The sequence below is a fragment of the Pinus tabuliformis genome, chromosome 8, assembly GCF_031772625.1.
Source record: "Pinus tabuliformis cultivar Carrire ecotype Pingquan chromosome 8, CPIR1, whole genome shotgun sequence".
Taxonomy (NCBI): Eukaryota; Viridiplantae; Streptophyta; class Pinopsida; order Pinales; family Pinaceae; genus Pinus; species Pinus tabuliformis.
Window position 1 is genome coordinate 921,105,763 of NC_142294.1, and position 72,089 is coordinate 921,177,851.

At 39.3% G+C, this 72,089-nt stretch overlaps 1 protein-coding gene across 4 annotated transcripts; it reads left to right on the plus strand.

Annotated features, from left to right (window-relative positions):
* The first annotated feature begins 5,948 nt into the window (after positions 1-5,948).
* On the plus strand, positions 5,949-48,445 carry LOC149238532 (uncharacterized). 4 transcript variants are annotated; one of them, XM_089373077.1, is made up of 2 exons: positions 5,949-7,138; positions 48,266-48,445. In XM_089373077.1, exon 1 carries the CDS (start codon positions 6,160-6,162, stop codon positions 7,114-7,116), a length of 957 nt encoding a protein of 318 aa, XP_089229203.1. In that variant the 5' UTR covers positions 5,949-6,159; the 3' UTR covers positions 7,117-7,138; positions 48,266-48,445. The 4 variants fall into 4 exon arrangements, with proteins under 4 accessions (XP_089229203.1, XP_089229204.1, XP_089229205.1 ...); XM_089373078.1 differs by having other exon boundaries at positions 48,140-48,379; XM_089373079.1 differs by having other exon boundaries at positions 48,125-48,364.
* Positions 48,446-72,089: the final 23,644 nt, after the last annotated feature.

The following is a 72,089-nucleotide window of genomic DNA, read 5'->3' on the forward strand; positions in this document are numbered from 1 at the left end:
AGATCGACTTCAAGTTAATCCTAGCCATCGATTAAGATTTAATCTTGGTCATTGGCACGCCAACAAAAGATTATAAGAGGAGGTTGATGTGGTGATGGAGAATACACTTAAGCAACAGTTCCTTGTGCAGATCAAGCTAGCAACAATAGAGTTCGAGCCAAAGAGGGACGCAGTGTCAGTGAGGGGCATAGATAGTTATCCAGAGGAAGATTTCAAGATCCAGAGAGGTAGTAGCAATAGGCTGAGTTATCCCTAGTGCAGGAATGCGAGTGCAGGAACACGAGTGCAAGAACGCGCGAGTGCGGGCAACACAAGTGCAAGCAACTCGAGTGCCGAGGTTTCTTATGGTATATCTTTGCCAGATTTTCTTATTGTGGATCGCCAATTTTCAGCATCTAGATTGTACTTAGATTTGCTGTTGAATATTAATAATAAAAACTGTCACTGCTGCAACGGTTTTCCCACACTAGACATTTGTCCAAAAATAACTGTGTTAAAATTATTGTGTGTGTGCTAGAATTTCATAGTTTCTAGTATTTTATTTTTCCGCAACATTTTTATGGTGAAAATTGCAGCTGTGATTTTATTCTTTATTTGTCGTAGCAAATAAATTGCATAATTAACTTTTGAGTTAGAAGAATAATCTCTAGTAGCTTCAATAGATAAGATTTCACACAATGTTCATGAAAATTGTTCTTCTAGACGCTGAATACAAAGGCAAACACAAAATAATGTGCATTGCTTGTCCACTTTACATTTGTTGTATATTTAGCAATGTGTTTCCAAGTTTGTGAATAACTTCAATTTTGTTGTCTTGACAAGACATACATTTTTTTGTCGAATTTGTTTAAATGCAATTGTAATGGAGCAATCCATTTTTGTCATATAAGAGTTGCAATATGTTGCTGCATGATAGGGATCTAAAATAGATTTAGCATTTGTGTTTCCTTGCTACAATGTGTTCTTGTATTCAATTGTCTCAAGTGTTTTGCTCTGAATACAGTTGTAATTAGATACAAATGTATTACTAGATATAGATGTAAACACAAACAAATAGGGAATATAGGCTTTAAGAATCAATTACTGAAATTCTAGAAAGACTTTATAGTGTCACATAACATATAGACTTATGATATCAATAACTGAGTTGAGAGTCAAGAAAATAATTGCTAGTGTGCACACAATAAACTCTTTTCACAGCCTGTTGGACAGAGGCAAATCCAATTTTCTATATTTATTTATTCTGCAATTATTTGGTATGAAACTTATAATCTAAATATTCACCAAATAATTTGCATTCTTGTTGTCATGTTTACAACAAGTTTTTTTTTCCCTTTGTGTGTTACAAAATCAACAAGAACAAAAGCCATATATATATATATATATATATATATATAATTTTTTTTTTGAAGACTTAAGTCGTAGGTTGGATTCAGAATTTTTTTGTAAAAAAAATAGATCCCTAGTACTCGACCTTCTGACCACACGACTAGGAACTCGAACTGGGCAAGTTTTTTTTTTTTGTTTTTTGTTTTTTAAATAATCAGGCCGACCTACCGTCTTCGACATTGCCATAGAGTTCACCCAACTATGGTCTACTCCAGGACACAATAGAATAAATGAATCATAAAACAACAAAAAAAAACGCTCGACTGTCTAGCCTCCCGACTGTATGTTCGACTCACAAAAAAAAACCCGTGACAATCCCAACAATAATCTTGTACTTTTCATGCTTTTATAGTCAGTTACTGAAAGTCTAGTCTCCTTCATTTGTTCGTTTTGTAATTTTTCTTTTGTTCATCACAAAATGCATAAAAACAAAAGCCTTAAATATATATATTTTTGAAAATTAAGTTGGAAGCCAGATCCAGAAACATTTTGTAAAAAATAAATACGACCTTTCGACCACCCGACTACCAACATTGAGTGACTATGATTTTTTTATTATAAATAATCGGGCCGACCTTCGACTTCAACATTGTTGACTGTCAAACTACCCGACCTTCCAACCACCTGACTTAGAACACTAAGTTATTATGATTTTTTATAAATAATTGACCTGAACTCTCGACCTCAGAATTGCCCGACTGTTAAACTACCTGACCTCCAGACCTCAACATTGCCCGACTATCAAACTACCAGACTTCCCGACCTCAACATTTTCTGACTATCAAACTACCCGACCTAATGAAACTGCCTGACTATGGTATAGTCGGGCTCACGATAGAATAATTGTCATAAAACAAAAAACACTCGATTGTCCGACCTCCCGACTATACAATCGGCCCAATATTAAGTTAAACATCGAATCCAGAAAGATTTTGAAAAAAATGTAACCTCTCGACTACCTGACCTTCTGACCACGCGACTACCAACTCGAAGTGACTACAAACGATACAACCCAACCTCCCAAGCTTGAACTAAATGGATTTCGACACTACTTTTCTTATGTTATTATGCAACTATTACTCTGTCCTGCCAACTCTCCGTTACCCACCTCATTGCTTGAACCCTGCAGATAATCCATGTGCGATGTCCAATCGTACAACAGGAGAATCACGCTGGCCCAATCACAAGTTTTCCTGCCCACGGTCCTAACTGCAATAGGATAAGCCTTATCCAATTCTTTCTATAAATTCAACATTTTCCCCCTTTGCTCGACACTAAACATCCTTTCTTATTTTTCAAGAATGGTTGTGTCATGGCCCTTTGGCTCTACACCACGCATAGTCTTTAGTCGACATTTCTGCATTGTCCTCAAAGACCAGGTGTGTTGTTGCATGAACTACCTCCAGCTAATCCTCTCTATTGCGGTTGCTCTAAGGAATTCATTCCGTCTGTAGATCTAAATGAGCACCTCGCCACTCTGTCGAAGTCATACTAAGATGTTCCACGATGTTACCCCTTATGAGCTTGGGTGATAACTAGATTGAGTAATTACTATCCTGTGGTGCATCTTTGCCTTCGGGTAGGGAATTCCTTGCATGGTGGCACAGGCGCTCCTGCAGTTCTTATATGACAGAATCTTGGAGCCACCTTACATCGGGCTTCCACCTCACTTGACACACACCAACTATTCTAGAATGCTCATGAACTCTCTCACCAGCTCATTGCTCATGAGTATCTGGGGCATTTGGCTATTGACAGGGACTTGTGATCCTCATTGCTAAGCTCCTTGTGGCGGGAATGGAGGCTCGTGCACAATAAAGGCTAAAACCTGTAGAAGCAATACAACAAGAAATAATTGGCCCTAGTACATTTGTTTGATCTTTCACATACTGTTTTCCTGTTAGGACAATATTTTGCAAACATATATCTTAATGTACACATTGACAGTCTATGTGAAATAGAGTATCTCTGGTATTGATTTGTACATTAATAAAAAGAGTCTCAGAACCTAGTTGTTCTAATTGATCTTGTTTTGCAATTTGAATAGATCATTGAGGTCCTTAACTTCATTTATTGAAATTTTTATGATATCATTAAGAATTTAGGAAAAAATGTTATGGGACTCTTCTTCAGTCTGAACTTTAGACACTCTGTAATTACTATTGTTTACTATATTAACTTATTTATTTTTTCATAGAAGCATAGGACACATGTGCCCATGCATAATCATAACCACAATCAATATACAAATTAGGAAAATATCGGTTCACAGTTGCATCACAAATATATTCAAAACAACACATATTGCACTTGTTATTTATCCATATCTATTACAATGACAATGCAACATAACCCATTAATTGGAAATTGTAATCATACAATATTTATCTTTTTTGTCTGCAGTAAAATTGAATCTGGCCCTCTATCCACATCATCTCTTCCAAATGCCTCTTTTTCTTTTGGAGCAAGTTTCATGTCCCTCCCTTACTACTGCATCCTTGCTCTTGCAATCAGTCCATAAATTTTGTTCCCTTTTGCTCCTTGTATTATTTCAAACAAGCATGGGCTTGAATATTTTCCTAAGGCCATTTAATTTCACAAACCATCCCCTTTACTTCATGGAGCACTAAGCCTTTAATGCATATTGTCAAGTTCAGGTTTCTTCTTTGCACAATAAACTGTATCATCCCTACCAGGAATTCTCCATTCCTAGCTCTACAATCCATGTCCTCAGACTCAATCACCTCTTTGTTTTGTTATTCCAAATATTACAACATATGTACATTATTTTTACAATGCAGCTCATACTAGAACCTTTGGTGAGACTATGACATAGACAATAAAACTCCTGAAAACTAATAACCAACAAATACCATTTTCTATTGTCTATTCTTGTTTGCTAATCTGATGCAAAGTGAAGCAAATGTCAAACCGCTCTAACTGTTTAGTTATTTGTTTTAGCAAATAAATTATCTATCAAACTAATAATTATAAAAACACAATTAAAAAAAAATCGCCATATTGCAAAAAAATAGCTAAAAATAATTCTTGTAAAAAACATTGTTTTCCCATTCCATGTAAATAAATACCAATAAAAATAGAATGAGAAATGATATTATCTTTTTCCTATGGAAAAATTCGTAATTTCATTAGAGAAAGAAATTACATTTTGTAGATGCATATGCATATTCTGATATTTCAATCGACATAAACAGAAACAATGAAATATCAAAGCCAACTACGAAGGTCATCAGGGTAGTACCCCAACAGAGTCAGGGAGGAGTCCAAAAAATAAAACATAAACAGTCATTTATATATTATCTTGGTCCACGCAGGGAGATAATACCAAAAATAAGTGTAGAGCCAGTCATAATGGCCTCATATCAGTTCATAAACAACAAAATAAATATGTACAATATCTGAAATAACTGTCCAAAAATTAGACCATAATGTCCATAAAGGGTCTGTGATAGTACTGGTAGCTAACTCCATCTATCTGCTCAATGATCAACCAGATGCCCTGCTCCCAGTTCGCGCCTTCTTTGGAAAGACGGTCAACCTCTGTGTTCCGCTCCCTGTAGATGTGATTACATGAAAAGAAATCAAAATTGGAGATCAATCTTAAAGCTTCATCAAGAATGTGTCTTAATGAAAAAGACCAGCAATAGGAGCGCTTATTTAACCAGTCGTAGACAATCATAGAGTCACCAAATAGTTGTAGAGCATGGCAGTTCTTCTCGGTAGCAAATCGGATGATGTAATAGGCTGCTGATAGTTCAACAAAGTTATTTGTGCCCCCTCTCAATCCCATGGAAAGCCTGTAAGTGTGTCTGTGAGATAGGTGTAGACAAAATGATATTATCAAAACGTCATGTTTTTCTTTAATTAAGAACAATTTATAAAATTACACTTAGAAATTAAGATTGAATAGTTTGAAATTTAAAACTAAAATAGAATAATTTGATATTAGTTTCAAAATACTTGATCTTATTTTTTATTTTTGTTTTTAGCTAGGTATAAACTTTCCTTATATATATAAACTTAAGCTACAAGTTCATATTCTTCTTCACACATAACATCAACTAAATAAACTAAAAACTACATGCATATGAATCATATATACAAATAATCAATAACATACCACAAAATAACTCTTATTTATAAATACAAATTAATTTATTATTTTTATTTAAAAAAATCACACTACTTAAAACATTTTAACAATCCATAAAATAACAAACTTTATACTAATGAAATATTTTTGAGTCTTCGAACGTTAACTTATTTATTTACAACAATCGAAAAAACATACTAACTCTTAACTAATTAAAAGTGATGGTTGATCTTGCTCCATAACCCCAAATTATTTTTTAATATAAATAATATCCTAAAAAAATCCAATATCCCTTCTAATTATCTTTAATAAAATAATATTTTTTCAAATAACATTTAATTTATTTAATGTCATAATGTACCATAATTACAATTTTACTTCTTCAAAAAAAGCGATACATTTAGTTTATACCATTTAAACTAATATGGCGTACGGGGCCGGCACATTTCCGAAGTGTTAGCACAACGGGCTTTGAAATGTAACGTAGGGAAGTAGGGTTTTAACATTTTCCTGGGAGGGTTTAAAGTAAAGCAGCAGCGGCGCAAACATTTTCTTTCGTCCATTTTCATTTCTACAGAACAGAGAGACAAGAGTCGAGTCCCAGCAAGTAATTCATCGTCATCGGCCTCCTCCTCTAGCAGAGGCGGTCAGTGAAAATGTCGATGTCGAAGAGTTCGAAGATGCTGCAATACATAAACTACAGAATGCGGGTGACGATCCAGGACGGACGTCACCTGATTGGAAAATTCATGGCATTCGATCGCCACATGAATTTGGTGTTGGGGGATTGTGAAGAGTTCAGAAGACTTCCTCCCAAGAAGGGAGCCGCAGCAGACAAGAAAGAAGAGCGAGAGGAGAGGCGAACCCTTGGCCTCGTCCTCCTCCGCGGGGAAGAAGTGGTTACTATGACAGTCGAAGGCCCGCCCCCGCCTGATGAATCGCGAGTCAAGACTGCCGCAGCAGCTCAGGCAGGCCCTGGCTTAGGTAGAGCGGCGGGCCGAGGAATTCCCACGGCGCCCCTTGTTCAAGCGCAGGCGGGCTTAGCTGGTCCCGTCAGAGGAGTTGGAGGCCCTTCACCAGGCATGATGCAACCCCAGATCTCGAGGCCTCCCGTTCCGCAGGTCTCGGCGCCCCCCATGACTTATTCTGCTCAAATGCCAATGCGTCCTCCTGGACCTCCACCGCCATTCTCGTCGCAGGGAGGTCCTCCGGGCCATCCCGGGATGATGCGTCCTCCTCCACCGGGCGCTCCTCAGCAGTATGCTCCAGGTGGTGGTCCTCCGAGGCCGGGCGGCCCTCCGCCTCAGATGCCGCCCGGGATGCCTCCGCCCCCACAATTTGGGCAAAGAGGCCCCCTTATGGGGCCTCCCCAGATGATGAGAGGCCCTCCTCCCATGGGAGCTGGTCCCCCCAGACCAGGGCCGGGCATGCCCCCGCCTCCTGGTGCAGGTCCTCTCCCTCCCAGACCTGGAATGCCTCCTCCACCTGGCGGTGGTGCCCCTCCTATGTACGGTGCTCCTCCTCATATGCAGGCGAGACCCGGTATGCCGCCTCCGCCACCTGGTCAGCAGCAGCAACAGCAGCAACAACAGCCACCTCCTGGACAGCAGTAGCAGCAGTCGTAATTTGAATCAAGTATTTTGTTAATTGCCCTGCATATTTTTGGTATAAGAGAACGTCTTTTTATGGTGTGCACAATGACTGGTCATTTCTTTTAAAATTCTATTGTGAGTTCATCTGGATACATCTCAATATCTGTTTGAAATAACAGTCTGTTGAAGATTAAGAACTCTATTTGTGCTTTTATCTTCTGCATTTCATGTTTCTGTGCCCTAGATAGTTAGGGTTAGTGTTATTTCTTTTATTCAAGTTGAAGCCGTATGAATTATTGTTGCAGAAGGGGTGGGGCCATGTATAGCAGATGGTCTTTTCGATTTTGTAGCTTCTATGATCACTATGCAACATTTAGAAAACAATTTTCTCACAGCGTTATTAGACTCCGTTATAAAATTCTAAATCTATATTCTCTAAAAGGCCACGGCAGTTCTCAGCTGCGGTTTCCAGCAGAATTGAAAAACTAAGTTTACCATTCCAAGTCATGAGGCTTTGAGTAATTTTCATTCACATGAAAAAATGAGTTAGCACGTTATTAGACTACGTGATAAAATCCCAAATTCATATTCTCTAAAAAGCCACAGCAGTTTTAAGCTGTGCTTTCCAGCAGGATTGAAAAACTAATTTCACCATTTCATCGCAAACATTGAACTTGATAATCCTCCTCCAACTTGTATTAAATGAAGATGATTTCTTGGCAGAAATTAATAGGCAGAGATGTTGTAGAATTTGTAGTTAGTTGACCTACTACACTTTGCCTTTACTTTGATTAAGCTGGTAGTACTGATCATTATTATTTTTAAATAAATCAAGGACCTTTTGCAGGAGTCATTTTTATTTGTATAGAACATTCACAAAAGCATTCCATTCTAGCCTTAAAGAGTTTATTGTATTTGCTATTAGGTGTATTCCTTGTTAATCATCATATTCCATGCTGAAATTGTTAATTTTAGGCAACAATGGTATGCTCTATGCTTTAGAGCAATTTTACTTCAATTTCTTTATTAGCCCAATATCAATATTCAGATTAGCAATCACATCAACATGATAGTAAAATGCAGATAGAACATAAACATAAACAGTAGAAGACAAGTCAAGACAAGAGGACACAAGATGTGGCACCAACGAGGAAAAACCCCAATGTGGGGAATCCCTTGATCAATTCTTCTTATAGTCTTCAATAGTTCAGGAGAGAGTGAAATAGTACAATTTACAAATCTGATAATTTATAACAGCAGCAAAAGAGCCCTAAACAGAAAAGTCAACGCTGGTCAACATGACAGATTTGACCCTTAACAAATTGGTCAACTTCAATCAACTTTGGCCTCCAAACAGCAAGATGAATCAGCCTTCAAAACAACCCAAAAACAAGCTAGTCAAATGTGGTCAAACAACCAACCCTGTGGTCAGCCCTAGCTGCAGTCAACGCTGGTCAAAGTCAACGACTGGCCTCGATTTTTGTGCCCAGAAATACAGCCTGCCCAAAAAGAAATACCTCACCCGAAAACGCAGTTAAATAGGGCAACATTGTTGGTCAACGCATGGTCAAATTGTCCAGAAATTCGGTCTCTTGAAATTGCATTCTCTTGAAATTTTGGACGTGTGGAGAGAGAGACCCAGAAATCTGTACCAAGACAAGAGGACACAAGATGTGGCACTAGCCAGGGACAAACCCCAATGTGGGGAAACCCTTGTTCAATTCTTCTTATAATCTTCAATAGTTCAGCAGAGAGAGATAGAGTACAATTTACAAATCTGATAATTTGTAACAACAACAAAAGAGTCCATCAGTGGTACTATGGTCCCTATTTTCATTTCCCTACTCATTGGCCAGATGAGAGGTACTTCCCATGGTATGTTGTATTTTTTAGAGCAATTTTACTTCAATTTCTTTATTAGCCCAATATCAATATTCAGATTAGCAATCACATCAACATGATAGTATAATGTAGATAGAACATAAACATAAACATTAGAAGACAAGACAAGACAAGAGGACACAAGATGTGGCACCAGCCAAGGACAAACCCCAATGTGGGGAAACCCTTGATCAATTCTTCTTATAGTCTTCAATAGTTCAACAGAGAGAGAGATAGTACAATTTACAAATCTGATAATTTATAACAACAACAAAAGAGCCCTAACCAGAAAAGTCAACGCTGGTCAACAGGGCATATTTGACCCTCAACAAATTGGTCAACTTCAATCAACTTTAGCCTCCAAACAACAAGATGAATCAGCCCTCAAAACAACCTAAAAACAAGCCAGGATGAATAGACGTGACTGTTGGTCTTCTAAGCCTACATAAGTTTGCTGACCGACAATTTGACCATAATCAAAATAAATTCATAACTTTATTTGTACATGTCAGAATTGGATGATCTTTAGATCAATCCTACACCTCTTGGAGAGAGTAATCCAAGAAAAATATCAGCTGTCATAAATAAGATGACCCATGTGGAGTTTGGCTCTAGTTGCCAATTTTAACACTCCCTCTCAACTAGGGACAAGTCCATCTGCTAATCCATCTGCCAATCTGTACTATCTCTGCCATCAATGCACTGCTTTGCATTGCTCTGCTCTGTTGAACTATTGAGAAGAAGAAGTGATCGAGAATGTATCATACCATTCTCTACTGACCCGAGGACAGTCCCAATCAAGAGAGTGTGTCATACCACTCTTACTGACCCGAAGTTAGTTCCAATCAAAAGAGTGTCTCATACCACTGTTACTGACCCAAAGTCAGTTCCAATTGATCCCAGATCAATATTAGTCATCATAGCATAGGGAGTACGGTAGTACACGATGCGTCTATCAGTAGTACTATGGTCTCTATCCTCATTTCCCTACTCATTGGCCAGATGAGAGGTACTTCCCATGAGTCCCAGACTGCATGGGTAAGATGTCTCAGTAGGAGAGGGATGAACCACTCATCCTGCCTACATGTCGTCAAGAGGTATTGCAGGGGAAGGCTGAACCAATCACCTTGTACACAACAAACCACTAGGGGAAGGCTGAACCACTCACCCTATGGTTGTTCATCGCTCCAAGAAGTACCCCAAGCCCACCGGAGCTCCCAGAGCTCAATGTCCATCTCATACAGGACCCTCATAAGAGGATCTCTTCACGACCAATGTCCATCTCATACAGGACCCTCATAAGAGGATCTCTTCACGACTCCAAGTCGTTCTCAGAAGGCCAAGAATTTGACCTTTCCCAGGGGTTTCGTTAGAATATCGATGATCTGCTCATCAGTCCCAATGTGATGGAGCCTTATTGCTCCTCATTGTACCATGTTCCTGATAAAGTGGTACTTGATATCTATATGCTTGGAGCGATCATGAAACACAGGATTCTCTGATAATCAGATCCCACTCTGGTTGTTGTAGAGGATCACGGTGGTGTCCAGCACATGTCCAAACAACTCACTGAAGAGCTTCTTCAACCAGACAACTTCAAAGGGGGCCATACTAGCAATTATGTATTTGGCCTCAGCGGTGCTCAAGACAACCGATTTCTGCTTCCTGCTCATCCAGGATATCAAAGCAGAACCCAAAGAAAAACAACATCCAGAAGTGCTCCTGCGATCCACTACACTGCCAGCCCAATCAACATCAGAATAACCGTGAAGCCTCACATTTCCGATAGTGTATCTCAGTCCATGAGTGATTGAGCCCCAAAGATATCTCAAAGTATTCTTGGCAGCAATCCAATGTATATGATGAGGGTCAACCATGTATTGGCTCAATGTGTCAACTGCAAAATATATGTCTGGATGGGAGTTCACCAAGAACATCAGTGCTCCTATGAGTTGACGATACTCAGAAGTATTTCCCAATTTAGGTCTAGCAGCACTATCACTTAACTTCTTAAAGTTAAGTTCCATCGAGGTAGTCACAGGCTTGCAGTCCATCATCCCAAATCTTTCCAATATTTTCACAACATATCTTCCTTGAGATAGGAAAATTTCACTTGGCTTTTGCCAGACCTCCAACCCTAGGAATTAGTGCATCGGTCCCAGGTCCTTCATCTCAAATTTAGGAGCCAAACTCCCTCTTACATTTGTGAATGAGAGGGTCTGCACCTGTTAGAAAGAGGTCGTCCACATAAAGTACCAAAATGAGAGGTTTATCATCTTCAACCTTAAAGTAAAGGTTTGGATCGGCTTCACTTCTAGTGAATCTTAGCTTCATCAGATAGCTATTGATCCTCTCATACCAAGCCCGAGGTGCTTGCTTCAATCCTTAGAGAGCTTTCTTTAACCTGCATACCTGAGATTCCCGATCATGAACCTCAAACCCCTCGGGTTGTTCCACATAGACTTCCTCTTTGATTGAACCATGCAAGAAAGCGGTCTTGACATCCATTTGATGTAGGTTCCATCCTTGCGAGGCAGCAAGGGCTATGATCGAGCGGATGGCGGTGTATCGGGCAACAGGTACTAATATCTCATCGTAATCTACACCTTCCTTTTGAGAGAAGCCTCGAGCAACAAAGTGAGCCTTGAACTTTTCTGCACTTCCATCAACTCCATGCTTGATTTTGTAGAGCCACTTAGACGTGACAATGGATTTGTCCAGGGGTCTAGTGACCATATCCCAGATATCATTCTTCATAATTGACTTGTATTCTTCATTCATAGCATCCTTCCATACTTGATGCTTCACGACTTCTTTGAATGATGAAGGCTCATTTTGAATGATAGTGTTCATGGCGATCAAATATCCTTGATACCTGTTCAGGTTCTTGCTTTCATAGAAAGTCCCCCTTGGTGCAATGTGTCTCTCGGCATCCTCAAGAGTCTCCCTAAGCCATGAGGGTCTCCTTTTGGAGGAGGAGGGCTCATGAGGAGGAGGACCAATAGGATCCATAGGTTCATCAACATCAGACATCATTTCATCTTCTTTTGCACCCTAATTTCCTAAGCTTCTTTGTCTTTCCTTGGGATAAGAAGGTTGTTGATCTTCCTGAGGGTCATATCTCCGTTGAAGGTGACATCATGACTTATTTCAACTTCCTTTTGACCAGCCACATAAATTCTACCTTAGAATTTTCACTATAGCCCACAAAGATTCCTTTCTTCCCAGATGCACCCAATTTGATTCTTTTCTCTTTCGACACATGAAAATATACGAGACTTCCAAAAATTCTAAAATGAGAGACATCGAGTTTCTTACTGGTGAACATTTCTTCGGGAGTCTTGGAGTTCAATGCTTGATGAGGGCATCGATTTTGAACATACACGACAGTATTTGCAGCTTCAGCCCATAGAAACTTCGGAAGCCCTTGATCATGAAGCACGACACGAACAACTTCTACAATAGAGCGATTCTTCCTTTCAGCCACACCATTCTGCTCGGGAGTGTATGGTGTTGTAGTCTCCCTCTTAATGCCAAATTCTATGCAATAATCTTGGAATTCATTGGTTTCATACTCGGTCCCATTATTAGTGCTCAATATCTTGATTTGCTTCTCGGATTGGTTTTCGATCAATGCTTTGAAGTGTCGGAACCAGGCGAACACTTCATCCTTCTTCTTCAAGAAGTAGATCTAGGTCTTACGAGAATAACATCTGTAAAGGTGAGATAATATAAATATCCTCCCAAAGGGTTTACGGGCATCATACCAGATATGTCGGAGTGGATCAATTGCAATATATCTGTGGTCTTGCTATTACTCGAGGGGAATGGTCCCCTTGTAAGTTTTCCTTCGGCACATCCCGGTATACCTTCGTGCTCTACTTTGAACTCGGGCATACTTGTCACCATCTGTCTCTGTTAATTTTAGGTATATGTTCTATGCTTAGAGCAATTTATTTCAATTCTCACAGTTGGCTCAATATCTCTTCCAGATTAGCAATCACATCAACATTAAAGTAAATTGCAGATAGAACATAAACATAAATCGCAGAAGACAGGCCAAGACAAGAGGACACAAGATGTGGCGCTAGCTAGGGACAAACCCTAATGTGGTGAAACCCTTGATCAATTCTTCTTATATTTCTTCAATAGTTCAGCAGAGAGAGAGATAGTGCATTTACAACAGAAGTCAACACTTAGACTTTCTAGATAAGAGAATAGATCATCTCTACATGAGATCAATTGAAGACATGTTGCTTCCATTGATTCTCCAAGGTGACTCCTTGACCTATCATTGTGCTGCATCTCGTCATCATGCTGCACCTCACCGTGCTGCACCATGTTGCACCCATCATCACATTGCTGGACCTCATGACTATGCTGTACACATCATCACATTGCTGGACCTCATGACTATGCTGTACACATCATCACATTGCTGGACCTCATGACCATGCTGTACACATCATACTACTGCACCTTATGCTGCCATTGTTGTCCCACTGTTAGTGACATTGCCATTCCATGTTTGCCATACTGTTGTCCCATTTGCTTGCTCCATCAAGCTTCATTGATGTCCCAAGTATCATTGCTACACTTTGCTGCACAATGTACTAGCTGTCCCATTTAGACATGCTGTACCTCGTTGCTCCATGTACTAGTTGTACCATCTAGACATGCTGTACCTTGTTGCTCCATGTACTAGCTGTCCCATCTAGACATGCTGTACCTTGCTGCTCCATGTACTAGCTGTCCCATCTAGACATGCTGTACCTTGCTGCTCCATGTACTAGCTGTCCCATCTAGACATGCTGTACCTTGCTGCTACATGTACTGTTTCATGTACTTGCTGTCCATGTATTGCATCATATACAACTATATTGCGGTCCCACTATAACACCTACAACACACATAGATTTCCATGCTGTCACCTACAACACACATAGGGTCCTTCTTACGTGGCTATGTCTCCTTTTCTAGCTGCATATAGGTCTCCTCAATTGCTATGAATCTGGCCTCTCTTTATTGCAGAATTAGGCCTCCTCTAATTGCGGATTTAGGCCTCCTTTAACTGTGGATTCAGGCCTCCTTTAAGTGCGGATTTTGGCCTTCTTTAACTGCGGCCAGACCTCTACCTTAGCAATTGCTAGAGCTCTTCTCCATTTGTGGCTGAGTCTCCTTTCCACCTGCAGCTAGGGCTTTTATCATGACTGTGGCTAAGGCTTTTATCATGACTGCGGCTAGGGCTAGTTTGTGGCTCCATTTAGATTTGTGGCTAGGGCTAGGTCTCTTCTTTAGGACGACAGCGTCGGTCTCTTCTAGACCAGCGTTGAGGGTAGTTTAGAACTTCTCCTTGCTGCGTTATAGTAGTCTCCTCCATGACTGCGTTAAGGCTGATTAGGGATTCTTCATTGGGGCAGTGTAGAGCCTAGGGCACTCCCTCTAGATAGCATAGAACCTTTCTCCATTAGGGCAGCGTTATCCCTTAGGATCTCTCCTCCTACTAAAACCCAAAGACAAGTAGAGAGGAAGAGATCCCAAGTGAGTGTGTCTAAATGACTTTCAAGGCACCTCTATTTATACTAAAACGTGGAGTCATGTGGGGTTTATTTGGTTGCTGGTCGACCTTTACGAATTGTCCCAAAACACAAATCATATCCATGAATACTTATCGGAATTAGATGATCTTTAGATCAATCCTACACCTCTTGATGAGAGGGATCCAAGAAAAATATCAGCTGCCATTAATAAGATGACCCACATGGAGTTTGGCCCTAGTTGCCAATTTAACACTCCCTCTCAATTAGGGAGAACTCCATCCGCTGATCCATATGTCCCATTGTATTATCTCTGCCATCAGTGCCCTGCACTGCTCTGCTTTGTGTTGCTTTGCTGAACCATGAAGAAGAAGAATTGGTCAAGAATGTCTCATACCATTCTCTAATGAGCCGAAGTCAGTGATATTGATCCCATATCAATATCGCAAGAGAGTGTCTCAAACCACTCATATTGATACCAGATCAATGGAGGTCATCCTAGCATAGGAAGTACGACAGATACAATAATGCGTCCATCGATAGTACTGCTATGGCCCCTAACCCCATTTCCCTGCTCATTGATCAGATGAGAGGTACTTCTCGTGAGTCCTAGACTGCATGAGTAGGATGCCTTGACAAGAGAACTAATCATCCTGTCCCTAAGTCGCCACGGGGTATCAAAGGGGAAGGTTGAACCTGTCATCCTGTACATAGCGCACCACCAGGGGAGGGTGAGTCGCATTGTGGTCGTATGTTGCTCCAGTAAGTACCCCAAGCCCCCTAGAGCTCCCAGAGCTCAATGCATGTAAAATGCAGGACCCTTATAAGAAGGTCTCTCAATAGCTCCAAGTCGTTTGGGGAAGTCACAGATTTTACCTTTCCCCGGGGCTTTGACAAAATGTTTGCGACCTATACATCAGTCTCAATGCGATGGAGCCTCCACGCTCATCGACTTACCATATCCTAGATAAGGCAGTATCTGATGCCTATCTGCTGGAGCAATCATCGAATACAGGATTCCTCAATAATCGAATCCCCCCTCTAGTTGTCACAGAGAATCACAGTGGTATTCATCATGTGTACAAACAACTCACTTAAGAGATTCTGCAACCATGCAGCTTCACACGAGATCATACTCGTAGCTATGTATTCGGTCTCAGCCGTGCTTATAGCAACTGACTTCTGCTTCCTTATCATCCATGATATCGAAGCAGAATCCGAAGAGAACCAGCACTGAGAAGTGCTCTAGTGATCCTCCACACTGCTTGCCCAGTCAATGTTCGAATAAACATGGAGTTTCATATTTCTGGCAGTGTATCTCAATCCATTTGAGATTGTGCCCCAAAGATATCTCAGAAGATTCTTGGCACCAATCCAGTGAGGCTCAACCAAATATGAGCTCACCATGCTAACTGCAAGACATATGTCCAGATAGAAGTTCACCAAGAACATCAACGCTAATGAGTTTATGAAACTCAGAGGCATTTCCCAGATCTGGTCCGACATCACTACCATATGTGACGACCCTACAAAAAATGTGCTCATCACTCAAACAAAATCTTGACTTGACATGCTACATTTTTTCTATCTTATTTTAATGCTTAGAGGGTGATATTAATGATGAAGATCCCAATATAGGTAATGATTTTGATGATATGTAGGTATTTTTGTAGCATGTTTTTTTTGGATGCTAGGGGACACGTAGAACCTGTTTGTTGATGTATTTTTGCTTCATAGATGGATTACACGCAATGCTATTTTGGTTGTGCGCCCTTACATGCTATATAAATGAGAACGTTTGCTTATTTGTGTATCAATGGTTTGGATTCATATGGATGTACATGAATATATATATGTTTTTCTTTAAAATTTAAATATTTTAGGTGTTTTTGTTCAATCATTTTTTTGGTGTAGTTTTTTTTTACCAATTCTAGTTTGGTTCCGACTGGTTCTCGGTTCAGAGAGTTTTTTGGTTCGATCATCAGTTATGTTCCAAAAACTTTTGTATCTACTAGAGTCTATTTTGCTTTAACACTAATTAGACTGATGAATTTAAATTTTAAATCAATTTACATTCTAGAATGATGAATGATAAATTTACTTTTTAAATCAATGTAGATTCTAGAACGATGAATGATGAATATGGATCAATGTATTCCATTATTGAATCTTGTGGTGTATGGATGAATGATGAGTATGAATGAAGTATGTACCAATATGAACAATGCATATGGATCAGTGTATTACATATTATGTATGGATCAATATATTTATGCTTTCATTCTCTCTCTATATATATATATAAATTATATACCCCGACGACTACCCGTCCCCCCTAAATTTCACTAAAATTTGAGGTACTCCCACATGTCCCGCTTGTGTGTCTCCCCGCACATGCGTTCCCCTTCCCGAAGTCTTGGTGGAACATTGTCTAGAAGTAAATTGATGCTTGATTTTTCCCCCTTACTATTTTAGACATAACTTTCTCATATAGACTATGTTTTGCAAGTGTAATATCTCATTGAAAAGCTCTCTCTGAGCTCTTTCATTTAAGTTGTAGACATTATATGTACCAATGGTAAACACAATTGTCATTGGATTTTGCTACCCAAAAACGTCATTTAGGGCTTAAAAAGTGCTTTGCAAATTAATGACTTCAAAAATTGACAAAAATCCTAAGAAATAACTGTTTTTTTTTTTTGCTACTGTAGCTCCTTGAATTTCTCCAAAATGCTTTGTAACTTTGTTTTGTAACAATTTACAGGTATATTAATTTTCTTTGTGCACTTCTACCCCTCTAAATGGCAAGTGCTATAATGTGTATATATACCTCTTAGTTCTCATTGGACATGAATTGAGTTTGCATGTTTGTTCTTGAACACTTGGCATCCATGCAACCTATTTTCTTTGTCATTTGGTCCCCACTTGGGGCCCATGGTTCAAGTGGCATTGCTGGGAGAACCCCACTTCATTTGCTATCTTTCCATGTGGCATCCTCTATTTTCTGCAACAACATGTAGGGTCCATTAACCATTTCTTCCTAGAGCATGCAACTTGCACACCGCAACTCTAATGGTTGATCCAAAAGTAGATCCATAATTCACATTCCATATTGGGTGGCAACATGCTTGATGGTTTATATTAACTAACATTCTCAATGGACCGAACGACCACGGTCTGTTGAAAATATGTAGTTGCGGTTGGTATTTGAATCCTACAAGTCAAAGGAAAAATAATTATTATTCTTGTTGTTCAAGTCAACCCTAGTTTGATAGGTCGACCCCAGCTCATGAAGGGGACCCTTGGTCAAAACCCACTTGATTGGACATGCATATATTGACATTTGATGCTCCTCATTTAGATATCACATCAATAATTCAGATCTATTTAAGGACTCTTTTGTTCACATGTGCGATGGAGGAGAGAGACAGAAGTTTGACCAACTTTGAATCTATTTGACCAATGTTGACTTGGAATTTTTTGGGTTGCTTTGACCAAATCTTTGACTGGTTGATTGGATCGAATCTGAAGAAATTTTGGGTCGAAATACATGCATTGACCGAATACTTTTGACCAGCGTTGACCGCAAGTCAATTGAGGCAGATCGATCGAAGGTGTAAGTTCGAAAAGTCAACCTCTTTGATCAGACAGTAGCAGAGGCCGAAATTTGCTGTGTTGACTAGATTTGACTTGATGATTTGAAGTTTAATTCTCTCTCTCCTTTGACTAGATTTGACTTGGAAAAGTGGTATGGTTATTTAGACTATGTTTGATTGGAAATTTTGATGTATAAATTGATTTAATTGGACAATTTCTCCTAAGAAAAGGTTGCTAGGTTTTCCCCCTAGTTTGGGTTTTTCCCAAGGTAAATTTTGTGTGTCTTGTACATCTTTATTTTACTGTGATCTCTACTTCCCTATTGTATTTATGGTTGAAATTTTCTGAAGTGCAATTGCTTAATGATATGAAATGTGCTAATAAGATAAATTGCATCATTGGAAGTAATTATTTTGCAAAAAATTGTGCTTGTCTTAATTGCACTTAAAAAATCAACATGGTATTAGAACTTTGGTGAAGGAAAGGACATTGAGATCACTCTTAAGAGACCTACTTTTGCAATCTGATAGTTCCTACTCTAAGACATATAATAAGTTGGAAGGTGCTAGAAACTTTAGGGTTTGGAAGAGAAGGATTGATCTTATTCTTGCAGAGAATGATGTCTTGGATTATGTGAAGGGGAATGTGACTGAACCTTCAGACAATCAAGGAAAGGCAAGATTTAAGAAGAATGAGATTACAACCGTCAAGATCAATTGTTGAGTCCATCATGGATCACTTGATCCCATATGTTTCAGATTTGGAAACTCCAAAGGCTACATATGATGCTCTAGTAGGATTGTTCTCCATCAATAAAATTGGTTAGAAAATGAGTTTCAAGCGTCAACTTCGTAATGTTCGAATGACAAAGGATGATACTCTGGCTTTTTCTTCATAAGGATCTCCCAATTGAGAGATCAACTTAAAGCTAGTGGTGAATCGATTTCTGATACAAAGCTTGTAGCTACAACACTCAATGGTTTGCCTTTTTCATGGCATCCATTTGTAGCCAACGTTTGTGGAAGAAAGTATGTTCCAAGTTTTGATGAATTATGGACCTCTTGCACTCGAGAGGAATCTAGACTTGTCTCAAGAGAGGATTCAAAGACCTCAAGATGGTGGTCAAGCATTTGCAGCTCAATCTAGGAATGGCAATGTTAAAATTGGCAATTAGGGCCAAACTCCATGTGGGTCATCTTATTTATGGGAGCTGATATTTTTCTTGGATTCTTCTCTCTGAGAGGTGTAGGATTGATCTAAAGATCATCTGATTCTGACATGTATTTATGGAGATATGAATTTATTTATATTATTTGACAATTTGTCAAGGTTGGCCAGCAACCAAATAATCCCCAACTCAACCTCAACGTTGCATTTAAATAGAGGCGGCCTCAAGTCATTTGACACACTCATCTCACATTATCCCTCTCTCCACATGTTTTGGGTTTGTCTTCTCTCAAGGAAGACGTTGTGGAAAGAGTCATCAAAGAGAGTCCTAACTGCAGTCAAAGAAGGATGCCCTAGTCGCAGTTGAAGGGAGGCCCTAGCAGCTGTCTTAAAAAGAGTTCTGGGCACAGTTAAAGGAGCCCTTATATGGAGCATCAAATGGAGGCTTAGTTGTAGCAAAGGAGGCCTGATGCATAACTCAAAGAGAGACCTAGCTGCAATCATCTAGCCGCAGTCAAAAGAGAGCTCCAATATGCAGCAAGAGGGAGCCCTAATCTGCTGTAAAAAGGGAAGGCTTAATGCGCTGTCCAAAGAGGCTCTTATCCGCAGCTAGAAGGAGATCCAAGTATCTTGCTAGGAGTGCCGGGCTAGAAAAGGGAAGCTGCAAGTCTGTTGTGGCTAAGTTAAGTTAATGTTCAACATTGTTTTGGACAACGGATTGCACAAAAGACATTGCGGATGGTCTTAGCCCTTTTAGTAGGTTGTTGGGTGAGTTTAGGGGTTGGTTCTAGCCTTATATTCCAGCATATAACAATAGCTAGGAAGGGAGATAATACCGCAATCTATTGTGCTCGATCAAGAGGTTGTTTTTAAGCCTAGGAGAAGGATAAAGGGCAGCGTATAGTTGGAGGGACTATGTGAAGGAAAGCCGCAGTCAATAGTTGGGCTATTGGGTGTGTTTAGGGTGCTGTAGCAGGCAAAGTTTGTGCCCTAACAAGTGATCGAAAAGACACTAGTCCTTGAAGCATGTAAGAGGTGCCAAATTTGCAGCTTTGACATAACCAGTGATGCAGCGAGGGAAGGAGGGTTATGGAAGGAAAGCCGCAGTACTTTGGGTGATTGGTTGAGTTGTTCTAGGGCTATCATCTGCTATATAGAAATCTTCAGTCCTTGGTGTCCGAATTGCAACCTCATTGTGTCATCTTCATGTTGTAGATATTTGATGTCAGATCTCCTATTTGGCAAGTCAATATTTACTTTAAATCTTTGTACTATCTCTATCTCTCTGCTGAACTATTGAAGACTAAAGAAGATTTGATTAAGGGTTTCCCCACATGGGGGTTTGTCCCTGACTGGTGCCACATCTTGTGTCCTCTTGTCTTGGCTTGTCTTCTATTGTTTATGTTTATGTTCTATTTGCATTTTACTATCATGTTGATGTGATTGCTAATCTGGATATTGATATTGAGCTAATAAGAAAATTGAAGTAAATTGCTCTAAGCATAGAACATAGCAAAAATTAGCATGGTATCAGAGTTGAGGTGAAGACAAAGCCCAAGCAAGAGTGAAAGAGCAATCACCATAGACAGTTGGAAAGGACGAAAGGCTCCATGGGTTCCTCATCCTCTTCCCGGCTGAAGACAAGCTCCGTGAAAAGTCTGACTATCATGGATGGAAGATGTCTCTTGATCCGACATTGGAAGAACAAGAAGTGTTGGATTATGTTAAAGGGGAAATCCATGAGCCTCCTTCAAATTCAATGGCTGGTACGAAGTCCAAGTACAATAAGGTTGAAGTCAAAGCGAAGAAGATTATTAGAGATTTCATTGACAAGCGTCTAGTGGCCTACATTTTTGATCTAAACACCTCCAAGGAGATCTATGACATATTGGTAAGCATGTTCAAGATTAGTGATGGAAATCAAATTTTGTTCCTCAAAAATAAGTTGAAGGATATTAAGAAGGGCAAGGACAAGGATATTCAGTCCTACTTTTAGGATCATTGAGATCAAGATTGATCTTATGTCGATCGGAGAGGTCATTCTTGATGGGGAACTTACTATTAGTACCCTTGGAGGACTCCCACCCGAGTGGTATATATTTAGAACCACTATTCTCAATAATGATCGAATTCTAGGGTTTGAAGAATTGATGTCGAGATGCACTCAAGAAGAAACAAGAATGGTGGAGCAAGAGCTGCCTACTAATAGAAGTAACCCCACTTCTTTCTCCGCTCATTCCAAGAGGAGAAATAATGCAGGGTCTAAAGGTCATTTCAATGGAAACCCTGGATCAAAGGGTGGAAGGAAGGGCATGTGCTTTGTTTGCAATAAGTTTGGCCACTATGCAAGGGAGTGTCCAAATAGAAGGAACACATGACATGATGATGATCACAATCATTCCAGGGGCAACTTCAACAACAATGATCGAAGGAATGACAGGTACAATGGCAAAGGAATGTAGGACATCAAGGAAATGATCGACCCTCCAAGAAAGCAAGGAACTCCATGTATGACGAATCAAATGTTGTTAACAATAAGCAAAAGGAGTATTATCTTATATCGACCCTCTCCACTACCTCTCCTCTGGACACTTTGGGAAATTGGCTTATTGATAGTGGTGCTTCAAGGCACTTCACCGGATACAAGGAAGCTCTCTCTAATCTGATTGAGAAGGAAACAAACTTGGAGATTATTCTTGGAGATAAAGGTTACGAGGTGGCATTCATTGATGGAACGGTACGTGTTTGGAAAAGAAATTTTAAAGATGCTTTTACTCTTGGCTTCAGGGTTGGCACTTCGTATCAAGTTGTAGGAAGTCCATTGGGGACCATGTCTTGTGGCACATCTCTTCAATCTGAACTATGGCACCAGAGGTTTGCCCATCTTCATTGTAAGACCCTTCCCCGATATGAGACAGACGGTGACAGGGATGCTTGAGTTTAAAGAAGAACATGAAGGTATATGTCCAGGATGTACCAAGCGAAAACTTACAAGTAATAGCAAGACCACAGATGTGGAACAACCCGAGGGGTTTGAGGTTCATGACCAAGAATCTCATATTTGCAGGTTGAAGAAAGCTCTCTATGGTTTGAAGCAAACACCCTGGGCTTGGTGTTAGAGGATTGACAACTATCTGATGAAGCTGAGATTCACTAAGAGTGAAGCCGATCCAAACCTTTGCTTTAAGGTTGTGGATGATGAACCTCTCATATTGGTACTTTATATGGATGACCTCTTTCTGACAATTCCAGACCCTCTCATTCACAAATGTAAGAGGGATTTGGATTCTGAATTTGAAATGAAGGACCCAAGACTGATGCACTACTTCCTAGGGTTGGAGGTTTGGCACGAGCCAGGAGAAATTTTCCTATCTCAAGGAAAATATGTTGTGAAGATATCAGAAAGATTTGGGATGGTGGACTGCAAGCCTGTGACTACCTCGATAGAGTTTAACTTTAAGAAGTTATGCGGTAGTGCTACCGGACCTGAATTGGGAAATGCCTCTGAGTATCGACTCATAGGAGCATTCATGTTCTTGGTGAACTCTTGTTCAGATATATGTTTTGCAGTTAACACATTGAGCCAATATATGGTTGAGCCTCATAACTCACGTTGGATTGGTGCCAAGAATCTTCTGAGATATCTTCGGGGCACAATCACTCATGGAGATACACTGTCGGAGATGTGAGGTTGCATGGTTATTCTGATGCTGATTGGGCAGGCAATATGGTGGATCGCAAAAGCACTTCTGAGTGCTATTTCTCTTTGAGTTCTGCTTTGATATCCTGGATGAGCAGGAAGCATAAGTCGGTTGCTTTGAGCACCGTTGAGGCCGGATACATAGCTGCGAGTATGGCCTTGTGTGTTGGAGAAGCTCTTCAGTGAGCTGTTTGAACATGTGTTGGATACCACCATGATCCTTTGTGACAACCAAAGTGGGATCCGATTATCAGAGAATCCAGTATTTGATAATCGCTCCTAGCTCATAGACATCAAGTACCACTTTATCCGGGATATGGTACAATGAGGAGCAACAAGGCTCCATCACATTGGCACTGATGAGTAGGTCGTCAATATTCTGACGAAGCCCTTGTGGAAGGTCAAATTCTTGACTTTCCGAGAACGACCATGAGTCATGGAGAGACCCTCTCTTGAGGGTCTTGTATGATGTGGATATTGAGCTCTGGGAGCTTCGAGGGCCTTGGGAGTACTTCTTGGAGTGATGAGCAACCATAGGGTGAGAGGTTCAACCTTCCCCTAGTGGTTTGCTATGTAGGGAAGATGAGTGGTTCATCCTTCTCCTGTTGAGACACAATCATAGGGTGAGTGGTCTAGCCTTCCCCTAGTGATTTATTGTGTACAGGGTGAGTGGGTCAGCCTTCCCCTGTGATACCCCATGGCGACATATAGGCAGGATGAGTGGTTCATCCTTCTCCTGCTGAGACATCCTACCCATGGAGTCTGGGACTCATGGGAAGTACCTCTCATCTGGCCAATGAGTAGGGAAATGAGTATAGGGACCATAGTACTACCGATGGATGCATTGTGTACTACCGTACTCCCTATGCTAGGATGATATTGATATGGGATCAATTGGAACTGATTTTGGGTCAGTAAGAGTGGTATGAGACACTCTCTTTATTTGGAACTGATTTCGGATCAGTAAGAGTGGTACGAGACTCTCTTTATATGGAACTGATTTTGGATCAGTAAGAGTGGTATGAAACACTCTCTTTCATCTGGGACTGACTTTGGGTCAGTAGAGAATGGTATGATGCATTCTCGATCACTTCTTCTTCATAGTTCAATAGAGCAGAGCAGTGCATTGATGACAAAGATAGTAATGATTGACAGATGGATTAGCAGATGGAGTTCTCCCTAGTTGAGAGTGAGTGTTAAAATTGGCAACTAGGGCCAAACTCCATGTGGGTCATTTTATTTATGGCAACTGATGTTTTTCTTGGATTCCTCTCTCCGAGAGGTGTAGGATTGATCTAAAGATCATCCGATTCCAACATGTATTTTTGGAGATATGAATTTATTTATATTATTTGACAATTTGTCAAGGTAGGCCAACAACCAAATAACCCCCAGCTCGACCTCAACGTTGCATTTAAATAGAGGAGGCCTCAAGTCATTTGACACACTCATCTCACATGATCTCTCTCTCCACATGTTTTGGGTTTGTCTTCTCTCAAGGAAGACGTTGTGGAAAGAGTCATCAAAGAGAGTCCTAGCTGCAATTCAAATGTGCCCTAGCTGCAGTCAAAGAAGGATGCCGTAGCCGCAGTTGAAGGGAGGCCCTAGCAACTGTCTTCAGAAGAGTTCTGGCCGCAGTTAAAGGAGCCCTTATCCACAACATCAAATGGAGGCTTAGCCGCAGCAAACGAGGCCTAATAGACAACTCAAAGAGAGACCTAGCTGCAGTCAAAGATGCCCTAGCCGCAGTCAAAAGAGAGCTCCAATAAACATCAAGAGGGAGCCCTTATATGCTATAAAAAGGGAAGCCTTAATCCGCTATCCAAAGAGGCTCTTATCCGCAGCTAGAAGGAGATATGAGTATCTTGATAGGAGTGCCGAGTTAGAAAAGGGAAGCTGTAACTCTGTTGTGGCTAAGTTAACGTAATGTTCAACACTGTTTTGGACAACGGATTGCACAAAATACATTGTGGATGGTTTGAGCCCTTTTAGTTGGCTGTTGGGCGAGTTTAGTGGTTGGTTCTAGCCTTATATTCTAGCGTATAACAACATCTAGGAAGGGAGACAATACTGCAGTGTATTATGCCTGATCAAGAGTCTGCTTTGAAGCCTAGGAGAAGGATAAAGGACAATGTATAGTTGGAGGGATTGTGTGAAGGAAAGTTGCAGCCAATAGGTGGGCTGTTGGGTGTGTTGAGGGTGCTGTAACAGACAAAGTTTGTGCCCTAACCAGTGACCAGGTTTGCCAAGAAAAGATACCAGTCCTTGAAGCATGTAAGAGGTGCAAGATTTGCAGCTTTGACATAACTAGCGATGCAGCGAAGGAAGGAGGCTTTTATGGAAGGAAAGACGCAGTACTCTCGGTGCTGATCTGCTACTGCAAAACCCTTGTTGCAAAATCACTGCGCTAGATCTGTGTTGCAAATTATCTGATTTTCTCATTGGAAACCCTCTTCGACAATCCTATTGCCTGTTGCTACTGTTCCCGAGGCAAATCGAATTTTTTCTTCAACCTGGATTGGAAATCGAATTTCTCCCTTCCTGCAATTTGCGCTTCCTGGCTAGCTTGCACAGATTTGGAACTTGTGCTTCAAATTTCCCTATGAATTTGCACTAATCTTGCTTCCTTTCACCTAGAGCCCCTTTGATATGATCTTATGCTCTGATACCATGTGAAAATTCTTTGAATGCAATTCTTGGAAATTTATTTTCTAACCATTAGCATTGTTTTGTCTTCATAATTTATATTCGACAAAGAACGATAAATTCACAATTGCATTCTTCACAATCAAAACACTGCGAAAAATATAAAATACAAAACTAAGCAATAGATGCACACAAAAAATCGACATTGCTGTTTTTAGACAAATGTCCCTGGAAAAACACTAAAGGGAAAATAAGTGCAGCTGATGTGGGTTTTATTAATTCTTCAGCGAATTCAACAGTACAATAATCCACTTGCCAATTTGGGAAAGATCTGACAATATGCTATTGGCAAAATTAAATAGAAGACACCCTTGTCTTCCTCTACAACTGATATGTCCCTCTCTGGCAAACTTGCACTTTCCTACTTCTCGCTCTGAAGTCAAGAAATCCGCATTGCCTACGTAGATAAATTCGTACAACCTTGGAATTGCCTCCAGGTGAGACATCTAGCCTCCCTATGCCTTTGAAACCCACACGCTCTACCTCCGGGACATTGATTTGACAACTGGCAACTGAAATGAGCTCTTCCGACAACTCACACTGGGTAAACTATCTAACTCTCACTGCTGTATTCGACTTCCTTTGTAGATAATTCAACCTCCTTCTTTCTTGTCTCGTAGACACTGGAAATAAAGAGGAAATTTTCCTCTAGAATCTTTGCTTCCAAATCTTTGTCGGACCCTCGCTACGATACTTTCCCTAGCTTCAACTGCGCCCTTGCTGAATACATGCAACTGGGTAGTTGCACTGCTCAACTCACAACTCATACCTTCTCCATGCCCTTCAACTTGCTCTTATAATTTCTAATTAGAGTCTCAATGACCACAATTACATCTGAACCGATGGCTAAGATCAACTTGACTTCATCAATAGAAGTCTCTAAAGCAAAATTGAACTTCCTCAATTAATTAACTTCAATTAACCACTTTTCCTAAGTTAGACTTGGGAATAATTAATTTATGGCTAATTAATTTAATTAAGGGATCTCCAAGTCTTTTCTCGTGAAACCTTTTTTGGGGTTCCTTCCATTAGTCCAAAGAGCTCTCACTAAGTCTTTCCATTAGTCCTAGAGTACCTAGCCATTAGTCCTAGGCATTGACATTCCCCTCCTTGCATCTCTCGCCCTTGTTGGGATACTATTGAAACTAGTCTCCTTCATTGAATGAAATTTTTATCCATATTACAAGGAATGATTATAAGATCAAATAAGTGATGGGACCAAATGAGTGGTCCTATTCGCCCTTCTTCATAAAATATATGGGATAAATGAATTGTTGGATTGGCGCTGTATTGGGACAAGATGTGAGACACATCAATGAGATCTTCCCGAAAAAACACTGCCACTCGGATTTGAACCGAGATGTTCTCGCACCGCTTCCTAAGAGTAGTGTGTCTACCAATTTCACCATTTCAGTTTTGACACTGATCCGATTGAAAGATTCCATCTGGAGCCACACGATCGCCTAACTCGTCTTTATGACCAAGTTTCTAAGGCTAGGAGCATGAGAAGCAAAGGCAATGCCAATAGATAGATCCATTTATTCTTCTATGAAAAGAAAATGAATAATAAAAAGCTCAATTTGCTTATAACTATAATAAGAGATTCATTAGAACACTCATTCATACTATATAAGTAAAATAGTAGAAGAAAATGGATCCTGACCAAAATTTCTCTGATTTTGGAAAGTGGAGAATTGGCTATATTGATTGTTAGTGAAGGGTCGAGGATTATAAATTGTTAATAGGAAGGGGGTGAAAAGCAATTGGAGATCTCGCGTTCCTTAGTCTTTTAGACATCATTTGAGACTATAACACTTGTCTGCTGCTCCCAAACCCAAACACCTAACTTGAAGATCCCCTTCCATTCTTGAGGAAAAGCGGTGCCAATTATCCATTTGGGAGTTCGGTTGGAGTGCAGGTGAAGCATCAAAAGGAGGGCACTTGGTCCAATGTACAAGATATTTTAGCAAGAGAGGCGAGAAGAGATTGATATCACCATTGCCTTCTTTTTCTATCTCAACTTCATATCATTTAATGTTGCATGATCACCTTCATTTATTGAGATGTGATGAGCTCTAACTCAAGGGGCTTCATCGGGTATGTGCCTCCTGGTTCAAAGAGGCTTAGAACTACATTGTTGAGTAAGGAAAAGAAAAAGGTGGATAAAATGCTTTAGCCTATTAACTCAGCATGGTCAACATCTTGGATTAGTATTGTTTTTGATGGATGGACAGATACAACATGCCATGCATATATGGGTGAGTTGTTCATTAAAGTTATTGAAGATGTAGGTGTTGATTCTTGTGTACAAATCATTATAGACAATGCACTTCTTTGCAAGGCTGCTTGCGTGATTGTGGAAGATAAATATCCACAAGTATTTTGGATATCTTGCATTGTCCATTCCTTGAATTTAGCACTTAAATCTATTGCTTTTGATGTGCCTTGAATTGGAACTCTTATTGAGGATGCATGACATATCCGTAACTTTGTAAAAAATCATAGCAATGCCCTCACAATCTACAAAGAGTGCACACATCTATCATTGTTGAAGATTGCAAATAAATGGTTTACCTCCGCATTCATCACGTTGAAGAGGTTGAGGGAGGTCAAGATTGCTCTTGGGGCCATGGTTATTTTAGAGTTTTGGTATTTTTGGAGAAAGATAGATCAAGCAACCTCAAAAAGTGTCAAGGACACAATATTAGATGATGCTTCGTGGGAGGGTAGATTTTACTATTAAGATCATGGACCCTATCATTGCGTTGTTACGACCTGCGGATACATCCAACCCATCCTAGGAGAGGTTTACGAGGGATGGGATTCCATGATTGAGCCCGTGAGGACCATTATTTTTCAGAGTGAGTGCCTTGAGTATGAGACAACAACGGAGGCCTTATTCACCACCATACTAGATATTTTTGTTAGTTGGTGGGACAAGAATTGCACGCCTTTGCACTGCTTGGCTCACTCATTGAATCCAAAATATTACATGCATGAGTGGTTGAATGGTGGGCCTTCACGCAAATTCCCTTCTCACATGGATGGTGAGATTTCACAGGGGAGGAAGGATGCATTAAGATTGATATTTTAGCATAGAGCATCCCTTGATGAGGTTGAGGATGCCTTTGTACAGTTTTCCATTGGCACTGGGAAATTTGCAAGCTATGATGTTATTAGAGATAGGGGGCTAAGAAACCCTATTCTTGGTGGACAACATGCCCTCTTCTACAACATTTAGCCATGAGGATCCTCCCGTAGGTTACATCATCCTCTTGTTGCGAGAGGAATCAAAGTACATATGGGAATCTGTATAGTTTGAAGAAGAGTAGGATTGAGTAGTCCAAGGCAGAGACAATGGTGTATATGCACACCAACCTTCGTCTTATTTGTAGACAAAGGGAGGAGTGGTTGAAGGGAAAGACAAAGATGCGGGATGTGTTTCCTGATGATATGGGTGTGGAGAACAATGTTGACTTGGCATTGGCCAACTTGGATCTTAATGACCTAGTGTTAGAGCCTATCACCTTTGATGTTGGTGATACTCTTGAGGGGTCATCCTCCACACCAACAGATGCATAGATTGTATTGGATATAAAGGAGGAGGATGCAAAAGAGAGTAGTGGTTGTATTGATGTTGATTTTGATGTTAATGAGCTATAGGCATAACCTATAGTCTGCCGGCAACAACCTATGAGATTCTTCCATCCTATTCTACAATTTTGGGTTTTAGAGTCTAACTTGTTTTGTATTTGCTATTTTCCATTGGCATTCCTAGTCAGGAGTCCTCAAGACTCATTACCTATGTAATATATTTTGATTTTGATGACTCGATGAGAAAACTGTTGTTTATGGTTAATTTATAGTTGTAAACTTGTATCATTCATGAATCTTGATTGTAGGCATAATGTTGCAAACTTACAATGTACATTTATGAATCTATGATTGAATTTGTTACTTGTATCATCATGAGAATGTGTAATAATATAATATAGTGTATCTATTAATTATATATATATATATATATATATATATATATATATATATATATATATAACGTTTCCTACATGTCTTGATCCGAGGTATATATAACGTGTCCTACATGTCTTGATCCGGGGGGTCTTTGTGTCCCATATCGAACTCTCGTATTTTTGTGTTCTGCTTGCCCTCTGTCCCCATGTCAGGTGAATTAGGGGAGAAGCCTCGAAGGCAGTTGTTTATGTCCAAAATACAAGTCCTCACTAGGTATTGGGGAATAAGACTTTTGAACAAGTCTTCACAGGTGAGACGCTAGAAGTTGGACATTTGAGGATCTTTGGTTGTCTTATCTACGTTCATGTGCCCAAGGAGAAAAGGATCAAGCTGGAACCTTCTAGGAAGAAGGGAACATTTGTTGGATACAGTGAGACATCGAAGGCCTACATAATTTATGTTCGAGGACAACAAGTACTTGAGATTAGCAGGGATGTTACATATGACGAGGATGCTGCCTTTTGGAAGTTCAAAGGATCACACTTGGATACTAATGATGAGGAGCAAGAAGCTCCCAAGGATGTTGGTTCAAGACTTGTGGATCATCCTCTAGATCAACAAGAAGAGCCTGAAGGACCAAATGAACTTGTGGACCCACCAAGGGTCATTGTACTATAAATTAGGAAGAGGCTGACATGGCTTGAAAAACCGTTGTAGGAAGCAGAGGGACATGTAGCTCCCCCTGGGAGTTTCAAGGAATCCAAATGTGTTAAGAGATACTCAGGAAATGCAATATTGATGAATAAGATAATTGAGTCTGAGCCATCCAACTATGAAGAAGCAACAGGTTAGCAAGTTTGGAAAGATGTTATGTTAGAAGAATACAAGTCTATTATGAAGAATGATGTATGGGAAATCATGCTGAGACCTGAAGGGAAGTCAGTGGTGACTTCCAAGTGGATATACAAGATCAAGCATGCAATTGATGGCAACATAGACAAGTACAAAGCAAGATTCGTGGCTAGAGGGTTCTCCCAGAAAGAGGGAGAGGATTATGAAGACACATTTGCTCTAGTTGCCAGGTACACTTCCATTAGATCTATTATTGCTATTGCTTCTATTGCAAGTTGGAAATTACATCAAATGGATATCAAAACCGCTTTCCTCAGTGGAGTGATTGAGGAGGTGTACATAGAGCAACCTCAAGGGTTTGTGGTTCATGAGAGGGAGATTCGTGTTTGCAAATTGAAGAAAGCTTTGTATGGACTCAAGTAGGCACCTTGGGCTTGGTACTCTAGGATTGATGGATATTTGATGTCTTGGTTTTACTAAAGTGATGCTGATCCAAACCTATACGTTAGAATTGTTAAAGATGAGCTTTTGATTTTGCTACTATATGTTGTTAAGATCCTTCAAAGATTTGGGATGATGGATTTTTGCAAGTCCATGGATATTCCCATGGTGACTAATTTGAACTTTGAAGACATTGTGAGACTTCGATTCTGACTTGGTTGATCCTTCTATGTATTGTTAGCTGATTGGCTCGTTAGACTATTTGGTGAACACTAGAATTGATATTAGCTATGCAGTGAACACTTTGAGTCAGTTCTTTGTGGAACGCATGCATGTACATTGGATTGTAGTGAAACATATATTGAGATGCTTGCGTGGCACTATTTGTTATGGATCGAGATATATATCGAATGGTGAACTACAGTTGCATGGATTCACTGACTCAGATTGGGTTGGAAGTATTGAAGATATATCGAGCACTTCAAGATGTTTTAGTTTGGGCTCCACTATGATATCTTGGATGAGGAGGAGGCAAACGTTTGTTGCACCTAGTATTGTTAAGGCAAAATATATTGCTGCTTGATTGGTGAGTTGTGAAGTAGTGTGGATTTGGAAGTTTCTCACAGGATTGTTTGATCTTGTGCTAGAATTGACTGTGATATATTGTGACAATCAAAGTTGTATGAAGCTTTCTAAAAGCCCAACTTTCCATGATAGGTCGAAGCACATCAAGATCAAGTACCACTACATTTGGAGCATTATTCAAAAATGAGTGATGAGGCTCTAACACATCTCTACTGTTGAGTAGGTTGTTGACATTCTTACAAAGCCTTTGCTTTGGATGAAGTTCATTTACTTCAGGGATAGGCTTGGAGTGGTTGAGAATTGCTCCCTTGGTGAAGGGGAGTGTTGATGTTGTAGCATCCATGGCCCTAGATTGCTCCCTTAGGTCATGGGGTTTGACTAGGAAACCATGGTTTATGGTTGGGGAGATTGGCTCTATAAGCAGCAAAGCTTGGATTGATCCCTGGTCATGGATTTTTGACTATATTGGCAATGGGGTTGGGCTAGTGGGTCGAGCTCGTGCCTCATAACATTGGGCAGGTATTTACCATTCATGACATGTGGGAAAGGTAAATGGGCCCCAAGTTTACCTTGGATCAGGTGGGGTTCTTGACATGTGTAACAACCCCAAAATAACAACACAGAATTAATTATATTAATCAAGCAATTTATAATCAACGAGCAATTTTACAACTAGTTAACATTAAATTACAAAAATATGAGTGAAGAGAGAGACAACTTACCTGTGGAATGCTAGTTGAATTTTGCTACCTGCAACAAAGCCTTGGGGACGACTCTCCACCCAACCGTAGGCTCAGTTGCACAAAATCTTGCTACAACTGGCCACCCCCGAGCCCTCAATCAATGTACTACTGCCAGGGTATCCTTTGTCTCACAACACTATTCTCCCAAGATAATGGATGGTGGAATCATGGAATAATGGAATGCCTTTCATCTTCCTCACCATCTATTAAATAGAGCAAACGTTGGAAGGGGAACCACATGCACACACTCCATGTGTCTACATGCAACTTTATTGCTTTCTTGTTTTATTTCTTTTGTTTGATAGCTTCAATGATTTTTATTGCTTTCTTGTTGTATTTTTATTTTTTTTATATTTATTTAGAGCTTTAGTATTGTTATTTATTATTATTTATTATTTATTTACTATTACTATTTTTTATTTATTGTTTATTATTTATTTTCTTGTATTTTAATATTATATTATATTATTTATTATTTATTATTAAGGGACATTACAACATGTCTCCAAGTGAGGACTTGTTGTGTGGTTATCAGGACCAGTAGGTGACTAGATCCTTTATTGGATGCTGATGCAGGGATGCTTTCAACCTTTCAACCTTTTCTTGGAATGGAGAAATTTTATTCATCATATGTACATCTCTTGAAGTCAAGGAGAAATACCTCCTTGGCTAGGAGGGAGTGTTGAAAATATGTCGCTGCAGTTGGTATTTGAATCCTATAAGTCAAATGAAAAATAATTATTATTCTTGCTGTTCAAGTCGACCCTAGTTTGATAGGTCGGCCCCACCTCATGAAGGGATTTGACCGTTGGTCAAAACCCACTTGATTGGACATGCATATATTGAGATTTGACCCCCCTCATTTGGATATCATATCAACAATTGGGATCTATTCAAAGAGTCTTTTGGTCAAACGTGTGAAGGAAGAGAGAGAAAGAGAAGTTTGACTAGCTAAGTTTGACCAACTTTGATTCTGTTTGACCAATATTGACTTGGAGTTTTTTGGGTTGCTTTGATCGAATTTTTGATTGGCTAATTGAATTTTTTTTTGAAGGAATTGCTCGGCATAAATACGTGCGTTGATCGAACTTTTTTGACCAGTGTTGACCGCAGGTCAACTAAGGCAAATTGAACGAAGTTGCAAGGCCGGAATTTGGCTCTTTGACTGTAGTGGACCAGAAGAAACAAAGGTCGACATTCGACACGTTGACCAAATTTGACTTGGAAAAGTGATATGGTTATTTTGACTATATGTTTGACTGGAAATTCAGATGTACAAATTGATTGAATTGGAGAATTTGTCCTAAGAAAAGGTTGTTGGGTTTTTCCCCTAGTTTAGGGTTTTCCTATGATCTCTACTACCCTACTATATTTATGGTTCAAATTTTCTGAAGTGTAATTGCTTAATGATCTGAAATGTGTGCTAAGAAGATAAATTGTATAATTGGAAGTAATTATTTGTGAAAAAATTGTGCTTGTCTTAATTGCACTTAATAAAACAATACAATCGACTTGATTCGACAATGGGGATCCATATCGGGTGGCAATAGGTGCGATGGATTACTGCAACTTGCATTCTCGATGGATCTGACGACCACAATTGATTTGATCTGATGGTCTAGATTCGTATTGGGTGGCAACATGTGTAATGGTTTACTACAACTTGCATTCTCGATGGATTTGACAACCACGATTGACTTGATCCAACGATCCATATACATATTGGGTGGCAACATGCCTGGGACTTGATTTTTACTTGTGCGCTTGATGGATCCAATGGTTGATCTTGATCACGTTCAATGACTCATCAATATCAAGCAAGAACATGCGAGGAGTTCAATTTTTTCTTGTGCGCTTGATGGATCTAATGTTGGATGACATCTTTATCTAATGGCGTAGATCTATATAATATCAAAAGATGCGAGGAGGTTTAGTAACCCTTTGAATTTTAATGGCTTTCAATTGTGACAGTTGTCTACCACTTGTTCTCTCCACATGCCAAGTCAACTACCACCTGGCATTGCCAACTCTTTGTTGATGCCATAACATTAAATATTTTAAATTTCTAGTATTTCGTAATTTTATTTTATTTTTTGTCAATAAAGTTTCTTTTCAAGAATTTCTATTTGCACAAAATTGGCGACTCCATTGTTGTAATTAAACCATCCATTCCGTGATTCTAACTCTTTAGTCATTGATTTGACTTAAATACCTATATATTTATTATTTCTAGTGGATTTATTCTTTTAATTTCCATCCAAAATTGGGAATTTTTGCCCCATTTTGAACCTCCTCTTCCATGGTTGATTCTGCAATCCAACCTCGATATTTCGCAATCCAACCTCGATATTTCGCAATCCAACCTCGATATTACCACTTCTAAAGTGATGTTTTGTTAAGTATGTTTTTGGCAACTCATCTTTCACATATTATCCAACTATTCTTGATATTGCATATTATCTAACTATTCCTCATATCTGGTTAAATTTTTGAGGATTTTCCCATTTCCCTTCCCTAAGAAATTCTATCAAGCATTTGCTATGATCCTATTACTTCTGTTTAGTAGGTGACATTTGAATTCTGAGTGTTGTAACCTTTGCTTTGGTACCACTTTGTAACACCCCCAGCCACCCATTGGGGTGTATTACTATCGTTGTAACCTTACCTTCGAAATCTTTCTTTGATCTTGTACATATATTTTCGATACCTATCATGCCCTGTTTTACATGCTTAATGCACATTATTATGCAATGCATGCTATACTTCTGTTGTATCATACTTAAACATCTAGAAATACGTATATTTTGTAAACATGTAATTTACAATTTATCGTAACAAAGAACATATAAATATAACATAACACTTATCTTGGAGAAGTGACAACAATTGGTTGCAGACCTCAAGACGTTCGACCTAGCTTTAGATTGCACTACTCATAATCTCTTAATAGTTGGTCACCCTTAAGTTGTGGTTAAGACTTCGCCTGAGTTGTGGTTAAGACTTTGTCAGGGTAAGAGGCTACCTAAGCCAACTATGATCCACCATTATACCAACAAAATAACAAGCCATGTTACTAGACTCCAATGTTACTTGGGAGCGGGGAGCGGGAGCGGGAGCGACCATTTTCAGAAGCTCCCGGTTTGGGAGCGAATCCGGGAGCGATTTTTTAAAATTTTATATATTTTATATATTTTTTAATTTTTGATACATATATGTCAACAAAAACATGTAGAATGATGAATTAGACATAAAAAACATAAAAAAACATAGATTGATCATTGAACCATATCACATCAATCATCTAGAAATTATAATCGTCATCAACCATGTCCACAAGTTAGTAAAATACATATTACAACTGCAACATATTGAGTCTCATGAATCATGATTCATCAAATTCAATCTTAAAGTTTCAACTTCAAGCTTTCAAAATTGAAAATTCAATAACATTTATCATCATTGATCACCAAAGTTGTACTTGTAAGCTAAATTTAACCATTACAAGAAGTAATATCTAAGATTCTAAGATATTTCTAAATCCTAACTTCTAACTGTTAACATGATATAAAATGTTATAAATTTATAAAACGAAACATGAATAATGAAATGAAATGAAACAACTTTAGTCTTTCACGAAGCATCATATTCATAATTCACATCATTACCAATGAGTTATAATTGCCAAGGCCCAACTTCAAACTTCAAATTTTCATTGTCATAGTGATATATTGTTTACAAAAAATATCATTATGATATGAAAGAGTAAAGAGTCAAGAGTCAAGGACTCAAAACGCAATAGTTATGAAAACTAAAGTCTAATAGAAACTAAAAAAGACAAGTAAACTGTAAATTAGAATCTACATGTGGCCCTTGTCACGAGAGTCTCCAGGAGTATAAGCAGGTCGTGGTGGTCTTCTAGGAGTCAACCGCACAGACCGACGACCAAAACTAGAACCTCCACATGAGGGTGTAGATGGAGGTGGCGATAGCAAAGGAACAAGACTCGGACCTCGGGCACTGCTACTGGATGGTGGAGGTGGAGGTGGCATGGCTACTGCAGCTGCTTCATCTTCATCCCTTACAAGTTCCTCTTCCAGTTCTTCAATATGTACAAATGCCATCCTCCAAATTGTCATCCTCTGGGTGATTGTCCCAAATTTTATATGTGTGATCCTCATAAGCCCGATCACAGTAATGACTCAACAACCTCAAGTTGTAGTGCACATAAACCAAGCTTTCTGCTCGGTTTTCATTGAGTCTGTTTCTTTTCACATTATGTATGTAGCTGTAGGTGCTCCAACACCTCTCTGCAGAAGAAGTATTTACAACCTGTGAAAGAACTTTTTTGCCAATTTTGGCAATAGTCCATGCCCGCCATATGTTTCCCACCATGTGAGAGTATCAAATCTATCTCTGTCGTCCATTGCATGGAAGTTACCATACAAACCAGTGCCATTGAAGTATCTGCCTATTTCAAAGCGCACAGCGGCACATTCCTCCCTGTCAGGTACCAACTTTTCTAATGCTTCCAAATATCCTTTAGTTACCTCTGGATCTAAATGGGGTTTGGTCCTAACCCCACCCCCTGCTGCAGGTTGGCCCAACCAAGATGTAGAGTAGTATTTTGGCGTAAGGATATACGCCAAGCAATGTAGTGGAAGATCAAGCCTATTCCACCGTTCACACACACAATCATGAATCAGTTTGTACAAGTTGGGATCTCTGTTATGAACAATGTCTTTTATTTCCCCCAACATGGTATCCATTTGCTCATACATCTCGCCAATCACTGGTTTGTCTGTATCTGCAAACAGAATCATGTGATAAATTGGCTTGGTGAAATCCAATACTTGCCTCACACTTGTCCAAAACTGCCCATCAAGAGCGGCCTCCTCCACCATTTCAAAACCTGCCATGTCAGCTACATTTGTAGCCCTTTCCTTTAATACCTGCCAATGTGGACTTGATACCATGCTAGCTAATGCCTCTCTTACCTTCAAAAGGCGCCTGAAGGTGAGGTAATAGCTACCAAATCTGGTCTTCGCAATCTTCAACAACTCCAATCTCGAGTGACTGCGGAAAAGGCCATGGGTATTACTATGATTTGTAATAAATTTTATCATTTGTTTGCCTTTCTTGTACAAATCACCAATCCATTGGTATTGTTCATTTTTGTTTTTGACAATATCATGCAACAGAAGGTTCAATGTGTGAACCAAACATCCAGACCAAAATATGTTGGGGGTATTTATCCTCAATAATTGCTCCCGCTGCCTTACAATTAGGAGCATTATCAGTGATGACTTGGATGACATTGTATGGGCCAATACGCTCAATTGTTTCAAGTAATGCTTCTGCAATGTTGATGGCGGTCTTGAACTTGTCTGAGTAATCATGTGCAGCTAGAAAGATGGGACCACTAATAGACACAGCAAGAACACTTATCAATGGCTTGCCTTTTACATTTGTCCATCCATCAGATACAATGGACACCCCATGGTCAGTCCAAGAACTTGTCATTCTATTCAAAGAAAGTGATATTTTTGCTTTTTCATGATCAAGGCCAACGGTTCTTGCCTTGTCATACCCAGGGCTCTTGTATCCTTTAGGGGCATCATTTATGGCAGAAACCATTTCGTGCCAATAAGGTGAGCGAAGAACATTGAATGGTATCTCACATGCATAGAGAAACCTGTAAACCTTTGAATCCACATCATTCCTACACTCCTCATCAAGGAAATCTGATATGGTTCTACGCCTTAAAGATGATGACCCTGTGCCTCCATATCCATTGCCTTGGGAGGATGCTGAAGGAGTTCTTTGTGATTGTGAGCTTGGTTCAAAGAAACCCCTTGATTTTTTTGATCTGTATTGGGCTTCCTCCTCTTCCCTTATGTATTTGGCTCTATCCGCTGCTGACACCGCTGTACAAGTTTTGATTCCTATTTGTTTGTCTCCATCCCATGGCCTTTTCCCGCGGAGGTGTCTTCTAGCATGGGTGTATGAACCTGTGTAATCAGTGTTGCAATGGGGGCAATGAAATTTAGTGGTTCCACCCCCTCTTCCTGTTTCAGCCCTGTTAACATATTTCCACAATGGAGTTTGGTCTTGTTTAGTTTTTTGAGGGTCATGTTCACCCTCCTCCAGCTCCTCCTCACCGGGGTTTTCACCAATTTGACTTTCTCCAGCTTCTTCATCCCCCTCTTCAGTTTGGCCCCTCCGTTTCCTACTCTCCAGCACCATAATAACCATAAAAGGGACCAGGAAGAGGAAAATGCCCAGAAATATAGCCAGGTCCATGGTGTTTGATGTTTGTAGGGTTTTGATTCAAGAATCTGCAAATTAATTTAATTTATTGGGATTAATTAATTTAATTTATTAATTTAATTTAAATTCATGATTTTTAAACTCAATAAACTAAATTAAACTAACTAAATTACTAAGCTACTTACCTCTGTAGGCTTGCTCCTTGCTCCTTGGCACTTGCTCCTTGCTCCTCAGCATTTGCTCCTCGCTCCTTTGCTCTTGCTCTTGCTCTTGCTCTTGCTCCAAACTCTTGCTCAATGAAGTAACAATGAAATTTTTTTAGGCCCTTGGCCTTTTAAAACCATTTTTTTTTTAAATGCGATTTTTTTGGCGTACGCGGAAATTTTTTTTGCCCAATCGCTCCCGGCGCCCGTCGAAACGCTCCCGGAGCGATTTTTAACGCCCGGTCCCCGATCGCTCCTCGATCGCTCCCGGGCGTTAAAAATTGCTCTGGGAGCGACGGAGCGATCGCTCCCTGAAACGCTCCGAACAGGGCAGGGAGCGCAATTTTTTTTTAGGGAGCGTGCTCCCGAGGCGCTCCGGAGCCGCTCCCACCTGGAGCGTGATTCGGGAGCGGGTTCGAGGGGGGGGGGGGGGGCGCTCCCCCGCAACTATGCTAGACTCTAATAGCCTTGAACCAATAGTCTCTCATTGCCTACACAACCCAAGGTAGTGCACCCCCTTTGCACATGCAATCCATCAAACTGTGCAACTACCTTTCTAGGGTTCTCAACTTAGGCCGACCAGGGATGTTTCAGACTAAGTCAGTGTGTTCATGTTCGAGTTTGACAACTTTGAACTTTAGATAAAGTTCGATGCTTAAAGTTTTGGTGATAAAGTTCAACATTAAGTTGGACATACTAGAAATTTGAATATATATATATATATATATATATATATAATAAAGGATAACCATTAGACTATAGTTTCCTCACACAATCATTGTACTAGTTTGAATTTTTTTTTTTTTTTTTTTAATCTTTCTGTGAATACCGTTGTTTAGTTGCTAGCTAATATAGTAGGCTTTCTAGCTTTGAAGTGAAAAGGTGGTTTAATGAATTCACTGAGATGATTTGTTTTGGCCATTCTGTACTCTGGGTTGTTGAAGACAATCCAGTGAATGGAATGGGATACATTTTGGTATTTCTAGTCAATGTAATTCATATGGAATTTATTGTTGGTACCATGTTTGTTTGTGTTGTTAATATGATAATTATATGCATCTCATCACATAGTCATCATATGTGGCATTGTATGAAATGTCTTAGAGTCGTTGGTTGGCTGGTTGGGTAGATTCAGGAACAGTCCATTGAGTGTTCTTTGCTAACTTGGTAAGTCGTCGTTGTGTGGCTGTGCTTGTGGGCCAAGTGTTGATGTTACATTGATATCACTTTGGAAATTTTCATAAACTCTCGGAGAGATAGTTGTGCAAAATCACCAGGATGCAGGGGTCGTGACTCGAGAGTAGAGTGTGGATGCAGGCAGTAGTGGTTTAGAGAGCTTAGTGGAGTGTGGAAGCAGGAGACAGGGGTCAAGAGTGGAGTGTGAGGTTGCGAGTGCGACAACAATGTAGATTTAGCCTTTAGGGTTTTGATTTTTTTAATTTGTTTTAATTATCAACTGCCAAGATAACTCAAACATGAAGTTAAATTTAATTGAATTTAAGATGATTTTTTTATTATTTTATCTGTCTTCGTGTTTGTGTTTGTGTTTGACTTTGGCTCAGGGTGGGGTTCGATGAATTGAAACGAATAAATTCAACACGCGTTTAAGTTCAACAAACTTTGAACCTGAAGGATTTTGTTTGCCAAACAGGGTGAGTTAGGTTTTAGAGCCTTGTGGCTTCCAAGAGTTTCAAGTTTCAACTGATCTCAGGAGTCTAGGGAAAACCTATCATCGTACCCAAATCCACCTAGGACTAATAGGGTAACAAAATCACAGGGTCATACACCTCTTTATCCATCAACAAGATCAGCAACCAACCAAGTTTCCTCTTGTAAATGGAATGATCAAAAAATGAATGGAATAACAATAAATTTCCCCATTTTATGTGTTTATACCCTTTTTTGACAAGTGGCACTTCATGAAGTCACTTTATGGACTTAGGATAAAAACATGTCACTTTTGACTTACGAATATTTTAAGTGTCTTGGTCCCCTAGGCATTAAGCCCTTAATCCCCTTTTCCGCTTATGGAATCGTAGTCCCCTATACTATCTTGCCTGAAATGGTCTGCAACAGTGATGTATATTATAAATATGCATGTGATTACATATCTACAAAGCTAGGATCTCAGGCTGTTTAGCATATAAGCTCACTGGCCTAGAATCACATAGGCGCTCTAGCCCCGAAACATATAAAAACAGGCTCACTGGCCTAAAACAACATATATACATGGGCACGCAAGCCCCAAAATATTTTCTGTCTTGCGAGCATAAACATGATACATACAATACATTGGGGGTCATAATTTGGGTGTTTTCTCATGTAGCTTTTCTATTTCTGAAATGACAAATGCGAGTCATGGGCTTTTGTGATTTTGGTGCTATGGTAGAATGCTTCAAAGCCAGCTATGTTTTTCATGAACATCCCAACCAACTCTTTGCAGTTGCCTCTTGTTAAGTCTTTGAGATGACTGTTTGGACAAGGCGAGATGGGTTGGAGTATTTACTCGGGGCTCTCCACTCATAGTGCAAGGGGCTACCCTAGTACTCTAATAATTGGCACAAGTGTGCCACATCCATCTCGACCTTTTGGGCATGAATAGTGATTTGCATATATAGATTAGCAATTTAGCACATATTGTAGAGTAGTTCCAGGTAAACATGGCATCATTACATTTCAGCCAAATAAGAAATAATACTAAATTCTAAAATTCTACCATGCTGCTCGAAATTCAGTGTTCCAGGGTTGCTTGTTGCTAAGGAGAGTGGCTCTTGAGTCTTTAGGAAATGAAAGTCGGGAGGAGATGGCCACAGTGTTTAGTGACATAGTCTGGTAAATTTAGTATAACCAACAAAGTTAAAACACATGCTTAAGGTTCTCCAGATGTGCACAAAATGAACATTTAGGTTGGGGATGTTAAGTTGCACAATGGAATGATTGCAGGCTGGAGCCAAGACCCCAAGGATAAGGGAGAGAACCAAAAATGCCTTATTGGTTCAACCAAGAGTTTCAACTTTCCAAACATTGCAAAGTTGAAAGAGCCAAGCAGTTTGCTTGGACTTTAGTCTCCGCAAGTTATTCAACTGACTATCGAGCAGAAGTTAATGGCCGAGCCCTTTGTCTCCATCAACATGCTTATATTTCTTAAAAATGTTTCTCTTGTTCTATTTTTAATCATTCCACCAGGTTATAGGAGATTGTAGGGTTAATTTCATGTAAGGGAGTTAGGGGATAATCTTCTTGGTGCATTCAATCACAAGCCTGTATGGGTTGGCCAATCTGTATCTATTCTTCATTATTGGCTAAGGAATTCAGTCTCTGATTTGGCTACAAAAAAGGCTCTCAACAGTGTTGATGCATCTTTGGAACAATGTGAGGGCCAAGAGCTCCGATATTTTTGCAACATATTGCCTTCACACAGCAGCACAAGAGACCACTAGAATGAATGGTTATTGAAGGATAAACTGAATCTGAATCAATCACTGTCTTTGCTAGTTGAGAAAAAGCTGTATAGTGTTTCAAGCCATCCAAATACTTTAAGAAACAAATGTTCCTTTCACCTTAACGTTGTCCAAAGTGAGAACAAGAGTTTGCAAACCCAAGCCAATCCATGACTTCTTGCCTAGTAGATATGTAGTTTCGGAAAAGTACGTTCTATGTTTCCTTCCCTTCTAGTGCTTGAAGAATCCTTTTGTGACATAAGGTTTGGGCCCAGGTGTGGGTTTTGATAATCTCCATATCTCCCCAATCTCTAGGAGCTGTTAGAGGCCCTGATTGATAATATGGGAACCTTTTCTGCCATCCATATTCTCCAGGCAAAAGAAAGGGTGGTGGAGACACTAGTAGAACTTGAACACGAGATAAAACTCTAGATTTACATTTTTGCTACCTGGAAACTAGCTTAAGCGCTCATCAGTCCCCTGCCTGCTACGCTCTCTCATATCACCAACTACACACTATGCACTATTCAGTCCTATCTCTTCGCTATATGGACACTTACACTATTGCTAAGCGCTCTATTCATTGCACTGCCTGCGACACAGTTGGAAGAAAGCGTAACCGTTCCAACCAAACATAGTATAGCTGATCAAGCATATGAAAAATGGGGCTAGGGACATCTCATGACCTTGATAAGCTTTTATAGAAAAAAAATTGAACATGGGTAGTAAGCACGGGTCACTGCTAGAATCTTGGTGCAAATTTGAACTTGGTAGCCATAATCTGAAGGTGTAGTCAACCATTTCCCAGTTTTCTTCTCCACATGCATGATCAACATGTCCCAAAGATCCATGGGTGTAGCTTTGAAGGTTTAGGAGATGGCAAGAAACTTGAAATTTTGGCATGGTTGGATCCATGACCATCTTTTTTTAGCAAGCTAGTAAGTTAAGTCATGAAGATTATGCTTATAAATATAAAATAAGATAATTTTATTAATGTTCAACAAATTTACATAAATAGGTCAATGGGACTCCAAGTTATTCAGTGAGAATACCAAGTGGGAGCATATTCTTGTTATCACAAAATGCACTAAGGCTAATGGACATCTTTTTTGGATGTATCTGGACATCTTTTTTGGATGTATCTGAACAATCGTACTTCCTTAGACTTGCATCTGTTGACAGATGGGCAAGCCAACGTTTTGAAAGGCATGGGAAAAATGAAAGGCATCAAGCTTGAGACTTCAAGCCTACTCCATGCCTCCCCAGATTGTAATGGCATTGTCTGAAATAAATCACCCTTCTATAAAGCTTGCTCTTCTAGGATGGGTAGTCTTCTGCAGAATTTTCTTAATCCACAGCCAGGGCTCTGGCTAGAATTTTGTCAGAGATGCTTAAACGAGTGATGAACCTCAAGTTGGTGATAAGCTTGAGTCTTTAAGCTTGGGGATGAATCGAAAATTTCTTAGCTGCCATAATTTAGAGCACTAAGAGTAATGGACATCCTTTTTTGATGGATCTGAACAACCCTACCTCCTTCGACTTACATCTGTTGATAGATAGGCAAGCCAATGCCTTTGAGAATAGGGTTTACATGGGTTTGAGAAAAAGTGTTATTGGACTTCGAGCCTACTCCATGCCTCCCCAGATTGTAATGGCATTGTCTGAAATAAATCACCCTTCTATAAAGCCTGCTCTTCTAGGATGACTAGTCTTCTGCAGAATTTTCTTAATCCACAGCCTGGGCTTTGGCTAGAATTTTGTCAGAGATGCTTAAAGGAGTGATGAACCTCAAGTTGGTGAAGCTTAGAATCTTTAAGCTTGGGGATGAATCGAAAATTTCTTAGCTGCCATAATTTAGAGCACTAAGGCTAATTCCGTTTTTGATGGATCTGAACAACCCTACCTCCTTCGACCTACATCTGTTGATAGATAGGTAAGCCAATGCCTTTGAGAATAGGGTTTCCATGGGTTTGTGAAAAATGGACCACAGCTACCTTAAGCATGGGCAAAATGAAAGGCCACTTGACCTTGACCTTGACATATGCTTGTCATAGTCAGATCTCCAGAGTAAATCACCCCTCTATAAAGCCTGATGTTCTGGAGAATGATCTCTGGCAGAATATGCTTACCATGCATGGACAGGGTCTTGGCTAGGATTTTGTAAGAGATGCTCAAAAGTTTTATTGACCTCAGGTTGGTAATAAGCTTAGGGTCTCTAAGCTTGGGGATGAATTAGAAATTCCTTTGGTGTCGCTGATATGCAATGATTGTTTTCTAACAACTTCTTTGTACACCTATAGCAGGTCCATGCTAACAAAAATCCCATGTAGTCTATATAGATTTTGCACGATCCAAGGAATTACCCTCGACCATCTTGATTAGAGCAGCTGTTAGCTCACCTAATGTCAGAGATTGCTTGCACTTCCTTTCCAAGTTTCATATAGCCTTTGCAAGTCTTTGCAGGACTATGTGAAGACAACTCTGCATGGCCATCCTACTTCTCTCAGGAAGGCCATATGACTAGAAAATCTGTCTATAGTGGCTAATAATTTTTTTCCCTCGATGCTCTTGTTTGGTAAGCCTTTTGTTAGGAGTCTTTACTGCAGAAATTTTTTCAGTTGCTTTGTTGGATGCTAATTTATTTCATCAGCTGGTCTTCCATTTTAATGTAGTGGGGTCTTGCTCTCAGTTGAGCATCCCTGGTATGGTGAGCTTCCTCAATTCAGGGAAGGTTTTGAAGCTTAGTGGCCCTGGCCTATATGTGTTCATTGAAGGGGCTGATTTGCAACTGTTGGCCAACCTCGTTGAGTTGATCTTTGATGGCTTTGTGATGTTTTCAATGTACCGAGGCAATCCGCTGCCATGTCCTCTCAGAGGAGGCATTGCAAGCAATGGTTTCTTCCAAGAAATCATTCCAACTATGTTCACACTTTGGGCTGGGTAATAGGTTCCAAACTTTTATGATACCATTTAGTTAGCTGTGGTTTTGCAAGTGGGAAACGTTAAAGAGAAAATACTTCTTGTGCATCTGCATCTTTGCTTCTCCGAAAGAGATAGAAAAATGTTAGGCTGGTGGTTTGATAGTGTGTTGCCTCCCCCAGGACTTTGATAGACCCTCCACCACTACAAGCCTTCCAACAACTATTTTGTTTCCCTTTTAAAAGTTAGACCAGGTGAAGTGCAACGTGGTTGATTCTTTTTCGTCTGAATTTGCTGGGGTCATATAGAACTATAAACTAATCCTGCAAGAAATGGCAGTGCAATGCATTTCATTTAGAAAAGGAAAAAAAGAAAAAGCTCTTGGCTAGGCTTGGGTGCTATGCAGCACAATCCAGGTGGCTGTCATATATTCTTCACGTGTCCTCTAGGGGCATGCAGCATACCTCGAAAATGTGTGCTTTTTGCGCTGAGAGGCACTCTCCAGCCCAGTATGGTATAGATGTAATGTTTGGTTTGTAAATAGAAATAAATAAAATAAAAAGATTAATGTAATGTAATGTAGACATTTTAACTCGGGCGAATTAAAATTTTAAAAAATAAAAATAAAAGTAGAAATAATAAAAGAAAACCAAAATAACAATAAAAATAAAAATAACCTATGGCATTCATGTGGATTATAGCCTATTTAAAGGGGGAAATCAAACCAACCTAGATCCATGTTAATTCCAAATCTACCAAGCGCCAAGAGGGATCAAATCTCTTGAGATGCAAACTTCTTTTAGAATGAAAAGAGATCTGATCCCACTCAATGCTTGGTAGATCTGGAGTTAAGATGGATCTAGGCTGGTTATATCATTCAGAAGTTATCATATTTAGAAACATGGTTTTCAACAGGGTATCCCTACAGTTGTTACTTTGTGCTAGAGCTTTGGTATCCCTAGAGTCGTCACTTTGTGCTAGAGCTTTGGCACTAACTTTTGTGGTGCCATTGATCTAGGCTGGTTATATCCTTCAGAAATTATCATATTTAGAAACACATTTTTCAGCAGGGTTATCCCTACAGTCATTACCTTGTGCTAGAGCTTTGGCACTAACTTTTGTGGTGCCATTGATCTAGGCTGGTTATATCATTCAGAAGTTATCATATTTAGAAACATAGTTTTCAAAGGGGTCCTACAATCGTTACTTTGTGCTAGAGCTTTGGCACTAACTTTTGTGGTGCCATTGCGGGAATCATTGTGTTTGTTACTTCATCGACAGAGTTATTGTTTTTTATCAGATGGACGTGGATCAATTGATCCGTCTTTGGCTCTAGTCAAAGCCAAAAATTGCTACGCCCTATGTTTGGTGTCAGCAGGCCAATGAAGGCTAATGGAGGCCAGATAGGTTAATGGGATGGTGAAAAGGGGCAGAATCAGATATTAATTGCATACAGAGAATGTCAAGCATTAAATTCTAGCCAAACTCCTGACGAAGTGCTCAGCACAACTATGTTATTTCCACCAGTATGATATACACCTAAAAAGTTGTAGCATTGGCAAAGTACATTTCATGAATCAGTACAGTGAATATGAGAAAGCTAACTAGTTAGAAATGTTATATTTCTATTAGCTGACATTGTGATCTTGATACCGTGGGGGCAAAAGTTTAGTTTTGACATTTTATCCAGTCAGCCTCAACTCATTTTTAGAGCGATAAGTACATAAATTATAGAGAGCACTCAGAAGAGAGTAGACAAGAATTGTGCTAGTTTGTTAAAGGAATAATGAATGAGGCAAAAGATGCAGAACAGTCACACAGATGATAGGACACATCATGCATTTTAAAACTATGGAAGATGCACTATAGCAGAGGTCTTTTCCTATGCCAAATTTTTCTACGGAAGAGGCACTATAGGTTGAACACCCCATTACACTTTTTAAATCTCCAATAGCAGAGGTCTTTGCCGATGCCAAATTTTCTATCGAAGGTGCACTATAGGTTGAACACCCCATTAGAAGGGTTTGAGTTGGCACATAGACAGCCATTGTAATTGATCAAAAAGATGATAACATTTTCCACTTGTTCAATTCTTTGTTGTTCTGGAATAAAATTGAGTAGGACCTATCTCAGAGGAAATTGAATTTTTTGATGACAGGTTGTTACGGGTCCTGAATTTTATGAGGTGTATATCTGGTGTAGTGTGCATTGAATGAGGGATTTGATGCATACCAGGACTTCCCTCTTCCTTGCGAGATGTACATCTTCCTTAAAGGTCTATAGCACAGTATGTCCATTGAGTGTTAAATGCTATCTACTGTTAGTCCCATTTGCAATCTAGTTTTGGAGCATTCAGTCTTATCAGCTTTCTCGTCTATGGAGGATAACTGGGTGAGCACAAAATGAATGTCTGCAAGGTTTGATCCATGCTTTTGGTGCTCCTGCCCAGCCCCAGCATCTTTTTTCACTCTTGCAATCAATTAGATTGCATAATTGCTAGACTGTTAAATTTGTTATCCATATACAGATTGAAAACTATAGCCTGGAACTTATTTACAATGCTGGCAAAAATTATCAACACCAATTTTAGCAACTTGAAGGTTGTAATAAACTGTTCTTTATAAAGTTATTTTCTACTTTTAAGACGTTTGATGTTTGTACAGCCAAGGATTATGCAAGAAATTTGGAACTTTTATGTAAAGGTAGACTTTAGATGCTACGATATATGATATGATAAGATAATTTCATTAATATTCAAATAATGACAGAAAAGTTGGTTAATGTGAATATAGTGCTCAAAATAGTAGCTCTTTTGAAATGGGATATAGTGCCCAAGTGTTCAATTTAAGTTGTAATGTATTAGTTCTTTATAAATTTCTTTTCTACTTTCTAATAGATTTGATGTTTGACAGTACAGCCAAGGACTATGCAAAACGTTTTGGAAACTTTTATGTCAAGTTAGATTTTATATAATATAAGATAAAATAATATTATTATTGTTGAAATAATGATCTCAAAGTTGGTCGAGGTGCAGATGGTGTTCAAAATAAAAGTTCTTTTTGAATGAGGATATAGTGCTCAAAGTGTTGAATTTAAGTTGGGACTTCAGACTGCCTGTTAGGCTATAATTAGCTAAACTGGTTGATTTTTAAATCTGCAGAGAGCCTCCAAAATTTATACTGGAATATTATTTGTGAGATTGCCAAGAGAAATTCAGTCCCAATTTTAGCCCTCAAGGATGGCATATGGTTGGGATAAATTGGCCCTTTGTAAATTTATTTTCGGGTTGGCATGAGAATGTGACTTTATACGGCTGAGGACTATGAAAATGGTTTGGAAATTTTGTTTGAAGCTATTTTAGAGAATTTAGAAGTTCTTTTGAGTAAGTATACAGTGATCTGTCCTTCAACCCTTGGATTGGGGGGGAGGGTGCGGTGGGGCGCCGCGTGGGGGGGTGCGGTGGGGCGCCGCGTGGGGGAGTGCCGGGGGTGGATAAAACAAAAATATTAAGAATAAGCAATGCATGCACACATTATTCCCTACAATTCGATGTGGTGATATTTTTTTTTTTCTATCTGCTTTGATCAAGATTGTATGTCAAAGTTGCAGAAGTGGCCAAAACCACTTTGAAGCTACATATTTTGTTCTTTGCCCTGACTGTTTACATCTTAACAACCATATGAATCTCGATTAGTACTAATTGCTATTATAATTAGGCAATAATCTCTTGGAGTTGGTCAAATATATTGTATTAAATAAGGTTTGATAACGATTAAACTTTTGAAGAGAATGTTATAGTTTGGGGATGTTAAAACGTTTATTTGCACCAACTAGGAATTCAAAAGAAGCACCCACTTTTATCCTGAAGTTGGTTTCACTTTGAATTGGGTTTTTATGGCATGTTTATTGCATGATAATTTGAAGTTAACGTTTCTTTTGTGGACTGTTAATGTGATTTATGGGTACGTTTTTTTCCAAAAGAAAAAGAGCTTTATACTAACTATTTAAGTAGAATAAATATGCATATTATCTGTCCATCTGACACTCCAAGGGTATAGAACTCTGTTTCTTTCAAAAAATGACTCCTATGAGCTAAAACATTTTTAAGATTTACATTCCTCCAGAGCCCCAGGCTCAAACTTCATATACATTTGTACACAGAAAATCCAAATATCTGGCACCACAGACCACATATTCATTATCATTTGGGGAAAAACCATTTAGTAGAATTTGTTTCGGTCTCGAGGGTAAACCTTCCAGCATAATGAGAGTTTCTTTAGAGAGTTGGTATGCCCTCTCATTGAATTCTCTATAGATATGAAGGATTGAAACAGTTAAAAAAATGTTCCTTATTTCTTGGTCTTTCCATTATTTGGACAAGAATTAAATATTTTAGTATGCGTTTCTCATTTGTCCAGTCTATGGTTAGTTTGGAGTCTCCCATCACCTGGAGATTTAAGATACATCTATCTAAACCTATTTTAGGAAGAAACGACAAAGCAGCTTTAAGAGAAATAAACTGCTTCTCATTTAGAAATAAAATTCTCCCTGTTCCACACATTCCCAGGGTTCCTTGACAGGTAACATTAAAAAATTGCTAAGCCTTTGATTTATCGATGTCTGGACTGTTCAAAACTCCATGGGCAAATTCGATTTGGTAGAAAAGTTGGATAAGAAGGATTTCTTTATGTGATTTTATTTTTCGTTATGTGATTTTGTACCGAGCCTCATAATTTGCTTTGGTACGATAATGTTAACTGTACCCAATGAGTCCATCCGAGGATATCCAAGAATAATATCAATATCATCGATATCTATAGCAGGAAAATCTGAATTGATTTATCGATGTCTAGACTGTTCAAAACTCCATGGGAAAATTCGATTTGATAGGAAAGTTGGATAAGAAGGATTTCTTTATGTGATTTTGTACCGAACCTCATAATTTGCTTTGGTACAATAATATTAACTGTACCCAATGAGTCCATCTGAGGATATCCAAGAATAATATCAATATCATCGATATCTATAGCAGGAAAATCTGAATTAAAAACATATTTATCCATAGTAATCTTCAAACCTTGAAAAATTCGAACATTTTCACCGACAGCCTCTGATATGCTTTACGGGGTCCTGCAGTCTTTTGGCCAAGTCAATTTTGGGCATCATTTCAGTCTTGGTTAGCCATATTTCCCAAGCAAAAACACTTGGCAGTGTCTTGTATTCAGAATCCAATTTATCCTTATACCAATTCTCAAAACACTATAGAAGAGTTTCTCCATTCCCTTTTTTCTACCTCTAAAATTTAGAGCCTCATTCCAGACTTACCTTGTATAAGAACTGTGTACAAGTAAATGACCTATGGACTCTCCATTTGATTTGCACAGAGTACATCTACTCCCAAGACAATTGATTGACGGTTACCTCAAGTTGGAACGTGCCAACCAAAGAAAAATATATTTTTAAGAGATATTATAGTTTCCATAAAGATTTTCACCACTATCCGTTCTCCTCTTAATCAATCTTGGCCTTGTGCCCTACTTTCATTGTATACACCAATAAGGCTTTGTGATTTATGCTTCATAAGAAATTGCATCATTCTTCCACAAATTTTTCTTGGAAATCCATCTATATGGTTGTTTTCTATCCTTGTTTTCATATTGAACTTGAATTAGGATCTGCCATATCTTCTAAATGATGCAACCCCTTGTTTGTTTAGAAATAATTTCAAGGGTTTCAAGAGCATGTAGTGTTGAAAACAGCTTATCCATGGATCATCTCCAAGACTAAATCTTCCCAGCTTCCCTGCCATCCATTCCCCTAGTAAGGGGATGCTCCCATGATTGTAGGATTTCACTTTCTTCTTGATCATTCTTCCATAGTGCACAATGATGTATATTATTTTTCATCACTTTTTAACATGGACCCTTTATTTGAGCATTCTTTGTAAACTTTTGGTTGTCAATGCTGGACCAAAAATATTTATGGCATATGTAGGCTTTTTGCTAGTTTCCTCCATTTTACTTGTGGAACCCGTAAATTTTCTTGTTTACCATTATTAAGAAGGTTAAAATATTCTCTTATTATTTTTTTAAATGTTATAAATTGCATTCCCTAAAATAGTTTTTACCAATATCATCGATCCCCCTCTTCCCCTCTTGACAACTATCTATAACACCAATTGGACATCCTATATTTTTTCATAAACGAGAATCCCAATCCTTGAAATTATAGTAATTGTCTTTTGGGTGGAACCCTAGAGATATTCCAACCAATGTTGTGAACATTGACATCGGGATAAAAACGACAAGGGTCCAGAAAACCAAAAAAATTGTAAAAATCAATAAAATATTGGTAAAAATTGGCAAACATCGGCAAAATCAAGATATGATCAAAATATTGGTAAAAGTTGACGAATGTTGGCTAGGCCAAAAAATCGTGATTTCAAGATAAAATCAGGATGTTCGCAACATTGATTTGAACATGAATATGAGTTGGATAATTTCTCTTACCATCAAGGGTATTAAAAATCAAAAGGGTTCTAACTTCGATACATCTCATTTTTCTAGAGAACGTAATGTTGTTTGGGATAGAAACACTCAATGAAGTAGAAATACTCAATGAAGCAAAAATGTATAAGGAAATCATGCTATCACTAGTGTTTTCCAGCTCATTGGTGCCCCATGATAATATTTCTCCTCCTTTCAAATATAGTGTTCCACAATGTTTGGTGCCATGTGTTTATTTTTTATCACTTTTCCCGTAGACCTTGATTTTTTAGCATTTTGTATGAGCATTTCATTTTCGATGCTTGACCAAAAAGATGCATGTCTTTTATGCCCCACCATCCATATATGTTAGCTTGTGAAGCAGGGGTGCCTGAACCTAGGGATGGGGTTCTTGGACTCTTACCCGATTCGCGCACCTAAGCATCAAAAACCGGTTTGGGTTCTTCTCAAACGCACCCTCCCAAACCTGGTTCGAGTATGGAGAACTTGATAATCCAAAAATTAAAAATGGGTTCTTTCTTTGTGACAATTGTTCGGTACTGCGTAAAAAGGGCGCGTGGGCCCCTGAAAACATGTACTCGAAGAGTACTTATAGTCAATCACATTTTTGTTGTCGGATTTTTCATAAAATAATAAAAATTGATGAATGGCTTTGTGGTCCCATGCTTCCACTAAACCCTTGCGTTTTCAAAACCAAAAGAATTGCGGTTGCTTTGTTTAATTTTAATGTTTCATTGCTTATGGGCTATCACATTTGCAACCTTATTTAGCTACTTCCCGTTGCTATGGATGAGTAGGAGCCTCTAGATGATGATTCCTCCCCAAAGAGCTTGTTGATTGATGAGCTTAGTGATGTTGATCATGATGAGATGGCTTGAGGAAAGCCAAATCAATTATCTTGAGACTTGCTTAGTGATGTTGATCATGATGACATGACATGAGGAAGCCAAATAAGGTATCTTGAGACTTGTTCATTGTTCAGTTTCACATTTTTTGGAAGTTTTTATTTCATGTGTGGAAATGCCTTGAGGCAAATTTTGAATGTAGTATGACAATGGAGACCTGGACACACACACACACACACACACATATATTATAATGATTCATATCTCGGCTTGATATTAAATTTGAAATTTCATTGTGAATGTTCAATGCTTTATTTATTTTTGTTGTAAATGTGGAAGATTTCAAAACTGAAAATTTGAATTTCATAATTCAAATTTCATATATATATATATACCCTTGAAGAACCCATGCACCCCTGTTTCAAAAAGTGATGTCCCTGCCCCCTACCCGTACCCAAACCCGGTTTCTAGACAACTTAAATGTTGGCTTTTTGTTGTTCTCCATTTTACTGTTGGAACCCCTTCCTTTTCTCTTTTACTAGTGGAACATTTTCATCTTATATTTTTAGCCTTTTTGAGGTATGTGTGTCTTAAGGGCATAAATGTCGGGTAGGCTGTATCCTTAAATACAAGTCCTTTTTGTAGACAATGTAATGTTGTTTGGGATAAGACCACTCCGTGTCTCCTCGCGGGACGACTAAGTGGTTGGCACAATGGGAAGTTACCCCCTCCGCTCAATTTCAAATACCATAGGTTCCGTTGTGATAAGGCTCAAGGAGTAGGCTCCCCTACTCTCGTGGAGTCTCAATTCTTGTTGTGTCATAAATTTTTGGTACATCTAGGTTACGGGCTATTGGATATTTTCTTCATGTTATAGTGGTAGCCGAATCTTGGGTCTCGCATAGATTACTCCAATGAGTTGCCAATTCACCATGATAAAAAAGAAAGAACACTTTGTGAAGCAAAAATGTACAAGAAAATTTCACCTTTTTAATCTAGCGTTGCATAATTCTTGGTGTTATATATTTATTTTTCATCCCTTTTTCCAATGGACCCTCATTTTTAGCATTTTGCATAAGATTTTCATTGCTAATGTTTGACTAAAAAGATGATGTTCCTTATGGTCCCATACTCCAATGTGTGTTAGCTTTTGGTTGGTTTCTTTAGATGACTAGTGGAACCCCTTTCATATTTCTTTTACTAACAAAACAATTTCTTCTTATGTTTTCTAGATTTTGGAGGTATGTGTCCTAAGGAAAATTGATACTCTACTATACCCTCCAGCATAGGTTTTCTTAATATTGATTGATTGCGCCCCTCTTCGAGTACTTCATTTTCTTGTAATTCGTTCAAAGAAGTGAGGATTTGTAAGCATGTGCCTCTCCCCTTGTGCTTTATAGTACATAGTAATGATCTCCTTGTGCTTGTTTGCTTCACGTGTTGTTCCTGTTCGAAACACACTACATCTTCTATAAAAAGGAGATGTGGCAAGGATAGAGCCCTCCCCATTTTCATAGCCCTTGTTTGTGCCTTTCCCCTTTGCTTCAACAATCATTTGGCTTAGTGCTTTAGCCAGTGATAGGAATAGGAAGGGAGAGATCAATTAGCCTTTCTTGAGCTTCTTTGTTGCAGAGAAAAAATTTCATGGATCACTATTTATCTTGACTATAAAAGATATGCTAATGAGAGAGACCTCATAGTTCGATTTACCACTTGGGAACTTATTGCTATTTGGACCAACAACCATTTGAGATATGGCCAACTTTATCCATCTTTATTATCAACACAAGACTTTTTTTGACCTTTTATTGACAAGCTCTTGAATTTGATTCTTAAAAGGAAAACTAAATTTCTCTTTTAAGAAAGACCTTGAAAAGACGTTTGTTAGTTTATTTGCTAGATTCTTTGTAATAATCCTGTACACAGATCCTAACATTTGCATTTAAGGCAACCATAGTTCTCTATGTTTTGTATTTGTTTTGTTAATATTTTATGAAGCTTTTAGCTTTATTGTTTCTTCCTCTATAAAGACTCTACCATTGTTGTCAAACATTTTTAGAATCTATTCCTTTGTCTCCTTAAGCTCCTTTTCATCTTGGCTTTTTCTTTTGCACATTTTAACACTACTTTTCTTGATTTTTTCAAATTAACAACAAAATGAAACATTGTTGTTTCCCTTGTTTAGGGCTAGTGCCTTTAACCTTCCATGTTGATTTTCACTACTTTGAAAGGCCTTTTTCAAAGTCTACTATTACATAATTTCTATCGCAATTATATGAATTTACTTTTGGTGTTCCTTGATCAATCCATTTGTCTGCAATGCCTCCAAGAGAGTATTCATCTCTAAAAATTAAAGGGACATGAGGAAGCCTAAACCACTGTTCACGGTGATGGACTCGCCAATGTTAAGGGGATCTCCCTGGTAAGAAGTCCCAACTAGACCTCAGACCGTTTGGAGTAGGAGTCCCAGCGGTGGGTGGTAATGTAATGGCTTGACTGCAATAGCACGTAGAGGTAAGTATGATAACTTTGGGCTAAAACAAGTGTGTGACCTTGCAGCGAGTCAAGTGAGATGCATGGGGGTTTTAACACATGGAGGGGAAAATGAAGTGTGCCCCTTAGAAGCCTGTAATAATACGCAACTTGAAAGGAACACACGAGCGAAATGACATCACAAGATAAAATGTAGAATAGTCAAGAAATTAAAGAGACTGGTTAATCCAACAACACACATTCAACAAGATTCATCCAATTGCATACAAAATAGTTCATAAGCAAATGCGAACATTAAACAATATACATTGCTAAAGCAACCGGAATAGTGCAACTACAAGAACAACATATGCATGAAAGCGTGTTGGGTTATGTTATTATTATTATAGGTGAAAGTTCTATCCATACATACACCATTGACGACCACTAGCCCCAATAGTGGAACATTACAGTTAAGAACCCCTGCTCCTCCAAAGAAGTATACTCGCTTTACGCTGTGGAGAAGTCAATATTCGTCACAATACTCCCAAGCCTTTTTTAAGCCTAAGCCTAGCCAAAAGCTTGGTTCCCAAAAGGCTGTTCTATGAGCTATGATGTTCTATTTATAATAAGGGGTGGGGTGATCGTTGATATTCCCATTTGTGGCTCTTTGACTACCCTCACAACTCTTCAACTATTTTACAAATAACTCATTACATAATATGATGACCTTTCATATTCCACTAACGACACTTCGAATTTCACTTACAACATATTTACAAATAATATTACATTTTCCTCATGTACCCATGTGAGACAAAATAGGCTAGAGAGCCTAACAAGACACAACATTATGACTTCGAAGTTTGGGGAAAGACTAACTCGGCAACTTCCACTTGGTGATGCTTGGTCGCGTACTCATGCCAAGCTTGGTACTGTGAGATGATGTTCCCAAAATTGTTTTATGGTGTCTTTTTGATAATAGACTCCTGCCTCCATAGCATCTGGGTATATGGTCTTGGACCCTCTATCCAACTTGTTTTGAAGCATGTGCAACATGGTGTTGACCATGACAGGACCACCAATGTACTTTTGCATGTTATGTGCGCTAAGCTCCAAGTCATCCCTGGTGGCCTCCTGCCTTAGCTCCTCCATGTACCTATCGTCTTTAGTCGGACTTGTTTATTGTGTTTAGCCTCGGTGAGGGAACCGATTGAAGGGATCGTGTGCGTTCTCACCATGACATCCAAACATATGTACAACCGTGCATATGGGGCCTGTATGCTGGTGACGAATGGGGTGGCTGCTCATAGTTCTGGGTCAACATCGAGACCTTTGCTTTCTCTAGATCTGCTTGAGGCTTCATCATCTTTCACAAGTGAAGCGGGGCCCCTTTCTACCACATAGTCCACTCTTGCACATGGACGATGGCAACATGTATGTCCTTGAGAGTTTGCGCAATCTTTTTGCTCTGCTGCTATAAGCCATGCATATGGACAACTGTTTTATGCATGATGCTAAATTTGTCATAGAGCTTCGCATCACAGTCTTGAGTGTTGATACTTTATCGAGTATCACTTTCCTCATCTCTGCCATTGCGGAAAATGCGTTACGCTCTCTGAGTTGTTCTGCCTCTTACGTGGCCGCCTGCAAGTTCTTTGCCATTTGTTCATTCTCGACCAACAAGAACTTAACATTAGAGCTTGTGGCTCCTGCATAGGCCAAGGTGGCATCGACAATGGCAGTTGGATGCTGTTTGACATCTGACACTATCACCCTTTCCTTCATGAATGCAGGTGACGCGTGATCATTCAGAAAGTGTTTCCTTCGCGCCTGTACAATCTTCTTCTGCAACTCATCGAATGAAAGATTGTACACATCCATAACTAGATCATCATCAAGGAGAACAACCTCTCCTTGCTTGCTCGGGACTGGTTTTGACACTGGAGGTGGAGGAGACTGAGAGGTGACCTTGGGTGCTCTTGGCATGAGGTCGATGTCTTCATTCTGTGGCTCATCCCCCAACTCCATGTCCATCACTTCAATCAGTTGCTCAATCTGTTGAGCAAGCTCCTGATCCTGCATCTGTTCACCCTCTTCTTCAACTGTCGACTGTTCTGAATCCTCAACCTGTATGGGCGTTGTTTTCTCTGTCGCGCCTTGCCTTTCTTCTTCCTCTTGTTTATGCTTTTCTTACCTTATTCTCCTTCTCAACTCCTGCTCTTCCTTCAACTTCTTTGTTTTCGCAACTTCTGTTCTGCTTCCTCTAGCCTTTTCTTTTCTTTCTTCCTTCGCTTTGCCCTCTTTATCCGTTGCTGCCCCTTTGCCTCCACTGCCAAAGCTGCTTTCTTAGTGATATGATCTGCTCTCATCTTGTAGCTTTGCTCAGCCTCTGGGTTCTCGACAATCTTCCTCTTACCTTTGTCCTGCACCAGAGTGATGCTTATTGTTGTTGTTGTTGCTGCTTATCGTGCTGCTGTTGCCTGTAGAGAAACCTTCCAAGTTGTGGCTATATTGATCGACTCGTGGAGCTTGGAGTCATTGTAACAGTATCTCCAAGGGTCCTCCTCGTGCCAGTGAAATGTCCTGTGGATCCATGGATAGTACACCTTCGCACAGTGGTTCTTGCAAATACCGTGGGGATCATACAGATTGAAGTCTTTGGTGCCGAACTCGAACTTCAATATCTCCTTAGCTTCGACATCCACATATTTCAAGCTCTTAATCTCGTACAATCCGATCCACAAAGGAAGAGCGGGCCATGGTGCCTTCTTCTCTGATAACCTTGTGGAGAGGTGATATGAGACCTCTTGCATGACCAACTTGTTCGTGGCATACCTTGGTAGAACATGCAGAGGCTTCTCTTCACCAAACACTCTGATGAAGGTGCCACTGGGTGAGGCATACCAATTTGTAATGTTAAGTATCGTCTCCATTGCTTATTAGGACATGCAAGGTGGATCCCACTCAAAGATCATCTTGTATAACAGGATGATGAAATGGTCAATCAACCTTGCCATTACTCCTCGGTAGCTGCAGTCGGAAAGCAATTTCCAATAAATATTGACGACAATCTCTTTATGGTGTCCATGTCTAGCTCATGCGAGGAAACTGCTATTGGGCACATATTGCATCCAGTAAGTATGCAGACGTGTATAATCTCGCATGCTCATCCTTGGGTGGATTCCAGGCGTTAGTCACATGGACTTTCAACTTGATGATCCAACAAGTCCGACCAGTTGAAGGGCCTTCCATTAGTCACCAACTGGTCTAACACAACTACCCAACCTTCATGAAAGGTCTCGGTGCTCTCTTGACCATATATTCGGCATGCAAAGATGATCAAGAACTGGTAGGTCTTCCTGAGAGACTTTGCCTTGTAAACATGATTGGGTGCCTGTTTGAACTTTGACGACTCTTTCACCCACTGCTTGATTATATCTCTTATGTTCACCTCACTGTGGGTGGCATAGAAAAGTGTGTCTATACACCTCGTCGGCTGAGGTAAATGATACCCTTGATGATAGTTCTCCGCCTTGAAGGTGGCAAGCTCTATCCCGCTGGCATTGCTCAATGTCATAGCTTCTGGATCTGCGTGTGAGACGATCCAGCGAATAATGTTAGCACATGGGAAGGCGGGGTACCTGCATGCAACCTTGTAAAAGCTTAACTGCTGGACATTGACATAAACTCGTCGATCCTCTAAGTCCTCCTTGAAGTCCTCTGTGAAGATATCCTTGATCTGCTGCCATGTCAACTTCATGCTCTTCTCAATAAACAATTGAGTGTCTACGTAAACTGGCATGTTAATTGGCACCTGCTCAACTGCTTCCCCATTTCTATTCGACAGTTTTCTTTGATGCAACTCTCTTGGGAGCCATGTTAACTATAACTGCTACAGAGATGCTTAACAACAGCTGTACCTGGAGACAGAGAGGACACTCATGGCATGCAAATGTTAGCTTAAAACCAAAAGCACTTCAATACAAGACCAAAGCAACAAACTGGGCAGATGCTGGGAGGGATTATGCAATTCTGGTTCACAGAGGTGACTGGATGCCTCTTGGAACTGCGCATTGCGCAGTCCCAATAGTTAGTGAGGGAGGCTCGCTGACTGGAAATACGCAATGCACAGTTTAGTCTCGACACAAGCTAGGAGAGACTGCACATTGCGAAGTCTCAGTGCCTAGGACTGGGAGGCTAGCTCTTGGAACTACATAGTCTGCATTTGGAGCCAACCCAAGGCAGCCTTTGCGCAATTCCAGAAGCCAAGGTTGGGCCTTGATCTCCCAGAATGCACATTGCATGAAAGGGAAGGCGATATCCGGGCAAGGGAAGCCCATATCTACCCAAGAGGAGTGTGAAATCGAGCAAATCTAAAGGATGGTGATATGCTAGGTGAAAATCTGATTGAATGACGATGCATGTAAGTAAAACAAGTGTAGAAATGAATCAAACTGAAGGAAAATGAAGCATGTGGAGAGAGCCGCCGTAACGATGACTGTTAGTGCAAAAATTCGGTAATGCATGCGACACTCGGGAAAGACTGCAAAATTTACAACAACAGTTCTACAAGCTAAAATAAGTTAAAAGGCCAACAGTCGTTCAACAAAACAAATGAAACAACACTCTCACAAGCTAAACAAGCAAAAGCGACAGAAAAAGCGGCAAAAGACAAGAAAAGCAAGACTTACCCGGAAAAGCGACGACGATCGCACCGAAGGTTTCTTTATCTCTTCATAAATGCTAGAGCTCCAAGATCGAATGTGAAAATGAGCTCTAGCTGCGCTGATTAAATAGATTTGGTCGATTTAGGGTTTATGACACGAAGTCCAAAAATCAAGGAAAAATGACACTTGGCGACAGTTTCCAAAATAACTCGAGTGTCTCCTTCGGGCTGCTAAAAATAGAGGTCTATTTTCTAGGGATGCTTTTCCGATTTTTTCCTTTTTGCTTTTCGAGAAAAGCCACCATGCATTTCTTAGAAAGATTGTGTGGTTCTGGGAAGGACTAGGCAACTTACTGGCTTGTGCATTGAGCAACTTCTAAGTAAGAGGCTTCTACGCAATTTCTCGGATGCCTCTCATGATTTGTGCAATTTCCCAGCTGAAGGTTGGCTGTCAACTAGCTCTGCGCAATTTCCCAACTGAAGGCTCACTGTCAGCTTGGACTGCGCAATTCTCGAAAGCAAGGCTGGTTGCCCTCGAGGATTGCACAGTTCTCTAAGGCAAGCCTGGAACTGGGTGAAAACCAAGTCAAGAGATTGGCTTGTGGGTTAGACAACAATTGCAACAAGAAAACACAAGCCATGATTCAAAGGTGAGGCTCAATCAAAGTACAAGTACCTGGGTCAGTGCAAGATGAGCTGCTGTAATTTATAAGGGAGGCTCCAAAACGAAGCATAGGCAAAATTTTGGAGGGTGGTTGTAGCCGCTACAACAACCACATAGGATTGTAAAAATCCCCATTGTCATGTGGAAATCAAGTGACAAATTGAAAAGATATATTACCATGGATTCCATGAAATAAAGTCTTGACCTACTACATATTAGATCTCTTTCCTCAGTGTTGATGAATAGAATAGAAAATATCTACAACTACATGTATAAGAGAAAATCTTATCTTGGATCTCAAGAGTCCAATGCTTTGATATCCATAAGAACATTGGGCAAGCGCTAGTCCAATGGTCGATGAACTTTTCTAGCAATACTGACTCATACAAAAGCAGGGCTTTTCTCCTTGGCTTAGATGAGAGTGTCTAATTGAGGAATAAAAACACTAACTTTGTATCAAATGCTTGCCTTTGATTTCAAGACTGAAACCAAATATCTAAGCACCTTTGCCTCTAAATATTGAGGAACCTTCCCCTCTAAAAGAGAGGGGACATCCATTCCAACTCCACCCATATCTTCTCATAATGATGTCAACTAGGATCAATGTTGGTAAATGAGATGTCAACTACGACCAACGTTGGTGCTAAACTTGCCGGGTTGGACAAACAGCTTCTAGTTTGCCGATGCCCTAGTTGTAGAGAAGACTTGCTCATTCTTAACAAAGATCATTAAAAATAAAATATTTTATTTTTGTTGATGTTGCGTAAATCCACTTTTTTATAATTTCGTTAATATCTTTAATACTATATTCTTTAATATGGTTGTTATTTTTTTAAATTACAAGATCGATCACTAAATTAATGCTGAGCTCATTCAAATTTTGATTTTCCCCTTGAAATAAGGAGTGTATCTTAAAAAGGCTTGTTATTGCATATATTTTATGACATATCTTCATGGAATGTTGGTTTTATTTAAGACATCTTCTCACGGAATGTCGGTTTGTGGTTAATTGGAGGGAAATGAAATTTTTGGTTTTTGGTTAAATGTAGGGAAATGCAATTTTAAAGTATTAAATCATATGAGAAATATTAATGCATTAATGAACGCTAGTGATACTCCTATCCAAGCTTGATTCTCTAAGTGCATGTTAGCTCCAGTCATGGCTTGCACACTGGTTGGATGTGCCCATGAACATAGTTCCTAGCTGGAGTGTAATGACCTTTTGCTTTGGTGTTCATTGGCCGACATTGAGAAAATGTATAAAATAAAAAGTACGAGGGATAATTTTTTAAATATCGAAAGTGATTATTATAAGAAAACATCTCTAATTTATCTCATGAATTTATAGAATACATAGGAAAAAGAAACGAGTTTACTAAAATGATGCCTTACGTTTTGATGGCTGGATTTTTCAGTAGACATAAAAATTGGAGTTTTGATGTTGACATAGTTTTGTGTGGTTGTAGGTGCTTCACTTGTACATGCACAAAGGGATTGATAATTGAAACTTCATCCATGATGATTTTTATTTCTAGTACATGCACAAAGTGATTGATAATTGAATTTTTATTTCTAGTAAATGCACAAAGTAGGGCAATGACATTTTCTTTAATGAAGGCATGTTCTTAGAATCTTTTTCAATAGCTAAAAACTTCATTCATGATGATTTCCAGGGCATTGTCAATGTTTTTTTTGGCTTCTTCATGTCCTTTTTGGAATCAAGATTTGAGAGGGTATCACATAGATTAGAGAAATGAAATTTGCATTGGGTAATGCCATTTTTAGTGATTAAGGTGTGCTCTTAATCTTGTATTTTACTTAGCTCATCCAAGCCCTTGGGTATATGTGTTGTCTAACTAATAGATGTTTTGACGCTTTTCAATTTATTTTTTTGGAATTTTGCCCAAAAATTAGTAGAGATTTTTTAGAATCCTAACATTGAGTTGTGTAATTTGCAGAATTCAAGTACCCCAAGGTTTTGCCAAGGTAGTGAATCCATTTATGTATTCAAGAACACATTTTAAATAATAAGAAATCACATTCTTGCCCAAAATTGTATTGTTGGATTCTGATGATAAAGGCGAAAACATCTATTAGTTAAGTTGCGTTGATATGGTTTTACAATTTTAGTTAGTGACCCACAAACCTTTGGGATCACATATCCCACCTAAATAACCATCAATTAGTCCAAAATTTAATAATTTGTGTTTTAATACTCCAACATCATCTCTTAAACATGACATAGAGGGACCACGTAATTTTTTTCTTTAAAAATATAATGAGAAATTGTATTCATAAAGTCTATGTTGTGGGCACAACAATTATGCCACTTCAAGGGATAGTCCAAGCATAAGATGTTTCTCCAATTGCCTATCGTAACAAATACCTAGGCTTCCTTTATTTTGGGTTTGTTATATAAGGTTGTATAGATTTTGCCAAAACACATTCAAAATTTTACAACACTTAAAAAACATATCAACTTTTAGGAAGAGGCAAGATTAGATCTCCATGCTCAGATTTCTTGGATTGTGATTGAACAAGAGCATTGAGATTAAACAAATTGATCTTCATGTTGTTAACAATGTTGCTAGAAGAAGGCGACTCCACTAATTGTCAGCTAAGAGTAAATTGTAAATCTTCAAACTGCAAAGGGAGGTTGACCAATTCATCCTTGATTTTCTACGTTAGTTTTCTTTGATTGATCAAAATTTCCATGGTGGAGGTCACACTAGAAACAAATAAATTATATTTTAACTACACGGTAGTGATATCCTCTTGGAGTTGTTGAATTTGGTTCATTATATGCATTTGCTTGTCTCCAAGTTTACATGACATGATGAAAAACCTAGAGAAATTGAGACACTGGGCCCCATTCCAATCTTCTCTGCCTACACTATTAGTGATGACTAGCAATCGAAATCTTGCTTGTAGGGGCGTAGGTAGGACGATCTCCACTCTTTTTTCTTCATGTCTAATTTCCATCCAATACTAAAATGCTAATAGATTGTCAAGATGCCATACTGTTGAAATCTGGAGATGGGAAAATTTATGCCCTTCATTGCACACCTTATTTGTGCAATTTAACACTGTGATGACTGCTTGAGGGGGAAATGGGGGGAGGGTTCTTCCCTTCCGCTTCTAAAAAATCCAATCCACATAAAGATGTCGACCTACTTCCACTAGAAGTGTATCATACCCCATTGCTAGAATTCTCCTGTTACATGCCAAGAATAACAAACATCCTGCCACTTCTATATCCATCGTTTTGTAAATGACAATGACACCTAACTTCCCAAAGAACATATCATGGCCCAAAGTGGAGGACTCATCATTAGAGAGACTATCCTTTGCATTAATCCACATATTAGAAACAATGAAAGTTGCCATTGCAATTTCACCTTGCATGTAATAACTACAAGCTGGGTATTGCATTCCAATAATGAATGGAGGATTTTTTGATGATGCCACATCCAACATGTCAGAGGATAGGTTGATATCATCTTGAATGATATGGATAAGACAAGCCATTGAAGCAAAATCATAGATGGGATGGCCTATTAGATTATAATCAACAAAAATATGAGCCCCATACCTTAAACTCGCGGAGGGACCTTTTATTGATTGATACTGGTGATCCTTTCCATGGTCTTGTGTGAGATTTTTTAGTTTGCATTTGTACTCTTCTTCCAAGGTGTCTCTTCGCAACAATTTTTTTTAAAACTAAAATGGATTAAAACTTAGCCATAAAACTATGGAATGAGAAAATAGGACTCTTGATCATTGATGGAAAGTGTCTGTGTGGCCAAATAGGAGCCTTCGTTAGCCATATTGTTAAAACTTATTATGTTGACACAAAACATGGAGTAACTCAGATGATTGAATCGTTTTAACAAAACCTAGATTCCCTTGATAATATTTTGAAGATGCAAGTCTTTTGGAAGATAACCTATAAGCAATTGTCAAACAACAATGATGGAATTCTTGATGATGGAAATGATGGGCGGTTTTCGGGCATTAGCCACTAGCTAGAAAGTTGCAATGTAGGAGAAAAAATTGTTATCCCAAGTTACACGTATATGGATGGATAATAGGCCTTATTTCATAAATATGACCACTTGCATTAATTAATCACATGGCAACTACCTATGACGTCTTATTCAAAGATGATGGTCTCATACATTAATTGAATAAATCCCAAATATGCTTAGCTAGGGAGGTTAGGGTAGGACTCTAGTGGAAGACAAGTGTTGGAAGCTACATACCAAGTTAAATCCAAGTAATTGAAAGCATGCTTCATAAAAGAAGAGCACGTTCGACATTGACTCAAGGAACTAGAGAGGGATTATATGCTCATATGTGGATACAAATATTTTTGTCACTATGGTGTAGCATTAATTAACGACATGGAAACTACCTATTAAGTCTTATTCAAAGATGATGGTCTCATACATTAATTTAATAAATCGCAAATACGCTTAGCTAGGGAGGTTAGGGTAGGACTCTAGTGGAAGACAAGTGTTGGAAGCTACATACCAAGTTAAATCCAAGTAATTGAAAGCATGCTTCATAAAAGAAGATCATGTTTGACATTGACTCAGGGAATTAGAGAGGGATTATATGCTCATATGTAAACAAAAATATTTTTGTCACTATGGTGTAGATGAAGGTGAACATGAACATTTTTCATCTAAAGGAGGAGGAGATGAACAAACTTTTTCCTTTCAAGATCCAATTAAAAAAAAATATGCTGGTTGCTCTATTTGACTCTAGCTCATAGGTCAACCTTATAGTAAAGAATGTCATGGGTGAGCTTCAATTGAAGTACATAACCATCCTTGTGCATACCCACTAGGATGGGAAAATAAAGATGTAGAGCTTAGAGTTGCTAAGTAGTATAACATCGGATTTTCCACCAATGCATACTAAATTGAAGAAGTGGAGGGCAGATGTGGTGCGACTTGATGTGTGCGGTGTATTGGTTTGAAGGATCTATATGTAAATTGGGAATGCAATCTTCATAAGAAGAGAAAACCAATACCTCTTTATCAAGGATGGAAAATACTTTATCATCAATGCACACAAAGGTAAATCAAAGATCTCCTTAGTAATTTCCAACCAAGAAAACACTGATTAGGTAAATTAGGAAGTTTGGATTCCTCTTCTTGAGACATGATCAACAAGGACATGAATTGATATTAGTAAATTAATATCTAGAATGACGTACTACATACAAGAGCCTTCAAGTATAGAGTATTTTATAAGATTACATAGAAGTGTTCCAAGAGCCTAAAGGACAGACCACCTAGGAAGGCAATGGAGATTTGAGTACAACCATTTCCCAAATCTCCATTACTAAACATAGGACTATATAGAAAATCCTTAGTAGAAGAGTATTAAGTGAAGAATTTATAGCAACTATTGAAACAAGTATTCATATGAACAAACACCTCAACATGTGGCTCACCTATCATCATAGTTACCAAGAAGGATGGCACTTGGAGGGTGTATATCGACAACAAATCTCCAAATAACAATCAACCTGTGAACAACAATTTTTTCAATCATCTCTAATATGATACTTCACCAAAATAGATCTAAAATTAGTGTACCACTAGGTGTGAGTCAAATAAGACACTCATAATACTAACTACAAGATGAGGCAAGGTCTATATGAATGGTTGGTAATTCCTTTTGGTTTATGTAATGCATCAACTACATTTATGAAATTGATGAATGTAAATTTCCCATCAATCCTGTTTTACTTGGGGTATATAATTAGTGGAGGGGAACTTATCTTTAGCCAAAAAAGGTGATGGCCATCATAAACTAGCCAACACTCGCCAATGTTAAAGTTTTCAGCTTTATGGGAGCATCATACCTTAGAAGTTCATAACATCCTTTTTACATGTGGCTACACCATTCCATGCCATAATAACCAACATAAAGCTTTTAGTAGGAGAAGAATCAACAAAATTGAAGAATGCTTGGATATTTTGAGATTAGAAGTTTGTTAAGCTCAATTTGGTTTAATGTGCTTTCAAGTCTAGTGTTATTTTAATATGTTTATTTAATGTTTTTCTTTTACTTTAATAATTTGATGGTCACAATCATGTCACACTTGCTCAATGGTTTGTCGATCAATTGGTCCATTATCTCTCTTTGAAGAACATGGAGCATTTAATAATTATGATAGATCTAACAAATATTTGGATGTAAGAATACTTGATCTCTAACGAAAAACAAGTAGTACGTGGTGAACAATGGTAACAACCCAAAATAAAAGGGCTAATAATCTCTAGGAAAACCTATCCAAACACTCTCCTTGGGGTTCTTCCTCCCCTCAAGACCCTTCTTCCTCTAGGAAAATCCCCCATCAATCCTCAAATGAAAACAATAACCTAGACTCACAAATCCCTCAGGGAAGTAGTTTGAGTCTTTATCCCAAATGAAGAACTAATAATGCAATGAAATCCCTAATGTAGCAAATTGAGAAAAGGAAAAAGTGCCTCCTCTTGAAGACATTCCTACCCATTCACTTGACATTTTCTACTCTCCTTCCCAAGCCATTAGCCCATCCTTATCTTAAATGCTAAAATTCCCAGCTTGGGAGGAGGTTCCTCCCCGCCCCCTGTCCTTAGGATTAACCTTCATTGAGTTTGAATAAGGAGAACAATTACAAAAAGAGGAAATCAAGGATTTAGTAGCTAGTAGGTCAACGAAGAAACCAAGAAGGAAACTTTAACAAGGATAGAAGAGAAGTGTATGTAGATAGAGATAAAGGATTGGGTACGTGAAACACCATTGAAGGAATATTCAACCAAAACACAAGAAGTAACAAAAATCAGGGCGATTCAATTCCCCAAAAATGGGGGAGCCTCAAAAGCCAACAATAAATGATGATCATGTTTTGGAATCACAGAGGTTTGGAGAGTAAGGTCTAGAAAATAGAATTTTTTTATGGCAAGAGGGAAATCAAACACTAAAATAATCATATAGTGAACTGCATAGTTGTTAAGTTGCTTATAACTTATGGTGGTCTAGGAGGGAAATACCTAATAATGATGAATTTGGAGGAAAATTATTGTGGTGCTTAATCATGGACAATTGATTGGTGGAAATAGGATCTACAATAGAAATACCTCTTAAGACCTAGGAATCAAAGTTTTGACCACCCTCCCTCAATCAAAGGTGCATCAAAAATATGGATATTAACAACCATCCCTCTATTGCAATCTCACCTCTCTGTCATCCTTGGAAGCAATGAAAAAATGAATATTTGGCATGAAAACATACTTGGCAACCACCCCTTGAAGAACAACCCATCTCTTCATCCAATTAGGACTTGGCTCCCAAAGAATGGGAAACATACACTCTTTGACATATACACATTGGGATTGGATGGTTCTTGGGAAAGATGGAACCTTGTAGTCATCGCTTCTCATCTTAGCTCTATAATACATTTATTTCTGCCTAATATTTCAAGGTGTGGTCCTAATGATTTGCAAATATATAATGTAAGAGGATGGGGAGCTGCCAGATACTCTATCAAGGGGGGCTATAAGTATAACATCTTTACAAATGGCCCTCCATGGCCAAGAGTATGGTCTCAAATATGACATTTTTTTTAAAGTTTATATAGTATTGCCTCAAAATGTCATGCAAAAGACATACATCAAACAAGTCACATCTTCAACCATGTCACTAAGTAGGTGGCCTCAATCTACGCAATGGAGAACCAAATATTTTTTGCCTCCTACGAATAAAGTTTTAACAATGCAGTATAACAAGAGTATCTATTGTTGTAATATAAAAACAAAAACTGCAAGATATCATTCAAACTCAAGAATCCGAGGATCTAACAATAGTTGGGTCTCTGACATTGGAATTAGGTGGAACAGGAGGTGCGGGCTCACACTGGAAAGGGAGTTCAATGTGTGACAATCTTGTGCCCATTCTCTCTAAACAAATTCTTTGATTGCGCTAGACAAATTTGACGTCTTCCAAACTAACAATATTATATCTCTCTTCTTACTTGTCCTTCAAAGCCCTTCCCAATAGGGTCTTCATCTGCCAATATAGTGCCAAGGCAATAAGATATTTCTTCCTTCTACCTCGAGCATGCCCAAGGTCAACAATCCAGGTAGAAACATCTCCCAAAATCTTGAAGCTTGAGAAAGAAAGTCTGTCATGAGCAACAAGGGATTCCATATTACAAATTTCATTATGAGTTTTAGGGGGAACTGCTGCATGATAAGTATCAGCGACTTCCTGGGCTTGTTGTTGGGCCTGATTATGGCACCAGGGATCGTGGCCTCTTCCACCTTGCCTGCTGATTTGAAAATGGGGCTCTCAGGATTCTTGTCTAACTTACAAGAACCTCTTTGACTTCCAAAACTTTAAATTTTCCCAAGTCTTAATGATTAACCAATGCGGAATTAAGAAATGCTTGAAAATAAGGTGTATGCTTGTATTTATTTCAACTGATTATTTACTTTAAAATCTGCTGTTTGTGCTGATATGGGAATGTGCTTAAACTGATATATAAATGCATATAACAGTAGTTAAAGCAGCAGTAAAAACAAACACATAAGACAACAATATAATATGGAGTTCACCCTGATATCTTGGGCTACGTCTCCTTGAGCTCTAGTCAACTCGACTAGGCTCCCTAGGATTATGGCAACAATTCTTTTACAAGTTTCACTCTCAACTCCAATGTTTTACACAGGCACATTGGGCTCAGAACACCATCTCATCCCTTGGCTCTTGGAGCTCTTCGGCTTTCTAGCTCTGGCTCTTGGCTCTGGCTCTTGGCTCTGACTCTAGTTTTGGTTCTTTGGCGTGGGCTTTGGTTCTGGCTCTTAGCTCTTGCTTCTGGCACTCGCTCTGGCTCTTGGCTTTCACTGTGGCTCGAGGCTCTCTGCTCTGGCTTCTCTAAGCTCTTTCTCTCGGCCTTTGCATGCCTTTGTGAGTCACTTGACCTCCAAGCAACTTCAACAACAATATGCTGCTGTCAATTGAGCTCTCTGGCTTTTCACTCGACCTCCGAGTGACTCCAAAGGCTCTCTGCGCATTCAACTTTTTCTCGTTGTTCGCTCTCATCGCTTCTTCTGTCCCCCCCCTCTCTATCTCTGCCAGTTTGTGGCTTTAAGCCATCTGCTTCCTCACTATTCGTTTCTGCTTTCAGCTCTCTCGTTCCTTGCCTCTGTCCGTTTGAATCCCTTCTTTCGGTTGTTACAGTCACTGTATCACAACTCACAGGGAAGTGGCCACCTATTCCGTAACGGATAAGTGTCAGGTTCACCAGAAACACTCGATTGTTTGAAACGACCGTTATTTCCGTTTACTCCAAGAATGCCCGCGAAACACGAATCTTTGCCAACTCATCATCCCCGTCAGACTTCAAATCTTTATGCACCGTAGCTTATTTATCCCTGGGGTTCGATAATCCATCGGGGGGAACCTCCGCCGTTGATCTGGGACCCCCAGATCCTAAGGTCTTCGCTTATATCGTGCGGTTGAGTTGCTTGATCGTTAGTCCGCGATGTAAGCGGTTTTTCTCTCTCCCCGCCGGACACGCGTCACTCAGTGTATGGAATCGCTGGGTCCTCGGCCAAACCCACTTACCACCCGAAATGCCTCCGATATCCCGCTAGTTTTGAGCGTGGGACCTGCCTGTCGGTTTTAGCGCTTTCCATGGTTTTTTTGGTTTCCCTTGTGACCGAGCGCTCGGGGCTTTTCTTTCTCGAGTGGTTTTGCTCAGCAATACGTGCGCTAATCGCATATCATAAACAACCTCTGTTTCTGGGTTTGAGCTTCCCAACTGCCATTTTTGTGCCATGCATAGTCTCCATGGGCCAACGGTCAAGCGCTTTGACCGAAGGTCCTCGTTGCTTCGTGCTGGCTGCAAATTACCATTATTCAGAGGTTATTTCTGATAAGCTCGATATCTACAAGACTTTGAACTTCGGCATGAGTTTCTTTATAGAGTTTGGGTAACTTTAAGAGGGTTTAAGGATCCAATTCGGATCACGCCTTCCCACTAAAAGAACTTTTGGTCCACCAAAAGACTGATATACTGATCTGAGCAGTAATGAGAGTAACAACACCCTCTTCTTTCAGCCTCCCTACACTTGCCTTTGCATAGTGCCTCTGAACCACAATCTCTAACCACTTCCCTTCTTGGATGGGTTGGTCGTCTTGGGAAGAACTGTTTTCCTCCTTGACTTCATGCAGAACTTCTGCTGTGAAGTTTACAAAAAGTAGTTTGAACTTCTTAGCCTTGATCCTTGATCCAAGGTGGCTCAAACGAATGTGAAGTACATTTGCTCCACAAAACTTTCATTTGTACCTGTTTGAAAAGCTGCAAAGAACAATTGTTAACAACAACAGGTATACAGACAACAACTGGATGGACTAACTCCTACTTCAACAAAGAAACATATTTCACATCTTGTGAACCCTTCTTTGTCTTATATCTGCATACAAATTATTGACTAGATAACAAGCCAATAAAACATGCCTTTAAAACAAATGACCCTTCAGGTCAAGCATGTAGAAAAAGACCTTTAGGACTCTTTTCCAAAAGATGAAACACTTCATCATTATCTCCATTTTGGAGACCAAGTTAACTTCTCCCAAGCCAACATTACATGCATCTCATGCTCATGCATGCATTCCATCTTTTAACTTTCACTTAAGTACACTGTACTTTTGAAGCTGAAATGAACATACTGTTGCAACAATAAAGTGAGTTTCCTACTCAACTTCTTTCTATTTACCATTTTGGTAAGAACCTGCAACTTGCATTTATTCCACAAAGAAATGCAAATAGATGCATCAAAGGACATGCAGTCTTAATTGGATAAGAATTGTAACCATTTCTTACCAATTCATTTCAAAGGCCCCTCCTTGCTTTGCACATCAGCATCAATATGTGAATCACCCTGAAACACATCAATCATGGAATCTTTATTTCTATCCATGGCATTTTCTTTTTCCACCTTCTCCTTCAGCGTTGGTGGAAGTAGTGCTGGATTCAAAGTCCAACACCCTTCAGTAAGATGCCCTTGCTTATGGCAGTAAGTGCAACACATGTGCATCCTTTTGACAACATGATTTGCCTTGTCCTATGGACCTTTGGCTGCTTGCTTCTTTTCCTTCAAAAGTTTCCTATATGTGGCCATCCTATTCCAACATCTAAAAACATAATGGTTATCCAAACCACAAAAGGAACATGCAATTATTTTTCCATGCTTTACAAAATCAAAAGGGATGTGTTTAGAACCAGATTTATACTTGCCTTTTTCACCTTTATTGCCTTCATGAGGAGGTGAGACAAATGAAGAAGTAGCTCCCTTTGGAACACTATCACTTTCTTCAAGGTTGTCAGAGTTTCCACAACCCTCTGGTTCAAGTATGTGCTTCTGAACACCTGCATCATGCGAATGATGTTTCGAGCTATTGCATTCCTCCTGAGTACAATCCTCACACTTCTGAGGTAGAGGACCTGCAATGAAACTCCTTTTTGGAACTGTTTCAATGGCTTTCATGGTAGCTTTGGAACTCTCTCCATAAGATTGTCCATAACCAAGACCCAAATACTTAGGCCTTTCCTCAACCATTATTGGCTCAGCAATACCTTGTGCATGTTTGGCCAATCCTTTTCCTTCATAGCCCATCTTGGACATTAGCTTGGAACCGATACCTTTGGTATGTTTTTCAAAAGAACCAATACAAGCATTCTTAGAAGAATTTGAAGAAAAACAGGAATGGTTTACCTCTTCTTCAAGATGATACTTGGCCAAGGCTTCTTTTGCAACAAAGAG

Coding starts and splice junctions, on each gene's coding strand:
- LOC149238532 (XM_089373077.1), top strand. CDS start 6,160: ATGTCGATGTCGAAGAGTTCGAAGATGCTGCAATACATAAACTACAGA.